Source organism: Alosa alosa, chromosome 14, assembly GCF_017589495.1.
Source record: "Alosa alosa isolate M-15738 ecotype Scorff River chromosome 14, AALO_Geno_1.1, whole genome shotgun sequence".
NCBI classification, from domain to species: domain Eukaryota; kingdom Metazoa; phylum Chordata; class Actinopteri; order Clupeiformes; family Clupeidae; genus Alosa; species Alosa alosa.
Window position 1 is genome coordinate 14,071,370 of NC_063202.1, and position 71,650 is coordinate 14,143,019.

The following is a 71,650-nucleotide window of genomic DNA, read 5'->3' on the forward strand; positions in this document are numbered from 1 at the left end:
CAGAAAATGGAGGGAGAGAGAGGGAGGGGGTGAGAGAGGGAAAAAAATGGAGAGAGCGCGAGCGAGAGCAATAGCAAGGGCAAGAGAGAGAGAGAGAAAATGGAGAGAGACAGCTGCGGGGGGAGGGAAGGGAAACTGTGAGGGGGGTAAGCTGGGGGAGGAATGAAGAGAGAGAGAGAGAGAGAGAGAGAGAGAGAGAGAGAGAGAGAGAGAGAGCTGAGCAGAGAAAGAAAGAGCACAGAGCGAGAGGGCGCTGAGCAGAGAGAAAGAAAGACCATAGAGAGAGAGAGAAAGAAAGAGCACAGAGAGAGAGAGCGAGAGAGAAAGAGAGCTGAGCAGAGAGAAAGAAAGAACAGAGAGAGAGAGAGAGAAAGAAAGAGCATAGAGAGAGAGAGAGAGAGAGCGAGAAAGAGAGCAAAGCAGAGAGGGGGGCACGGGGGAGGGGAGGGAGAAAAAAACAGAAAGCAATTTGAGGAAGGAAGAGGGAGAGAAAGAGAGAGAGAGAGAGAGAGAGAGAAGGAGAGAAAAAAAGAGTGAGAGAACCAAGGAGTGAGATGGAAACCGAGAGCGGATAGAAAAAAAGAGAAGGGAGCAGAGTGAAATTGAAAGAGGGGGAAGGGAGAAATAGAGAGAAAAAAAAAGGTTGAGAGAGAGAGGGGCCTGTAAGAGAGAGAGAGAGAGACAGACAGACAGACTAAGAGACAGACAGACAGGCACTCAGATAGAGGAGAATAATTTTCTACTGATTAAGCCCAATTCCAAACAAACTCCAACAAACTGCCTAAGAGACGCTTCATAACTATTGAAAAGAGTATCATCACACATTTGCCATTATTCAGGTTCATCACTCACCTGCTGGAATGGGCCACAAAAGATGAGCCATCACACACACACACACACACACTTGCTGATAACCTGCACCACCTCTCAATCAAATCAACACAGCCACTGCTACAGTCTGAGGCAGACATGTTCAGGGACACACAGAAGACCACGGATCCCCTAATTCACCATCAACACTGACGAGATTGCCAGTGGTCCGGGAGCCATTCTGGACATGATCAAGGCCAGGAGGGTCAGTCCATGTCTTACCCAAAGATCACTGGTTCACCACCACTCCTCATCAACAGCTCAGTCTTGAACCAACGGTTCTTCTCTGCACTCTAGACCACTGGCTCAACGCTAGCCTGTTTGTGTGTCAGTCTCACACTCTAGCAATCAGGTAATGTCATGTCAACTGTCCAAGCATTAACTGCACTGGTGAATGTCCAACTGGGGTACTAGGGCTTGCATTTATAACACCGTTTGTAGAACTCTTCAGTGTAGCACATATATTTGCCCAAGTTGAACTGCTTGGAAACTGAAACCATTTCTTGTTCTACCACTGGGTCTTCTTGAGTACCAAGGGCCCAGTTCTAAGCTGAGCCACAGGCTACAAACAGTCTCTGATCTCAGCACGGAGACAGACAGCGCCATGGAAGCCTCGCCTGGCGCTGGCAGTGTTTGCTGTTTGTTGTGGTTCCCCGAGCCAGTTGATGTCACTGAACGTGTCAAGTCTCCCAAAGAAGACTTGGCACCTCAGAAATCACAGCGATGTAGCACCCTCCTTAAGAGCGGCCCCAGCCCCAGCCCCGGCTGCAGCCATCGACGCCGGGAAAGCAGCAGGAGATTACACGCTGCTGATGCTGATGACTCACGCCGGCCTCGTGGCATCGTCTCGGCAACGTGCTGAGAGACCGCGTCCACATAGGTCCACCTGCTGGACAAGGCTGAGACTTACCATCACCATTCAGCTTATGTGGTAAGAAAAAACGGAGTCTAGGACTGGATGCCAAACACAGACCAGTTTCACCAACGGTTTATCACCAGCCACAGATTTGGAGCATTTACACTGAAGGCTGCTTTCTGATGATGGTGGCATGTCCTCCCATCAACTGTTTGCTCTGTAAGAATAACAAGCACGGAGCTTTGTGTACCTTCACAGTTGTCAATGAAATGTTGACTTATTAAAGGAAAATTCCGGTATTTAGCACTTTGAGTCCCTTTTCTGGTTTGTTTTGATAAACTAGAGTGGTGGACACCGAAATTTTGACGATTGGTCCGCCTCCGACCTTTCTGACTTCGTTTTGAATCAGCTTTGACTAGTCAGAGTGGCTGCCAGCAGGCATACTGTGGCTACTCAAACATGTCCTAAAACAACCCTTAACATTCGTTTTCAAAACTGTGCAACTCACCGAAAGTGGTTAGTGGTGTTCGCTGATGTTCCAAAACAAGTAGCGTGAGCAAATTACAGTTTCTGTCGGTTTTTTTTGCCATTTTGTAAAATCCCATTGATTTCTGTTGGAAGACTCATTGCACGTTGATATTACTGCGCCACCGTCTATGCTTCAGGTTCAAATATTGAGCGGTTCCACAATAGCAAATAAGACGGCTGGAAATCATACATTGCGCAGATATATTTGCTTTTAATAATCAACAAACACCACTACCACTCGGTGAGTTGCACAGTTTTGAAAACGAACGTTAAGGGTTGTTTTAGGACATGTTTGAGTAGCCTACAGTATGCCTATTTGCAGCCACTCTGAGAAGTCAAAGGCGATTCAAAACGAGTCAGAAAAGTCGAGACAGGACCAATCGTCAAAATTTCGGTGTCCACCACTCTAGTTCATCCAAAACAAACCAGAAAAAGGACTCCAAGTGCTAAATACCGGAATTTTCCTTTAAGGATATAAATGGGAAAATTAGTCAACATAGGAAAATTATACAAGACTCCAAAAAATAGGGTCTAATCATTTGAAAACAATACTGTCCCACTAACAACAGCATGATGCCAGCAATGACCATGCAGTGGGCCTAACACAAGTAGCCTACATGGCCACATATAACATTCCAATCTTCAGATTGATTTCTGTTCACATCCACTAGCAAGTTTCAAAGCACAAAAAACATCTCGCCTGCTCAACAACTGTTGTGAGGTAGGATTAAAAATAAATGGACGGCTTGATGGGGGAACTGGGCACTCGCTGTGTGGGTAGATGAACACACACTAGTTCTAGCACTGAGGACCCTGCATGCTTCAGATGTCCTTCAGGCTCTCGGCGCTTCTGCAGGAACTTGCCAACTTCCTGAGGAACGTCTCCCGGTTTCCCCTCCGAAACTTTCCTGCAGAACCTCTCCTCACCCCTCCACACGCACCCTGCACCAACTCAGGTCTCCATGGATACCACGCAACAATCCTGCCTCTCTCTCTCTCTCTCTCTCTCTCCCTCCCTCACTCACTCCTCCTCATGAACTCGTTTACTCTTGTTCTCCATCTCTCCCTCCCCTTTCTATCACTTCCTTCCTTCTCTTATCTTCTGCACAGTGTTCCCCCCGTGCCCCTGTCTTATAGTCTGGTATGTAACAGCAACTCATAGCAACACACTCTGGATGATGTTTATTGGAATCACACATGGCGCACTGCTGGCATGGCCTGCACTTACTGACTATGACTTAAAGGAGAATTCCGGTGTGATATTGACCTAAAGTGTATTGAAACATGATACCGAGTGTGAACGTATGTCTCATAGCCCATCTCGGCTTGTCCCTGCACTCCAAAATCTGGCTAGTTAGCCGATGCTACCAACAGCTTTTTCAACGGTGGTGCTTCGGCATCGGGCTAGCCATGCAAATAAATCACTGTTTTACACCCATTTTAGAATGCATCTCCACACTTCATTGGTAGACTTCCGAGGGGCCCTGACATTTAAAGCGAGACGGTGAGAACTTTGAAAAGCACTGGTAGTTTACTTACAAGGCGATTAATACAGACGGTATCTTCCGCGAAGTTTAAGGTTTGCAGCCATCTTGAATTTAGTCACGATAAGTCTAAGAATGAACAGGTATGATAAGGGATCAGATTCCAAAAAATAATTCAGTGGAAATGCATGGATTCCAGTTTCTTCCAGTAGCAGCAACTGGAATCCATGCATTTCCACCGAATTACTTTTTTGGAATCTGATCCCTATCATACCTGTTCATTCTTACCGCTGTTCGAATTTATCGTGACTAAATTCAAGATGGCTGCAAACGCTAAACTTCGAAGATACTGTCTGTCTCATAGACTGTATATATATACAGTCTATGGTCTGTATAAATCGTCTTGTAAGTAAACTACCAGTGCTTTTTCAAAGTTCTCAATGTCTCGCTTTAAATGTCAGGGCCCTCAGAAGTCTACCAATGAAGTGTGGAGATACATTGAGCCTCGTGAATGGGTGTAAAACAGTGATTTATTTGCATGGCTAGCCCGATGCGAAGAAAGCACCACTATTGAAAAAAGCTGTTGGTAGCATCGGGCTAACTAGCACCAGATTTTGGAGTGCAGGGGACAAGCCGAGATGGGCTATGAGACATATGTTCACACTCGGTATCATGTTTCAATACACTTTAGGTCAATATCACACTGGAATTCTCCTTTAAAACGCTGAAAATCACTTAAAATCCACATAAAATATCCTTAACTACAAGCAAGTAGGGGATTTCTCATCATTGCATCTTAACTTCCCCTTCTGTAATTTGAGGCTAACACCCGACAATGCTAGCAGATAGCAACTACCATCTTTTTTTGTTACCTGGCCTATGGGCCCGTGTTTTTTAGTGCTACAAGCACCATGAAAAGGCATCACACAGTCATGATAAGTGGGGATAGCTTGCTTCATTGACACAAAGCAAGGTGCAAATGAGCTTCAAAGGGTTAACTAATTGGTAGATGTGCTGATGAAGTCATTTATTATCAGTCAAAATGACTCAAACATACCTTAATAACCTGTTAATAACAACACAGATCTTCGTAGATGTTCTAGAATGGAGCAAGCAACAAATTTCCCACCGCATACGGAGCCACCAGAGGGGGCGGAGGTTCTTGTGTGGGAGGTTAGCTGCCCAATATGAAATCATATGGAAGTTTCAGGGAAAATGTGTTGTTTTGAAAGATGCTATTTAACTCCCACGCACGCCTGTGCATTGACACACCCAAGCATCGCGCAGACCCACCCACTTTTGCATTGGTTTCATGCTATGAAATTAGCAAACTTTTTTTTTTTTGCTAAATTATCAAATTAGCTTAGGGTTGACGCACGCCAGACCATGCGTGTTTTCCGGCCATGTTGACAATCAATGAACCATCGTGCCTCTCGTTCCCATTGTGTGTATGCTGTATGTGGAAGTATTTGGTTTTGGTTAAGCCTACGCAGTGTGTCCGCAGTGTGACCTCTGGCTTTCATGATGGGACCTCAACAAATAGGTACAGAGAGCATTAATTGAGTGTAAGTGGCCAGGTGTCAATCTATAAAAAAGTGACCGGTCAACCAGAGGGGTATTATGGTGCATTCTGTAAACAGTAGGTTGCGTCCTAGTCCTACACATTTCTTACAAAGAGGAGAGAATTCTATGGTGTTGTGGTCATCTGGTATTCTCTGTCCAAACGGCCAACATAACAACACTGACAAGACACTGACATTACTGATTAGTCAGTGGCTGAGGAGGTAGAGGTGTCGTCCAGCAACAGGAAGGCTTCCGGTTCAAGCCCAACCCTGTCGAGGTGTCCTTAAGCAAGACACTGAACCCCAAATTGCTCCTGATGTGCAGGTTGGCACCTTGCCGAGACATAGGTGTATGAGTGTGTGTGAATGGGTGAATGAGAGGCATGAACTTGTAAAGCTTGAGTGTTTGTTTAGAACAGATGGCCCAAGCACCACATATAGCTTAATCAAGAGCCATGGGGCAGCATAACATCATCCACCTTGGAGGTCCCTCTCTCACAGAACTTTATGAGAATTTCATCCCTCTTTTGAAGGCAGAAGCAAGTTAGACTAATGCCAAGCTAAATATTGGAGAAATGAGGGAAATGTAGGCCTACTAGATCATCTAATGTCTGCCTGTCTTACAGAGCATGACAATACAAGTCAAACATCTCAGATATATATTGACGAGAGACAGATAAATCATTTCAAAATTATTTAAACTGTACATCTGGTATAGTTTGCTGAAATGCATGACATCACACTTGAAATATCAGGTAGAGCGGTGTGCTTCAAGGTTGACAAGTTGATCCCTTAACTCAACAGAGAAGGTATGGGGGGATACCCTGTGTCAAGCGCACCTTCTCTCCACTGAGGTCAACCCCATAATCTTTAAAATGCCAAACAGATTCTGTGATATATCAATAACGTGACAGACTCAAGTTTTTTTTTACAAGAGTTATAGTCTGGGTAAGTTTGATTTCCATGCTAATTTGAAGCTATGATAGAAATCTGGGCAGTTTGCCTCAAGCTCAAGCAATTAGCCTACGCATTTTTCGTGTGTAACATTAATCTTGAGAGATTATAAAATGCTTTGTCAGTTGAATGAATTAAAATACGGTGTCATGAAAGTGCAGTATAGCATCAGATCAGACTAAGACATCTTTTTTTCCCAGATTGTTGTGCCAAGGATCTATATTTACTTGTAGATTTAATTCTAATGAGTGTAATGAATAAGATCAATGTGAGAAGGGAAGACGATATTTACACTTCCTAATCCAGTCTTGTATCAGTTACCACACACTGATGCAAAATACCAGTGGTAACTATAAGTAAACAAAATAGAGTAAGTCTAAATCTATTTTCAGAAACCTAGGAACCTTATTTATGTATTTATTTATAAGTATTTTATTACATAGGCTACCTGTGGGCATACCTCCTGAACCAGACTTTTTCCACTGTTCAAGCTTCTTAGGAGACAGCAGTTCCTCAAACAAACATAACAGATAGGCCTACTGCATTTGATTTATTTGATTAGGCCACTGCAGCTCAGGAACTGAACCAGTCTGCTCTGAAGTGACCTCTCATGTACTCTGGTTTGTTTAACTTCGAGCCTTAGGGCCTTCTGTTATTTGAGGTCCATGCATCCACCTTTACAACATGCAGGTGATATGACTCTATTTAGTGCTGGGAGGTATACCGGTTCACACCGTATACCGGTGTATATTTTCATTGTGATATGAATTTTTAATATACCGCCATACCGGTGTATTTGATTACACAACGTTTGGAACGCTGCGCCGCGCGACAGTGTTTCAGACGGGACTTTTTTCACATGCACGCATGGTGCCACTGTGAGGCATAGTGAGGGTAAACACAAAACACCTTAAGTTTTCCCCTGAAGTATGACCCTTAAGGCTTAATTTCTCCTTAGGTAAGGGGTTTATTTAAGGGTGTGCAACAGGATACCTTAAATTGTTTCTTTAGTTAAGGAAAAACGTTAAGGGATACTGCATTGAAAGGGATTTACCAAAGATCCTTGATTACTAGCTCCACTTTAACCCTTTCTGGATTTACCGTCACGAAAATTCTATTGAGATAGTTTAACAGCTGTAACTAGCTGGCTAGTAATGTCGTTAGTTAGCAACCCACCGAACACAGTGAAGTTTAATGTTCTTATCATTCATCTCACCTTAAGAATATTCGCTGAAATGATCCAGGTAGCAAGTAAAGCATAGACATGCACTGAGCAATACTAGCTGGCTAGTTAGAAATGATCCTGACTGTCATCAGTGCACCAAAACGAACTTTTTTTGTTAATGTTTTGCCTAGCGAACCGAACCGAAGCTCATGGCAGGCTAACAAGACATCCACATCAAGTTAACGTTAGCCTACCACTAACGTCATGTAAACCACACAATAACAATAAGGTTATTGGTTAATAAGGTTATAAGTTTCTGATAGGCCTATTTGACAGAGTAAGCATATTAGCAGAGAGGTTTTATTTTAAATTGTATAATTTTCAAAAAAGTATAATTATTGCAAGTTGCACTACTTTTTGTATTGGTTTGATACAAGATGTTTGTGAAATTTGCACAGTAAAAGTTCTGTATTTTGACTGCAATTGTTTTTGCATTCTGATTAGATTCTTCATTAGAATCATGAGTGGCTCTTTGTAAACAGCATCATTTTCTGGGGCCATGCAAAACTGCATTACCACTAGTGTGGAGTTATTCTACATCACAACAGTAAAATAGACCATCCTTAGTCAGTGTACTGCAGCAATTCCTCTCTCAACCTGTAGAAAATGCTGTGAACATCTGGTTATGCATGGGGGGAAAAAATACCGTCATACACAGTGAAACCGTAAGAATTTTGAAAAAAATTTTGGTCATACCGCCCAGCACTAACTCTATTCATTCTACCACACAGGAAGGACACTCTTCTTCCCACAGGCTTCTTAAATGTTTAAAGAGTCTTCATACATACTATACACATACGTAATTGCTTCCTTATTTGAGATTCCATGCTAGCCAAAGACTAGACTACAGCACACATTCATACATCACATGGCGATACTATACAGTCAGTTTTCAGTGGTGCTAATGTTTACAGTGCTATAGACCCTTTCAACAATAAAAACAAAAACAATGCTTGAACATTCTATTTGGGTCCCAATCTATTTCCTCTGCATTAAGATAACATATGGAATGTTAAAAAGGAAGTCTTGTGGGGCCAACTATGATGCTGATAATGGAACTCTCTTGAAAGGGTCTATAGCATCTCTATCCACTGCAGTCATGGAGGGGAACGTAGCATCCCTATTTATAACCACTGGCTCCTCCTATCTCCGATGACTGACATGTCATCTCTGTGTGACAGCTGCCTAAAGCAAACTCACTGAGGCTCGGATAGCTTCTGCACCACAGCCCATAACCATCATCTCATGGCGGACTCTAGTGAAGTGGGCAACAGCCTGCTTCATCCAACTCAATGACATCACAGGGGTGCACTGTGACAAAAACCAGACCATAGCAGTTCAGTACGTTGTGTAGCCCTGGCTGGCACCAGAGCCAAGAATGTTTTTTGATGCAATCCAGCATCTACGGGCGAAATCTGAGACAGCTGGAGTTGTTTAACGGCAGTGTCCAGAGGATGGAGAGGACTGTGATGACTGGACAACTGGACAACAGTATTCACAAAATAACAGTAAATTCAAATCAATGACTGCCACTTCAAGGCCAGCTGCTCCCCAATAGGTGACATGAGCAGTCTAGTTGTACAGATTAGCTGCAGCCTGCTGCATGTGAGAGTGCCTGAAAAGGTCGTGACCCAGAAGTCAGACCACCTTTCCCCTCAGGCCTTCCAGAGAGTACCCCGCGTGGTCTTTCTGTGGTGCAGCTCGAGAAAAATGCTGATGCCCTCTCCCCCTCAGCGCCCCCTGTGTGACCTCTCTCAACTCGCCACAACAAAACACTTCCTCTTGTTATTCTGCACAAATGACAACACAAGCCAAGCCAGGCCAGGGCGTCCACGGAATGGGTGTAACGTTTCATGAAGGCCCAGGCAAAGCTTCAAGCCCTGAGTGGTGTATGACAGTATAAATGACAGCTTATTCTGCTGCTTAATGTTGTGTTTGGTAGTCACAAAAGCCTTCTCATCTAAGGTTAGGTTTTGATTATTTTACAGTTGAGACATAGCAAACACGTGCATGTGTACAATTTTAAATATTCAGTGTAACAGGATGATACATTATACATTTTATTTAAAAATCTAGTCCCCGATAATATGCCACACTAAGTATGTCACACATAGTAACACACATAGTAACACACAGCAACGAGCAACTTGAAAGCTTTGGCATCACAAACCACTGCTATAACTAGCCACACTTGTTCGCAGACAACCACACCATCTTAACTTGAATTGAATGCATAATTTATCGATTGTAGGGCCTTGTCCTCGCCTCGGCGTTGGGCAGGTCTCGAATGAACTAGAGCCTTTGGTCGGAAAATTTTAGAAACCCTCCCCGGGTGCTTTAGGCCCACTACTGAGAATCTGCACAGACCACACAGTTAGGCAACGAACAGTGCACCGCGTTCATTCAGCATAGCATTGTAGCCAATTTTATTAGCACTGCCAATACAAATACAACTTTGAAAGGCCTGAAAAGTTTACAGCAAAACTTTGTTCCAAGCTTCCCTTAGACGAAGGTATCAGCAGACTTGGCTTTTTCTTGGGTATAAAACGCTAATTTAGCCACTGTTAGCCAGCTAGCTAGCTCACGGCGCTGTGGCGGAAAGCGGGTGACTGTGGCCTGCTGCATTCGTTTATGCGGCTCTTTCGCATTCTCTCCATCCCCCTCCCGACGCCATCTGTTTGTGGCATGAGAGAATGTACAAGTAAAAGACGACATTTTGGCTCTAGACACTGACCCAGTTTGGCGTAATTTAAGAAAATACAGGTGTAAACCGTCACAAAGATGTCACTTCAAAAGCGGAAATGTAAATATCAGCATCCAGTTCATAGTGCAAATTATTGTAGAAGCTCGTCATGAAGAATAACGCTGAGTTTCGTAGGGAAACACACGGGACATCCCGTCGGTCTGGGCCATTCGTTTGTTTCGTTCTCTGTCTAATCGTGTGGGAAAAGGACCGAACAGTTGTTAAACTTACCCGTCTCCAAAAATCGGAAGTTGGCGTTGAAAACACTTTGGTGGATTTTAGTATCACAATAAACAGTTTCAATTTAGCTAGCAAGCTAGCTCTCCGCTGTGTATGGCAGGAAGGAAGAAGGGAATGAGAGAAAGAGTGACGTGAACGAATAAACAAGCGAGCTCCTCCTCGCTGTCAGGGGAAAGAGGGATGTGCGGATGAGTGCACCCTAAACCCCATCTCTGCTACCGTTGCTTATATATTCCTTTACTAAACCAAGCTAACTTTAGTTTAAGATACCCCTTGAATAATTACATAGCAGATAGAGGGCACATTGTACAGTTAAAGTTGATGAGTATCAGATTGTGTTCAAGTTTTGGGCACTGGGCAAGAATGGGTTCCCTGAATGTCACTATCATGTTATTGCCTTTCCTGTGAAGTTTGCCTAATGTGGTAGCATAGCCTACCAGTCTTAAACTGTTTCTGAAGTCCATGTTTTCGAGTTTATTCTATACCAAATACTGTCAAAGACTGTCTGATTTCCTAATTGTCCCTATACTGGATTAGGCCAAGCTGTGCAAGATAGGCATATTGACAGGTTAGATTAATGTTAACATATCTCCCATGAGACTTCTGCTCTTTCAAATCCAGTTTTTGTTTCCCACAGACCTGTCTTTTGCTTTTTCACTGGCAGACAGATTTGGAGGCTACACTGCTTTTGTGTTTTAGGGTTCGGCTTCTGACAGGCCTGCACATAAATCACATGCTCATACTTGCCTTTTGATGGAGCTCATATTACTGCAGATTTTGCACATTGATGCTTTTCTTAGTTTATTGTGAAACTGAATGTTTAGTGTTTGTCATTATGACTAATAATTTGCAACCCAGAGGGGTCTCTCTGTCATAGACTAACACATTGTCCTTTGGCGAAAGGGAAATTGAATATCTGTTTCTCAAAGTTTGTACAATGAATGAATACATCTGCTAAAATCTGTTTACAGATAATTCATTATTATATTATTAATTATACTTTTTTTTTTTACAAAATAATATCTTATTGAGTCTCCTAATCACAGAGAATCAGACAATAGCCTAAGCCTACACTCTCAGTTTGTTCATTACAAGCTGTAATGTGAAAATGTGTGTTGTTATTCCTGATTAAGCCATCCGTAATTTGTGCTGAACTAATTTAGGGTACTTTAGAAAGATCTAGACAGAATATGGTAGGATAGTTTAGGATATAATACAAGTTGTCATACTGTCACTGACTGGAATATTTTCACCAACTTTTTTCAATTTTCCTTTACAGCTCGAAATCTTCATAATCTCACGTCTTGTTTTTTAATATTGTGTTGTTATGTTCAGATTCATTCATCTTAAAGAATGTTTACAATATTGATTAATTGAATATATAATTAACTACAGATAAGTGTATTTAGTGAACTTCAAAATAAGTCGAAACATGCCATTTGTGCCATATTCACTAGGGGGCAGCAAGCCTCTGTGAAAACTGAATTGCAGCACTTGAGACCACATTCAGCATTGCATACCAGTAAACACTGGTTTGTGCACACACACACACACAAGTTGTTGCGTTCTTGTTGATGTTGTTATTACATTAGAGTAGTAAACTGGTAATTTTAAGACATTTTTATGAGTATGACCTGACAGCTTATAAGTCACCATTTCTATTCAAACTGTTTTCACACATTGTTGCAGTTACTTTCTTAAACCCTCTACCCTTGTCTAAAATGGCACAGGATATATTGGAGTAAAATTACATGGTTTATCTTAGACAGGCATGGGAAATGTATAAATCTCATATGACTGGGATCTGCCAGCTGGGCTCATGTGTATAGGCCTACATGATATTATATTACTGAACAGTATGACTGGTGTGTAAAACTAGCATGTTCAGCTACGTGAGTTATACCAGGCAAGTGGTCCTACAAAAGTCCCCTCTATACATGTGTGTGTGTGTGTGTGTGTGTGTGTGTGTGTGTGTCTGTGTGTTCGTGTGTGTGAGTGTGTGTGTGTGTGTGTACTGTATGTGCGTGCGCGCAAGTGTGTTTGTACTATTTGAGTATCTGTGTGTGTGTTTGTAGGATTTCCTCATCAGCAGTTTTAATGGCGGTTCCTTCTCCTATAGCCCACAGTTTCCTCTCCAACAATACTGTCTTAATCTGAGTGTGTGGGAAAGCTTCACAAAACTATTTGTGTACATGTTTTTCTGTGTGTGTGTGTGTGTGTGTGTGTGAGATAGAGAGAGATAGAGAGAGAGAGAGAGAGAGAGAGAGAGAGAGAGAGAGAGAGAGACGCCAACAGGTTCAGAAACATTTTGCGTTCTGGAAAATGCATTCTGGAAACACACTTGACATTGTCAGAGTTTACTTAATTAAGCTATTTGATAAATACATGCAAATGTAGTGTATGAGAGAACCATAGTCCAAAGGGACCATAGGGTGAACCCGCACTCAAGACAATCATTTGTTATAGCTACTAGTGCTGCCCAGTTTTGTGATCAAATTACCTACAACAAAGTGACCAAATGGCCAAAATATTTTTGCTCCCCCTGGTGGCAAAATTTAAATGTGCAGCAATAGTTGAAATGTTTGTTGAAATGTTTAGGTTTGGGTAGGCCTACTTCTCTTGCAGAGAATTCTGTAAAACAATAATTTGATCTTATTCTATACACTCTACTATCTATTAACACCCTAGAAATTAACAAATTAATGCTTTTGATTGAATTGTGTTGTTAAAATGTGGTAAAAAGGCATAGACAGGATTAAAACTCTTGTCAGAACTGAAATGTCACCGGAAATTTTAGATCCTATTTGAACAACTGATTCTGCAGTTAACTAGGTCAAGTCCCTTTAAAGCTATACATTTATACTGTATGTTACACAGCTAATCTGAGGAAACATGACATTCAGCTCTAGTAAAAAATGTCTTACTTAAAAAAAAAACACTTCTGTCAAAGTAAAGATTAAAGAGATTACTTCATCTCACTTGCATTGGTGGGGAACACCATCTGGTATCCCAATATACACCTAACGTATAGTATGTCCACTCCCAACATACATATACCATGATGATCTGGATCAGGTCACTGAGTCCATGAGTCATATACTAAACTGCTGACATGTGTAAGGTTGGATACTATACACTAGTAGTTATTAGACATGAATTTCTAAAGATGTGTGATCAGTTTTCCCTTTTCTGTAATAAAGTTTTGGAGTTCTGTGAATGTTGTGATTGCAGTGACTGGAGTCAATCTTCAGAGACTCCAGAGAGGTTGTCCTTGGAAACCAGAAGGGTTGGTCCTGAGCTCGAACCAGTAGAACTCCATATGCATGCTAGATGACTGAATTGAAGCAACACACAACCGCCTGTGCACGCACACACACACACACACACACACACACACACACACACTGTTCATTCAGATCAACTCCTCTCTCCCACGCTCACCATTGAAGTAATGAGAAACACATTCAAGATTATTCCAATTCACACACACACACACAGACACACTCACACACACACACACACACACACACACACACACACACACACACACTGAGATCTCTCAGTAGAGCAAAGGAAGTTGATCTCAACTACTCAGGAGACCCTTCAAATTACAGCGTGATGGAAAAGACTTAACATTCACACACACACACACACACACACACACACATAGATTCCTCCAGAGATCTCCTAGAGGGGGTTCACTCTCACTCCCAGTGCTCTGCAAATGACAGCTGAAAGAAAACCTGATCAGCATGGAGCATTTTTACTTATATATTATACTTCATTTGGTACACGTATCAAGCGTGCACACGGACACACACACACACACACACAAACACACACACACACACACTTTCATTTCTCACTCTGCTGCTCTGGGTGTGTATTGTCCGTGCTGTGTGTGCCTGAGTCACTGTGTGGACAGCTCTTGACAGCTCTCACACAATACTCCATTCACTATCACACACCGGGTGCATCCGTCCCCAGCACTCCTTTACAACACACACACACACACACACACACACACACACAAAAACTTACACACACACACACACACATTCACACACAGGGAATAGCAGGTCTCTCTGACACTCTGACGGAGGCCCTGTGTTTTTGCATGAATGTGCTCATTAGTTGGCCATGCTGGCAGAATGACTGGAGCTAATTGTGTTGCTGGAGTATATGCACAAAACAACCTCTTGGCTTCTCAGCTGACCTCTCCGACGTTTCCACTGAGTTTTGGTCACATTGCTCAAAAGCTGCATAAATCTGCCTGCCGCCTTTTTATCATCAATTCATGATGGCAGACTTAACCACAAGCGTCAGAGTTTCGCACGGTCTTAACAATATTGTAGCTTCGGCTGGTTGCTAACAACACCCAGAATGCTGTGCAGGGGAATTGTGTGGGCTAAATGTTTGTGTTTTAGACCTTATTTGGAGATTATGTGTGTTGTGTGGTCTACATGTAGCCCTTCTTGGTTCTCCCTCTTGTGTTAACCTTGTGTCGATTTGAATGTGACAACCCTGTTTGTGCATTGTGTGTGTGTTAGTGGCTACCCTTGTGTGTTCTTTGTAATGGTGTCTGTGTTCTCTGCTTCTACCTAGATAAATCATTGCCTTGACAACGAGTGTCATCAATTGCTATATCGTATATGAATCTGATTAATTTCACCTCAATCTATACTGGTTGTTGAGCTGCATATTTATGCTCAGTGATTCAGGGAGGATGCCTAATGGTATGAATAGTTTTCAGTGCTGACCCATACCAATTCCAGTCAATGCATGCAGTCCCAGCTGGATAAGAAACCAAGGGCAGAGGTCAGAGAGGAGTGTATTCTGTAAGAAGAGAGGACACTTAAAATAACTTTCATCACAAGCACCACAATACACTTTAAATGACACATTGTAAATTATATTTACATGATGCTGCTATCCTTCACAGCCTGTGTGGAGCAGGCAGAGCAGATGTTAGATCTCCCCACACACTCTCCCACTTGAGTTTTCCTAGCAAACTCAACGTGCTCCTTTATTACAAGTTACTGCAACTGTTATTATACAAAGATCAAACATGAAAACAAGCTGGACTAAGGGGCCGAGCTACACGTGCTGTTTGGCATGTTGTTTTTCAAAAGAAACTCTGAATAAGTAATAGTAGACTGTATGTTTGCAGTGTGCACATAGTGTTGTGTAATGGAGGCTGTTGTTTGTTTTCCTGTGCTGCGTGTCATCAGGAGGTTGATGACTGCTGCGTCTCAGGGCCTGGGAAAAGCCCCTCTGTTTACCCAGCCCCCCCCCCCCCCCCCACCTCCTCTCCAGCGCCTGGCTGGGCACACAGCACTGCGTGGCACACACACCCGGGTTCCCATCACAGTGCCCGCTTGCATCACAGTGCCACTCCACGCAGACATGTACGGCGGAATCACGGTGCAAGGGAAGCATGTTCTCTACATAAGGTGGATCTTGACTCAGAGTATACAAGCTGATTTGTTGTTTGTTTGTTTGTTTGTAAGGATCCAGTTTTGTGTCACTGCATGCCATACATGGGACAATATTGAAACTTAACAGTGTTTCCCACAGAATTGAATTCCATTTGTGGTGGTTGGTTTGCAGAATTTACTTGAATACAACAATTTTTAACAATAAGCACAGTGTTGTTATGATGCTAACCAGATTTAAGCACAATTTAGTACAACCTGGAAAATCATTGTGTGGTGGTCAATGTTGATATTGTGGTGGGCCAACACAAATAAGTCAATGTATAGGAAACACTGCTTAATTGAAAGCATAAATTATAGTGTGTGTATTGAAAACATGCGTAAATTATAATGTGTGTATTGTTCATCAAAGTTACACAGTCTGTGAATGAGAGTACAGAGCCTGACCTATTTTGATAGGACAACATGTCTATCATGGATGTGCCAGGTGGTATTATTGTGAATATTTGTGTGCTCATGCACACTCATTTATACACAGACAGTGTGTGTGTGTGTGTGTGTGTGTGTGTGTGCAACTTAGGCTGAATGTTGTAACTGATTTATCTTTCCCATAAATGAAGTGCCCCTTTACCCTTTGAAAAGCTGGTGGGAACCCGTTGCCTAGCAACAGAAATACCAATTATGTGTTTTCTCTTCCATCGACTGAGGCAATGATGTACACACATACACATACACATACACTTGCACACACATACACACACACACACACACACACACACAGTCACACATGTTACATCAGATTGTAAATGCAGACACCAGTCCCTGAGAGAGTCGTGTGATGTTGAGACACCATCCTTTTGATGTAATAGTCAGCCTGGTGTGTGTGTGTGTGTGTGTGAGTGAGAGAGAGAGAGAGAGAGAAAAGAGAGAGAGAGAGAGAGAGAGAATTGAAGCTGTGAAGATCTGGGGAATCCTTTAAAGCTTCCCATCAAAAGGAGTCTGCTGAGTTCTTCCAGTGTCTTTAACAAATACCGAATGAAACACTCTCTAATGCACAGTCATGTTGACTCTCAAAAAATACACATAGCCTACACATGGATAATTCATGTCAGACACTCGCTGATGTCATGTGTCAATCTCTTAGATACTCCACCACACACAAACAGGCACTCCCTTTCAGCTAAACACAAAAAGCCTGAATGTGTGTGTGTGTGTGTGTGTGTGTGTGTGTGTGTGTGTGTGTGTGTGTGTGAGTGAGCGCGAGAGAGAGAGAGAGAGAGAGAGAGAAAGAAGAGAGAGAGGGAGCTGAGTGTAGTTCTTTTGTTGCCACTGGCACTTTAGTAATAGTTGAATAGATTATTCATCACCATGGGAATCCAGGTTGACATTCCCCTGTCAAGGGTGACTGGAGCCATGGCAACGGATAGCACGTGTTCAGTTGTACATGGAACGGGTACCACTGTTGTGATGAAAAGGTAACTACAGACACGTTGCCATGACAACTAAGGTCATGAAGGTGAGGTGAGTAGAGATCAATAGGTTTCTCATCTGAAAAATGAATAACGGCACTTCTGTGACACCTATCTCATCTGTCTCCTTTTCCTCTATGGATGGCCAATGCTATGAAATAAAGGACAATATTTTGCCTGTACACGATTCCAATTATTTCACTTTATATAGGCTGGTACCTATAGGATTTTATAGCTTAAATATGCTGATGTTGTTAGTAGTCTCCACTCCCAGTATGGATTCATTGTTATTAAAATACTATTATGTAACATTGGCCTATTCATATTTTTGAGATAATTTCAGTTTTTGGTTTAATTCCTATGAGATTTGATTGACACACAGATTACACGTGCTGCATCTATTTCTTGAGGGTGTTTTCTTTCTTTGTTCCCCGTGTTTTGACCAAGGTAGCCGCGTCTGCCCTCGTGCGCTCAAAGGCTGGCATTCCTGTGCACTCAACCGGTGGACAGCCTAGTGAAGTTTCAAGGATTATCGCTGATTGGCCTACTCCCTCGGGGTGCTGCCTGTGGCTAGGAGAAGCTTGAGGGGAAATTTGATGTGCATAGACAGGACTAAAGGCTACGGGTTCCAATTTGTAAATACAGGGGGGAAACAGTTGATTATGTATAGGCAACCAGCTTACGAGAGCAGCAACCTATCCAATAATGGAAAGCAAAAATAGTCCCATTTTGTGTACACTTTAAAGTGGAATCTCTGTTTTCAGTATTTGGATTGGCTTCACCGCTGGTATCCATCAGAGCTACCGAGGACGCGTAGCCTTTCTAACCACCAGGGGAGTGGCTTTGGGTGTGAGTCACGCTCGGGTATTGAAGTTTAACAGATGTACGGGAGAAGACTGTAGAACAGCACGACAAATAAACAACTCTGGAGCTAAACAGCACATTTTATCAACCCACTGCAATTTTTCTTTAACAGGTAGGCTACCCTACATTTGATCTGAGACTTACGGAGTAGGTGAGTTGGTTTCCTTGACATTTATCCAAAAATGGTAGGATCATTGCCTTACGATCGTGCCTACTCATTTCAATCGTAGTACCTAGTGGATGCAGACAGAACGCTTGAGGTGTTAGGACTGTTGTTATCAGACATGTTGAGTTTATTTTTAAACACAGTCTTCTTCACACGTGCGCTGGCTCACTCAGATGTTAGGGGGGCTCTTTATAGCCTAGTTGCAAATAAGGAAACTAAAAGTTACGGCAAGCGCAAAACTGTTTATTCTTCACGGGGCTGCTGCAGGCTGGTCTTCCTTCTCTGTATCCATAGTTTGTGCATATTCATAATGTCTTTCTTGTCGCGTCCTCAATGCATTAAATATAACAATAATTATCGTTATTTGGTTTGCCAGGGATTCTAGTGGTGGTGTTAGTACTTAGGTGAGGGGAAGGGGTAGGTCTTCACATCCTCATATGTTTGCATAAGCTGTCATGTCATCAGTTAGAACAACACCTTCCCTCTCCTCACACCCGAGCAGGATTTGCCTACGAGATGATTATCGGTGCAGTGTGGAGTAGTGGAGACATAGTTAAAGTGTTTGTAAAAGGATTTCTGTTCACATTATAGAAATTATGCGCCATTCATTATGCACGTCTGTCACCGCCTACATACCAGATTATTTGTTTTTCATTTTGGCAATGAGAGGATTTTTGGAGGAGATTCAGTCTGTGAACATGGAGGGAAGCAGGAGAAGGAAAGAAAGAGAGAGCGATAGAAAGAGAGAGAGAGAGCGATAGAGAGCATATGTGTGTGTGTGTGTGTGTGTGCGCGTGCGTGTGTGTGTACAGACATAATTGCAATGTAGAGGGGACACTTCAGAGTCCTGCAGATGTCCTCTAGCAATTCACATGTTGCTGCCCATGCCCACGGATCTGCAAAATATGAGCCAGAATATTTGTTCAAATAAACTGCCTGTAGCGCTTCCTTTTCATTTTTCTGCCTTGCTGCTTTTTTCTTTCATCTCTCTGTCACACACACACACACACACACACACACACACACACACACGCACATATTCGCACACGCACACACACACACACACAAAAAAACACGCACACACATACACGCACACACACACACACACACACACACACACACACACACACACACACACACACACACACACACACACACACACAATAGTTTAGGCATGCTGTCTTTTCCCTCTGAAAAGTCTGAGTAATGATAGTCCCAAGGGACGGTGGTCTATTTCCAGTGGCCCGCTGACAGATCATATGGGAATCAGTGTTAAAGTTTTATCAGACTGGAGCTGGGGAGTCCTGTCTCATACTTGTACACACTCATACCAGCATTCACCCAAATACTCGCACAAACACTGACACAAACATCGAGATGTGCTCAGAAGTCCAATTGTCCAGATTGAAACTATGCATCCAAATACATACAGACACAGACACTTTCACACATGCACGCACACAGCACACACACACACACACACACACACACACACACACACACACACACACACAGACAAATATATAAATATATATCCTACACACAGCATTCTCTTGTGTGTACACGAAACTTCTACAGCCATAACATGTCACATCTTTTTATGTATCCTCCTCACTCATGCATAGGCTATGAGGTACGGCTCTTCCAGCCACTAATGTCATGATTAAACTTTAATATTTCCTTTCCAGCCGGAGATGATTCCCACTCCTACCAAAAATATTGTTTCGGAATAGTCAAGAGTTTTTCCCAATTGCTTTAATGTAAATATTGTTTAGGAATAGTCAGTTAGAGTTTTCCTCGATTGCTTTAAAAATGTAAAGTATCAACAACAGCTCCATAGTGTTACTCGGACTACAGTTATTGTCCACATTTTACTGAGAGTAAAGATTACAGTAAAGAGTTGTTATTGTTAAGAGGTTACTAAAAGCATGCTTTCTTTTGTTCTCATGTCACTCAAAGTTATCATTGTCCTGATGTTTGTCAGAATCATCATTGCTTTAATGTACGCGGGCTGATGAGACGACTATTGCTTTAAGTATGTGTCATCATAGGAAGTGGTCAGTGGTATAAAGGTGGAAAGGGCAACCACAGGTCATCTTAAAAATAGCCACGTTAAAGAGAAAACTGCTCTTGTTCCCAGATGGAAGGAACTAGCTGTCTGATTCAGATTTAAAAAACAGATCCTTTAGTGGTGCGTTAATGGCCGACAGTCTCATGGATGATTATGTGTGTGAGTCTCTGTGTGTGTGTACTTATTTGTGCGTCACTCACTGTAACCTGAGTGACCTTTCCATGTCTTGCCAGACTGCTTGCATCAGGCAGTTGAACTCATTCTGAGATCCCTATGTGTGTGTGTGTATGTGTGTGTGTGTGTGTGCGTGTGCGTGTGTGTGCGTGTGTGTGTGCGTGTGTGTGTGTGTGTGTGTGCACATTTGTGTGATGAAAAGAATCTGGAGTTTGTCAAACTTTTTAAGAACCTCTTCCTTTAGGGGATTGTTTATACAGCGCTCCAGAATTGTGTGTGTGTGTGTGTGTGTGTGTGCGTGTGTTTTGATGTGTGGGAGACTGTGACTTCCATCCATTCCCTTAGAGAGCAAGAAACTGAGGGAAAGATATATTTTAATGAAGTCCTTTAGGCTAATGCGCGGGCTGCTGTTTTTCTGTTCTAGGAGAATTGTATCCGAGAGCCGTGTGCTGTCAGAATGCTTGTTGACTGGATCAGTGGATGCCCCTGCACATGCTTGTGACCCCTGAAATGGTTCAGAGAAATGGACGGATGTTCTCAAGTTGGAGACTAACAGCGTCCTTAAAGATGCCTGAAGGCTCACTCTGAATCACCAAACATACACACTCAGACACACACAGACGCTAACACACACACGGAGTAGAAACTTGCCTGATGAATTCCTTTGAGCTCTGGTGTACAAACACTCCAAGCTAGCAGGCGGGAGTTGCCATGCCAACTAAAACTGCCATCCTTGAGTCTTCTGTTGCCATACAGGTAGTAACCATGACATTGCTCCTCCCATGGGCGCTGTCTCTACTGCTGGCCACCATAGCAGTGGCAAGTAATGATGATGTCATTCCTCGCATCAGCTTCCCCTACCGTAAGTAGCAGAATTGTTATTGTTGTTGTTGTTGTGTGTGTTGTAGTGTTTTGGTAGAACATTGTTATGGTAAGGTCCTTTAGTTTCTTGTATATTGTGTGTGGTGATTTACTTATTTTGTTTTAAGCACCTTTCTATTCACAGTTAAGGTTCAATGTTTTTCTCTGTTTTGTTAGTTGCATTTTTTGTAAGATTGTTGTTGTTGTTGTTGACAGACTCTCAGGAGCGAGCTGTCAGACAGTTCTCCCCTGCTGGAGTGTTTAATTACACCTCGCTGCTGCTCAGCCAATCAGATAGCACACTTTACGTGGGTGCCAGAGACATGCTGTTTGCCCTCAACGTCAATGACATCACCTCACACTCTCAACAAAAGGCAGTATGTATGTGTGATTGTGTGGATTTGTGTGTTTGTATTTGTGTGCCAATTGGTATTATTAATTGTTTTAACCCCTTGCGTGTGTGTGTGTGTGTGTGTGTGTGTGCGTTATGTTCAGTTGTCATGGGAAACACCTGAGAAGAAGAGAAAGGAGTGTGGCTTTAAAGGGAAAGACCTGCAGGTGAGTCGAAAGAGGGAGGGAGATCTCTCAACACAGCACTCTCAACTAAGCACTCTCAACACAGCACTCTCAACACAGCCTCCTATGTGACGTTCAGCATCAATAACATAGCATGGCAGAAAAACACAGACGCTCAAGTCAGCAGATCCATTAAGATCAGAAGACTGTGCTACAAAGGGAGATAACAGTAGCCTGGGTGTATTTTTTTGGAATTAAGTAAACAACTGCATTTAAAACTTTCATTTACCACTTCTGAAACAAATGGGTAAGAGTTTAATGAACCTCAGTCAATGAACCTTTTCCAGACCCACTCTCAATTGAGAAGTGTCTGGTGTCAACGTGGCTAAAGCAACAGGCTAACTCAGGTAATTGTGGGAGTAACCTTTGATCTCTAAAAGAACACTGCACTGAGCAGCTATCGTTTCTAAAAGGACGTGTTGTTACCTCCAGGGGTTTGTAGTGCACCCCTCTGATGACTGAGGTTGTTTGTTTGGGCGTGGGCACTCAGTCTCATTCTCCAACTCCCATGTGCACCTCGCCAGAAATCTCTAGCATTGCTACAAGCATATGCTTTGTTTTTCACAAAGTAACACATGCTCTGACCTAGCAGCATGTTGTCGTTCACATAAATCCTACTGACTCAGGCACAGGAGCATCCCCCCTTGTGGTAGCTACTGGTAGCACATGCTATATTTACAGTTTGGAGATCTTGCACTAAGATGTTTTGTTTGCAGAAAGACTGCTTCAACTACATCAAGCTCTTACTGCGTCTGAACGACACACATCTGTACGCGTGTGGAACCTACGCTTTCAGCCCCACCTGTTCTTACATTGTGAGTGAGAATCTCATTCGCTCTCTCTTTCTCAATTTCCTTAGAATGACCTAGCAACTCTTTATGTGTGTCTATGACCTTTGCATGTGTATGATGCCATATATTTTGCTCTGTATGTGTATGTGTGTGTGTGTGTGTGTGTGTGTGTGTGTGTGTAGAATGCAGCTAGTTTTCTAGTTTTTTTATGTGTATGATGCCATATATTTTGCTGTGTGTGTGTGTGTGTGTGTGTTTGTAGAATGCAGCTAGTTTTTCCATGCTGAGGGACGATCAGGGAGAGGTTCTCATGGAGGATGGGCGGAGCCGCTGTCCCTTCAGTCCAGAGTACCAGAACACTGCTGTCATTGCAGGTGCACATAAAAACACACACACACACACACACACACACACACACACACACACACACACACAGAGTGCACTCAGTTTGGTGACATAGACGTGATGTTGATCAATCATCTGTTCGCCACACCCAGAACATAGAGAACGTCCAGAGTGCAGGGCCATAAAGTGAGATGTGAGGTTATGGAGCAAGTCATACAATGTTGTATTTCTCTGGAAATAAACAATTGTCACAAAGGCTTAAAACGCTTTGGCTATAAAGCTATTTGATGTCATAGGGTCACCACCGCTCTAGGTGGGTGGTCATCTATAAGCCTCAGATCTTCCCATAGGTGGTATGCTTTTCGAACGTGACACACACACACACACACACACACACACACACACACACACACACACACACCACACACACACACACTGAATGATAAATGATGTTGTTTGTTGCAGATGGGATGCTGTATACTGGGACTGTGAGTAATTTCCAGGGTAATGAGCCGACCATCTCTAAGAGCCTGGGCACCGGAGCTGCTCTCAAAACCGACAACTCCCTTAACTGGCTGGAAGGTAAACAAGAGAGTGGAGATAACACACATCCCACACACAAGGGCTACAGCAAGGGACAGTCTACAAACTGTTGTCTGCTCTAGAAAAAAAGTATTTCATAGCAAACAAAACATTTTGGTCAGTGGCCTCCTTCAGTTGTTCAAACCAGTGGAAGATAAACACACAGAACTGTGAAACCACACAAAACACAGTATGGAAATACTAATAATTTTCAGTATACGTGGGATCTGAATACATGCAGGGTACTGACGGGTGTTTGTGTGTGTGTGTGTGTGTGTGTGTGTGTGTGTGTGTGTGTGTGTGTGTGTGTGCGTTCAGATCCAGTATTTGTGGGATCTGCATACATGCCGGGTACTGATGAAGACGATGAGATCTACTTCTTCTTCAGTGAAACTGGAACAGAGTTTGATTTCTTTGACAACACCATTGTGTCCCGCATAGCACGTGTCTGTAAGGTAAAGGACACTATGCATGTGTTTGTGTGTGTGTGTGTGTGTGACTGTGTTTGCACATTGTGTTGTACATTGACAGAAGGGTTCAATCCTGACTTCTGTGAATGCTAAAGACCATAATATGTGGATGAATGGACTCTCTGTGTGTGTGTGTGTGTGTGTGTGTTTGTGTGTTTCCATGCTTATGGGAAGTTGCCTACGTATAACGGGAAGGGGATTTGTCTGCTTAGATTTATTGTGTTTATGTTTCTATTTGTGGAATGTGTGCAAATCTCATGAAGAGTTCATTTACTGAGTTCATTTGCATCTATAATTATGAATACTTCTGTGTTTGTGTGGGTACACGCTCACACATATGTGTGTGTGTTTGTGTGTGTGTGTGTGTGTGTGTGTATTTATGTATAGGATGACGAGGGTGGTGAGAGGGTCCTTCAGAAGAAGTGGACGACCTTCCTGAAAGCCCAGCTGCAGTGCTCTCTGCCTGATGATGGCTTTCCTTACAACATCGTGCAGGACGTCTTCATACACACTGCGCCAAGCCGAGAACACACATTGCTCTATGCGGTCTTCACCTCACAGTGGTGTGTATTTGTGTCCATCTTTAACAATGTCCATGTGTGTATGACTATGTACATTTATGTAATGTAAATATGCATGTAAATATGCATCTGAAAAGTGTGTTGTTGACAAGAAAAATTTTTGACACATAACTTTTTGAAGCTCTGGTGACATGAAAGGTCTCCCTCTGTGTGTGTGTGTGTGTGTTTAGGCATAAAGGAGCATGGGGGAGTTCGGCTGTGTGTGTTTTCAGTATGAAGCATGTGGACAATGTATTTAATGGCCGATACCGAGAACTGAACCGAGAAACACAACGTTGGACCACACACACTCAACCTGTTCCAGAACCACGTCCTGGAGCGGTAAGTGCACACACACACACACACACACACACACAGACACACACACACACACACACACACACACACACACACACACACACCTATAATCTGTCTAGATTCTAGAGCTGTAAGGAGACACTCACATTAGTGTATTGTGTATGGCTTTCTACAGATATGGCCATACACACACATTCACACTGATTGTGTTTTCATAATTACCTCTAAAACAAGCATATATGCAGTATGTATATAACGTTAAAGGTAGCTTACATATAGTAAGTATATATACAATAGTCAGAATTTGACTGTCCCTGTTTTTTTTTCTTTCTGTAGTGTGTGAACAGTGCTGTGAGAGAGATGGGGTTTGAGTCATCCCTGCATATGCCTGATAAAGTGCTGAACTTTGTGAAGGACCACTTCCTCATGGATGGAGTGATCCGCAGTGCTCCACTGCTACGCACACAGAGTGTTCGCTACACACAGATTGCAGTGCAGAGAGTCCAGGGCCTGCGGAAGGTCTATGATGTGATGTTTCTGGGAACAGGTGTGTGTTCGTACGGTTTCAGTCACTGTTGGCGGATGCTGCAGTCATTTTTATTTTTAGCAAAAAGACACACTTGTTTAAAAGACATAAGATGCCTAGAAACAGGTCAAACATTAAAAAAAAAAACATGCACTTCATGAAGAAGGCTGGATGCCGAAATACGTCAAGGTGTATATGTTTTTAATCATGTTTTACTTTTCCTGTTTGAGTAAAGTCATTTTAAACTTTTTTTGCATAGACGAGTGCTTTGTCTTTTTTTTTTTTGCTGGATTTGTTCATACATGGATTTATTTTTACTTTGGATTGTTCGATCTTGTTTCATGTGATGTAATAGTAGATTACATGTGTTTCTAAATAGACAATGCACAAAGTTGTGTGTTATGTGATTGGCTCTTAATGATTTATTGACTGAAGTAGCAGTATTGTGCATTATTATTGCAGTATGCCGAGCAGAGATTGGATAATGCTGTTGTGTTGTGTTATGTGTTTGGCAGATGACGGACGACTGCATAAGGCTGTTAGTTGTGCCGACAACATACACATTATTGAAGAGATCACACTGTTTCCAAGGCAACAGCCTATACAACACATTGAATTGGACTCAAGCAAGGTAATGCGCATGTGTCTGTCTGTTGGTGTGGGCTTAAAACTTGTGGAAGTGTGTGTCTGTGTGTGTGTGTGTGTGTGTTTGTGTGTGTTTGTGTGTGTGTGTATGTGAGAGAGAGAGAGACAGAGAGAAACAAAGAGAGACAGAGAGAGGGAGTGAGCGTGATCCAACTATTTCTAACGACTCTGTCTGTGTGTGTGTGTGTGTGTGTGTGTAGGGTGTGTTGTTTGTGTCCTCCTACTCGGCCGTTCTGCAGCTGAGTGTGAGTAACTGCTCGGCTCACCGGACCTGTGGGGAGTGTGTGTTGGCGCGAGACCCGTACTGCGCCTGGGCCGGAACACGCTGTGCTGACCTCACACACACCGCGCCACAGGGGTGAGCCCTACAACTGAAACTCAATTATGCACACTCTCCCTCTCAAACACACACACACACAATAAACAGAGACACAGACACACATTTACCCACACAGTAGTCATTTTAGTTTTTACTCAACTATTACAATAAATGGAAAATTCTTGTAACCCTTGAGTGTAATTCACACATCTGTATCTCTCTTTCCTACCCAGGCAATGGCAGCAGGACATTGAAAATGCAGACCCATCCTTGTTGTGTAAGATCACAGCCACCCCACGCTCTGCAAAGTCACAGAGCCTCGGTGAGTCACACACGCAAACACACACACACACACACACACACACACACACACACACACACACACACACCCACACATAAAAAATTTCCCTTGGGATGAATAAAGTATCTTATCTGTCTATCTATCTCTCTATCTATAAATACATTTAACGTCCAGTTTGATATATGTTAGTATATGTGTGTGTGTTTGAATTTTTTCAGACATGTCTGCATGTCAGGTGGTCGTTGTACCTGCCAACACCTTCCGCGTTCTTCCATGCAAGCTACGGTCTAACCATGCATACAGGACATGGTCATACAGCCCCAGCACGCCTCACTTTCTGTTTCCTGGTCCAGAGGGTGGGCTAGTGGTTGGCGGCATAGAGGGGGCTGAAAGAGTCTACTCATGCTGGGCAGAGGAACGTGGTTTTCAGCAACTCCTGGCCAATTACTGTGTGAGGGCGGAGCCACGAGTCCAGAGACCCACTCCTATTGGTCGACCAAGAGCACCACATCCCTTGGAGGAGGAGTCAGTTATTCTGCCCGATCGGTCTCACTCACCGTGGGCGACTGCAAAGACCTACCGCGCAGAGCTGATCGCAGTGTGTGTGCTCCTGTGTGTGTGTGTGCTGTGCTTCGGCGTGTGCGTGGTGTACGGCCGGGCAAGGGTGCCACCCACACAGCAACAGAAGCCGAGGATTGTGGGTAAATCAACCGAGAGTTTGCCACTGAATGGGGGCTCCATCCCGACCACTCCATCTGAACTCAAGGGCTATCAGACACTGGAGGAGAACTACTGCGCGCACACGCACACACACTCTCACACGCCCACTCACCCACAGCCGCACACAGAGACACAGACTCACGGAGACAACTCTGCCATCTGTCCTAGGCCTCGTGTCAGACTGGGATCTGAGATTCAAGACTCCATAGTGTAGACACACACACACACACACACACACACACACACACACATACACACACATGCATACAAAGACACACAGATTTTCACACACAGTTAATGTGAAGATGATATTCAGAAACACTCTAAGACGACTTGTCAGAACTGAGTGTAGTCCTTAACCACCACCATGTCTCACTTGTTTGTTTACCTGTGTGGTTTTACCTCGTCATTTTACTGTGAGCAAAACCCTGATAAGCAGACTTCCATTACAGAGACTGGACATCACTATCCCTCTGAGCTTTACTGTAATGTGTTCTCATCTTAATGACCGGTCTGATCTTTTTAGAGGCCACAGGTATCTTCCTCAGCAGACTAACCATTGAGGTTCTAACACCAGTTAGATCTGACCTTCCCTTGCAAAATGACCAGAAGTGCATCTTAACCCTTAAAGGAGGGAATGTTGAGAAATGAACGTTCTAAAGAATATCTGGGTTCATTGAATTCAACATAGAATTTTAGAACCTTCAATTGTTGCGGAACTTAGAATGTTCAAAAACCTACACCTTTAAAACGCACACATTCTGTGTTGTGATATATATGACCTTCCATATCATCTTGAGATTATTTTGTGAGACTGTTAAATATGGCACAACATTCTGTTAGTAATAATTTGCACTGGCTTCTGACAAAGACCTTTTGACTCACCACTGAATGTATGTGTACTAGAAGAGTATTAACAAGCTGTTATTTTAATGTGACGCTCACAGATTAGGTCTTTGGAAGTAGTTTTTTTTATATCTGTTCACAGTCCCTCCACTGAAGACAGAAGAAAACAGGGGGTTCTGTTTCAGAGTTTTATAATATTGTTTTCAGTGTAAGTTGAAAATCTACTGTAAGAAATTACTCAGAAGGATTCTATATTGAGTTTTACTCTTATAATTTGGTTTATACTGTGTGCCTAACTACCAAACTTCCTGTTATTGCTCCCAAAAACATTTTACTTCCTCTTTTTTCCCTACTCTTCATCCGTTCATCTTTTTTTATTTTTTGCTCTGAGTCTCTATCATCCACAGACTCACGTGCAGACTCACCTACACATAGTCTTGGTGTTTACTTTGAGTCAATTGAGTGTGTGTTTGTGTGGATTGTACTGTAAGTTCTGAGCCATACTGACATATTACTTTTGCTTGTTCTTCACTGTTTTTGCACTTTATTTGGTTTATTACATCCAATGAAAATGTTTTGGAACATTACTACATGAAGTGGAGTCACTTTTTGTGATATGTAGGGAGACATCCATATTCATCCTTATATCCTCTTTCTTCATCTCAACACTCTCCCTGATGAAGAAATACACAATCAGTCCAGTGTAATGACAAACAACAATGAAACAGTAAATAGTAAACACCTCATTGTAAACTCATCTCAATAGCCTATTTGCAACATGAGTGAAGAGTTGTGTTGTCATGGGAAGTAGAGTTTTGCCTGTCTGTCTACCCAATGCTTGTCAGTATTACCGTACGTTTTTGCATGGAGAGACACCTTTCCAGACGAATTTGTATATTATGACCATGTTCATACATGGACACATATCATCATTGTTTAGAGTAGCCATTAAGGCTGGCGCAAACGTATCTATTTACAGAAAGAGATTTGCATGGATGTCAATCCTACAGGATGCTCTTTAACCTATATAGGCTAATGCTGTTCTTTTAAAGAGCCCTACACTCACTTGAAATGTACTCATGAGAAATTGACATGGCATGTTTAACATCTGTTTTAATCTGTGAAAATATGAGAAACGAAACCAAGATTGTTTGCACCTCCGAAGTCGCGAACAATAGGCCTACAGTAGGTGTTCTACAGTAGGTGTTCATGTTACATTAAAAAAGGAGAAATGCAACAACACTGCTATTAGAATATGATTGCAAATTGGGCCTATCAAAATACGTTTCTCGCAGGGCTGCACAAGCACCCTATCAAAACCAATGTTAATGACGCGCTGAGCAGGTGTGTCTGTAGTGAAAGCACCTGCGTCACTCTTTTCTGCGGTGGCCACACATGCCGTATAGTGTTCTTTTTAAAAATAATCGCAGTTTTCTGGAAGGGTGTTCTATTTCAAGTAGTTCTCACAATTTGTATTTATTTATTTTACGTTAATTGCACACAAATCATGAGCAACCCGAATCAGCGACGTTTGTCCGCGAGTGGGATGAACAATGAATCGGAGCTTTTAAATAACACTGATATTTGCTCTTTGTTAAACCAACTAAACACTAAGGACAGGTTATTGGCCGACAGCGACACAGCAGATGAGAACGATTCGGCGAATGCTACCAACATTTCAGATGAAGTAAACGACGGGTTGACCTTCGTAAAAAGGCCTATTAAGCCCAAACATCGCGGTCTGATTGACTGGAGAGAATTTGAGGATTCCCTGGATTGTGACGAAGACTTCTTGGGATGGTGTGTATATCGTTAGCCTTTGTAGGCCCACTCATGTTTAAGATGAGAAGTCTGTTAAGAGGCAATGTGTGACTGAGAGGCGCAAGGTGTGTTTTATAGAAAGCATTCAGGTTAATTCAGGCTACACAAAGACCATTCATGCTACTACACCATGATGCAGGCCTAATGCCTACTGTCTTGTGACCCCATGAGTTAACTCGCTAATTGTTCACAAACTCAGTTAATGAATGTTGTGCAAACTGCTCTGTTGTAGGCCTATGAAATTCCATTCAGAGCTGTCAAAGGTAATCAGAAGTTTTTCCATGTAGCCTTTTGTCCATGGACAGAAATATCACTGTGTGTCTGTCCTGGGTCATTATAAAGGGTAGGGGTGGAAATGGAATATGGACAAGTATCAAGAAGCAACACATGGACACGTTTGAAGAAGACTATGGACAAGCAACACACCCCAGCATAACGATGAGATTTCTTCTGCTCATTCGTAGCATTTTAGATGAGTCTTGATGCTGTGTAAGATGCACGTTTGTCTGCCGATAGGCAGAGAGAGAGGAGATCTGGTCAGATGAGAGATTTGGAGGATTTACTACAACAACAGCTGCTCCTTAAAGCACAAGAGGAGGTGAGATACATTTTGTATATGTAAATGGAGTGATGGCAAGCTCAACATAAGGAAGTGTTCTAAAAATACTGGTTACATAATCTTTAACAGTTATGGAGCATTTACAATAGTAGACTATGCAATGTTATGCCTGTTGTGTGTGTATGTGCATGTGTCTACACACTTTACAGAAACAGCAGCAGGAAACCTGTATAGTTTATATGAAGACCAAGCATAAAGGAGAGCTGTCAGATTCACATGCTGAAATAACTGCCCTAAGACAGGTATGGCTGGCTTTAATGCACAATTACTCACCCCGTTGTTGTTGTTGTTGTTGTTCCCTAATCTCTCACCTAAGGCGGAATACAGAGTCAAGTCCCATGATAGTTGAACCAGAGTACTATTTGTCGGCCTCTACTCCTCTTGCCTCTTGGCCGTTATGAACACCCAGTGCTTTGTGATGGATCCTCTGAACACATCCTTAGTTAGAGTTTTTTTCACTCCGTCCTTTTGGTTACTCACAGGAGAATGAGCAGCTGAGGACTGCACTGCTGAAGGCGCAGACAGAGGTCACCCGCATACAGACCCAGCTGGACAAACTCAAGCAGGAGCTCATGGCCCAGCAAGTTTCCTCTTTTTATAGTGTCACAGTCTGGTTTCTGTGCTGTGGGTCAACTAAAATAAGCATTAACTCAATGATAAAATCAGTTTTTGCACCCTCTAGTGGACAGTTTAAAGTTACTCTCTATACAAAGAATCCTTTCAATCACCATTGCTTTCTGCCATGTTGCAAATATTTTCCAAATAGTGGTATGAGTTTATAGATGAGGTGTTTACTGTGTGATTGCTGTTTGTCATCATGCTGTACTGATGGTGTATTCCTTCTCCAGGGAGAGTGTTGAGATGAAGGAGAAAACGCCTCCATATGCCCTGATGGAACAGTAAGTCTCCACACCCTCTCATGCTGTCAGGAGCTTGCAATAAGGGTGTTCCATACATATCACAATGTTAAGACCCAATCTCAAACTGGAAAATCATGGAGAACTGCAACCGCTTTTAACTCCTCCATTCTAATGTCTTGCAATTATCCTGTTTAAACCAGATGAGACTATTCTAATGGATCTGTGTAGAGTGTGTTGTTGTTGCGGTTGTTGTTGTCTCTGTCCCTATATGTGTGGTTGTATATCTTGTATTTGAGGGCCAAGCAGAGAAGCTGCGAAGGCACCCATTGTGTTTCTACGTTTTCCTATTATTATTATTCCGCCATTGAAGTCAATGGCAGCCCATAGAACCGTCTGGTCAAAAGTTGTGAAATTTGGCACACTGATTGTGACAGTCCAATAATTAATTGAACAAAGTTTCCTGCCGGCACCTTGAGTGCTCTAGCGCCACCAACAGGCCAAAGTTGGATGCGCATTCACGCACGTAACTTTTGACCCCTATGCCCAATTGTCAAAAATGAGGTATCGTTGGAATCCTTAGACCAAGCCGAGTTCAACGCACCCTATGACGTTAATTTCCTCCATGATGGATTTTCCGCCATATTGGATTTTATCGAAAGTGAAACTAAAGTTTCACTTCTCACATAGTTTGTCCGATTTTCACGAAACTTAGTACATATGATCTTCAGACCAAGCCGCACAAAAGTTATCCCTTTTCGTCTTCGGAACTAAAACGGTCCTCCCGTAACAGCCAATCGACATTTGTGGCGAAGCCGCCAAACAGGAAATGAGCTCATATCTCCGCAACCATTTCATGTATCATAACCAAACTTAGTACGTGGACTCATGACCCCATCTGGAGGATGTTCAAAAACTTTGGTGACCTTTCACCTCTAGGGGGCGCCGCAATTAGGAAAAATGCGTTTTGGCCTGTAGCTGCTGTTGTGTTTGGAATTAAAATGTACTAGTGGGGTCTTTTAATACTATTGGAGGTCCATAGGCTGACCCAAGACAAATTGTGATGTCATCGTAATTGATTCTGCCGCCATTTTGAATTAAATCAAAAACACCAAAAAGTTTTCACAGGTCACAAAGTTTGTCCGATTTTCCCGAAACTTGGTGCAGATGATCTTCAGACCAAGCCTCAAAAAAGTTATCCCTTTTTGTCTTCAAATCTAAAACCGTTCGCCTGTAACAGCTAATTAAAATTGTCAGCAAAGCCGCCAAACAGGAAGTGAAGTGATATCTCAGCAAGGTTGTGCTCAGGACCCAATTAGGAGGAGGCTCAAGAAATTTGGTACATTTTGACCACAGTGTGGCGCTATAATCACAGGAAGTAGGCTCATATCTCAGCAATGCTTTCACATATAGAAACCAAACTTGATATATGGACTTAGGACCCCATCCTGAGGACACACAATACATTTGGTGACCTTTGTCCACTAGGGGGGCGATAGAGATACAGGAAATTAGCTCATATCTCAGCAATGCCATTACATATCGAAACCAAACTTGGTATATGGACTCGGGACCCAATCCTGAGGACGTACAATACATTTGGTGTAATTTGACCACTAGGGGCGCTATAATTAGGAAGACTTTTTCGCATCGACACCAAACTTGGTACGTTGATTCGTGAACACATCCTAAGGACCCACAATTAATTTGGTGTGCTTTGACCACAAGGGGTGCTATAATTATCAACACTTTCACCGATTTAAACCAAACTTGGTATGTGGACTTAGGAGTACATCTTGAGGACACACAATAAATTCGGTGACCTTCGAATCCAGTCCAGTCCAATCCAATTCAATCCAATCAAGTCCACTCCAATCCAATCTAACGCAACACAGTCAAGTCCAGTTTAGTCCAATCCAATCCCAACTCCTGCTTAACTGCTTGGCCCCCTCATTGCTGCTTGCAGTTATATTTGTATTTGTTATTTGCTCAGCTGGTTCTGTCACTGTTCTGGATTTGTGGACAGTGTATAGTGACTGTGTCTGTCCTTATCTGTGTAGATGTACGTTTTCTATGTGTATTTGTATGCCATTCTGTTTTCTAGCTCACCTGCTTAGGAACTATGATGAGCAATTTTACATTCCATATTTTATACTGATGTTCATGAATGTGTACCGTCCTTATCAAATAAACAAAATAATCTAAATACTTTCAACCATGTATTCACACATGTCAAAGGCAAACATAAAATCTTCCTCTCTTCCCACTTCCCATCCCATCTCATCCCCTTTCCCACATCATCTTCTCTCTGTTCTCTCTGACAGGATAATGGGCAGGTCATCACCCATAGGATTGAAATCTCATCTGGAGAGTGTCCCCATTGGTCATTGGTCAACCTGTAGAATGGTACCTTTCCCCAAACGTTTGTGTAAACAAAATGCATTTTAAAAGTCAATAGTTCCATGCAAATCAAGACACAGATGTACGGAGTTGCACTTAAAATTACTTTCTTTGGAATTGTTAATTTATGTGGACGCATAAAAGCACAGCATGATGGAGGTGTTTGTATGTTTGTGTGAATGTTAATAACTCCATTTGCCTACATGCAGTCATCAAGAAGATGTGACAAAATCCCTGGAAGTTTCATGCCCACCCAAAAACAGATTTTGTTCTTAAATAGGTGAAGTATTTCAAGATTTAGGGGTCCTTTACCTGCAAACATATACTGGATGCATGTCCTCACCTACTGTCTGTTGCTCTCCCCATCCGTCTTAGTGGCCTGTCAGACAGTGAGTCTGTGCTGGATCCTCTAAGCTATGATGATCTGAAGGAGAGCGACAGGGAGTCAGCGCTGGAATCGGGTCAGGACCCAACAGTATGCGCACTCTGTTTCAGGTGGTCGGGCAAGGCACAAGCAACACAAACTTCACTGATCCCATTCTGAGGGAGAGGGACGAATGCTGATAAAAATGCATTTAAAAGTCAATGGTTCCATGCAAATCAAGACACAGATGTAATGTGTTCACAGAGTTGCACTTATGACTTTCCTACTTTTGCATTGTTAATTCATGTGGACTCATTCAAGACCAGACCCGGCAGCAGACACCAATTCACAGATGAGCATTACATTTTTCCAAGGGGGGCACAAATTGATCCACTGTTCCCTGTTGTGGAAACTTAAATTGATCATGTTAGTTTAAGATAGGCTATTAAAAGACACTGGGGCTACAATGTCTAGGCCCTACTTGTCCACAATGTCTACTCGTCTACAATGTACCCAAGTAGCCTAACTGTATCTAAGCAACATAACCTATTGTTGTATAATGGTGTGGCCTGTGCGCAAGGATGGGATGAGAGAAGGCGAGACAGACATTCTATGTTTAGAACTGAGATCTGCATGGAGAGAAGTGGCGTGCTGTTGAGACTGGAGAGAGTCATATTCAAAATAGTGTCAGAAAATAAATCCACAGACAAAAGCCAAGTCCTTGTTCATTTGTTAACTAATTTCAGATAGAGGGAAAGGAAGTTAGCTCTGAAGTTAGGTATAATTCGGCAACCCTGTGTTCTTCGACTAGTTTAGAAGACTAAACAGGAAAGGTTACTGCTACCAAACAAAGCCAGAAACTACTACTACTAACTACTAGGCTATATGAGACATAGCCAACCTGCCGATTAGTCCTATATTTGTCATCAGATGACTGTGGTTACTTAGTGCAGAGTAAACTGCCACTAAATGGTTTTAGCCTCCTCTCCGTAAAGGTGATAAGCCATTAACGCTTAGCTAATGTTCATATAGGCCTAGGCTATGAAATAATACAGATTTTACAAGTTTTATTTGCCAATTGCTATATTGACAAACCCATATTAGGTTTGTGTTCAAAATCAATTAATTTTTGTTCAGGAATTTTATGCAGAACTGTAGGGTCTAGGAAGTGGGATTGGTTGGTACAGCCAAGCTCGTCCAGGGCAGGCACAGGTGACTTCCAGGACGGGCCAGGCCCCCCAATGCCCTTCCATGACACTGGGACTGATAAAAGCACAGCATGATGGAGGTGTTTGTATGTTTATGTGAATGTTAATAACTCCATTTGCCTACATGCAGTCATCAAGAAGATGTGACAAAATCCCTGGAAGTTTCATGCCCACCCAAAAACGGATTTTGTTCTTAAATAGGTGAAGTATTTCAAGATTTAGGGGTCCTTTACCTGCAAACATATACTGGATGCATGTCCTCACCTACTGTCTGTTGCTCTCCCCATCCCTCTTAGTGGCCTGTCAGACAGTGAGTCTGTGCTGGATCCTCTAAGCTGTGATGATCTGAAGGAGAGCGACCGAGAGTCAGCACTGGAATCGGGTCAGGACACAACAGTATGTGCACTCTGTTTCTGAAACTCGGGTGGTCGAGCAAGGCACAAGCAACACAAACTTCACTGATCCTATTCTGAGGAAGGACAAATGTTGATAAACATGACATTACTTCTTTGTAACTACTGTCAATATGGATAAAGACATCTGCACAATGAACACATTTAACTGCATGTTTGTTTGCCCAATTAATGTTTAAAGGCAACTTATATTGAATGGCATTTAGGGGCTGGAGACTACTTTGGAGACTACTGAATCTTCCAGTGGCAGTTCTGGTGGGCTGTACCAACATAAACCACGACCTGGTCTTCCACTCCAGGTGAGACAGGACTTGATTAATCTTGTCTGTGCGTGTCTGTCCTTCCATCTATCCTTCTATCTATCCTTCTGTCATATTTAGGCTATAGGTTCTAAATTGTTCTCGAAGTGACATGCAAACAATGTTGTCACAGACTCACATCACATTTATGACACTTGAAGTCAATATTATGTGATAATCATCATCACATGAATGTGTGTGTGTGTGTGTGTGTGTTATAGCCAGGAGGTGTGCCATCATGTGAGGATGAGAGGAGCGAACCCACGTACCGGTTGGTTCTGGCAGGAGATTTGGGCTCTGGGAAGTCCAGCTTTCTCCTGCGCCTCAGTCAACATCAGTTCAAAGAGAACATGCGCTCCACCGTTGGTAAAACAATTACACATACCAACATCTATTTACATAAACACACACGTTTCCTATACATGCCCAGCCACAAAGGACATGCTATGCTATTCACTTTCCTTTGGCACCATTAAATCCATACTGAAGATATTGGAGAGTCATATTCTCTTCGTGATTTATAGCATAGTTGACTTAGTTATCATGTCAGACATTTCTCGTTACCTTTATCACCTTTTCGCTCTCACACACACCCCCTGTGTAGGAGTTGACTGCCAGATAAAACGCATGCTTGTGGATGGCAAGAGGACGGCTTTGCAAATATGGGACACTGCAGGCCAGGAAAGGTACTTGCAACTGCTGTGGCTACCTCTGTGACAGGACTCGACTAGTATTAATTTTGCAGACACTGTTATACAAAGTGACTTACATATGTCAACTATATTACAAGTTTTTTTCAATTACTATATTACATGCAACTTGGGAATAAGTGCCTTGCTCAAGGGCACATCGGTGGAAGCCGGGAATTGAACCCACAACTTTTTTAGGCTACTGCACGCTAGCCCAGTTCCTTAACCAATACACTACCACCACCCTAGTATAGGCATGGTTGTTTTGTCAAGGGGTCAAAAAACAAAGCTTATGTAGATAACAACTCCATAAGTTTGAGCTGAAGAGCTTGTTCGGGTGTGCTTTTGAGACTTATGTCACAGACCTCCCATGCTCTCATAAGACTCTGCTGTTTTGGTATGTATGTAATGTACACTGTGAACTCTCCATAAAGACCGTTGTTTTTTTTACCCTTACAGAGATTTCCAGCTGAAGCGACTTGTTTGTTTGCTTTGTTTCTGTAGGTTCCAGAGTATTTCTAGATCATACTTCCGGAAGGCCGATGGAATTCTTCTACTATATGACATCACCTCTGAAAAGAGCTTCCTTAATATCACCCAGTGGTTAGAGCAAATTGAGGTAATGACAGACAGTTATCTCAAACTGGTTTGAAATCAGCTGATGTTGAAAACTGGGCAATTTAATTTGGACATACAGATTTGCTAATAGATTAAGAATACTGACATATTGATTGCAGTGCTGTTGGATAACTACTTTGAAGGGTTGTGCAAAATTCCAGAATTGAATTGAAACTGGCTCTTAAATTCCAATTCAGTTCTTGAATTTCACTTGCATTTCAATTGAGGTAAAAAAAAAACAGGAAGCAGAATTGCAATTCGAATTTTGCACAACCCTGCTACTTTGAGTCTCGGGACGTTCACAGGTAAACTGTAGAGTATACAGTCAAAAATACTCTCTCCTTTTGTGTCAAGCACAGAAATGGGATAAGTCCTTTACATGACTTTAAACACTGTAGCCGTACAACCACGACCTGCTGTACAGTTAGTACACACATTTAATAGAAAAGACCAGAAATGTCCCTTTTTTTGTTCCTACCTTTCAGGCCTGCACTACCAGCCCTGTGCCCATGTGTCTGGTGGGGAATAAGGCCGACCTACGAGGTAAAGTGACCAGCAATCTGTGTGTGAGCTCTGCCTGTGGGGTGCGTCTGGCTACGGTAAGACTACGTCTGTTTCTGGAAACAACTGGGGAAATACGGCTATATTAGCTTATTCTTAAAAACCACTTAGCTATTCAAGGCTACATTTTCCTGCCTTTGGTAGTTTTAAAAAGTGTCTACCTTAAGGTGAAACTGTTACCGCCCCGATCTCAAATAGTGGAGGAAAGATGTGTTGAGTGAGCCAAGGCTGACCTGTGGGTCCAGTATAAGACCCAGTCAAATAGGACAATGAATTATAATGTGTTCATGTCAGTGCAGCACATGAATGAGCAAGAGAAATATTGGGGACAACAGTGCCATTGGCGAGTGGACATTGACCTTGTTAGGCTACTTGGCCCATGTTTGCCCATTTTTGAAACAAAGTACAGTAATTTCCTGTGTATTAGCTGCATTGTGTGTAAACCGCAGGACAGTGTTTTATGCAAGTAAAAAAAAAAACAAATCCATGAATAAACCGTGGCTAATAGTTGGAAAATTACAGTAGTGCAATAGAGTACTTTTTTTTGTTATTTCTCAGACATGCGGAGCCCTCTTCTTTGAGACCAGTGCCAAAGATGGAACTAATGTTGTGGAGGCTGTGCTGCACCTAGCAAGGTAACACCCACAGGCCTACACAAGGACAGTTAGAATTGCATGCTTAGTTTGTCATTATGAAGTTTCACTGCACCTTTATTTTCCACTCTGTGTAGAAATGAACCTTCACCAAGACTCCTCAAAACATTTTCCCCTTACAACTAGCCACATTATGACATCAGAGAAAGTTGATCTTGAAGAATGACAAACTTTGACACAATTACTGTTGGGTTTCAGAACACATGTTCATATTATCATACTATATGGATTGTGTGTTTGTAGGGAGGTGAGGAAGACTGGGTGTGTGCTGACTGAGTCCACTGTGCAGCTGTCCAGCCTTGGTGGCAGAGGTCCTACTGCAGGCAACTGTTGCTGGGCCTTGGCCTGACCTTATATCTCTGGACTCACTTCAGCCCATGTTAATATATTTCTAAACTAAATGAATGACCTAATAAATGTTTTACTTAGATAAGTTCCCTCATGTCAATGTGGATTTTTGTTTTTTTGTTTGTTTTGTTGAAGCTAACACACTCCTAACACACCTGTAAAATATGTACATACCGTTTAAAAATGCACAGTATGTACATATTTTATGTACAAAGCATGTCTTAATGTCTTTACTTAATAAACTGCTAATCTAAGTTGACTAAATTTGTATTTTCTAATACTGAAATGTATCAAAGCAGCAAGCAACCTATAACCAGATAAAAGATTATCAGAATGAAACCATGCAAGATTGAAGCGATTAGGATGTTACTGTTAGATTTAGGCTAAACAATCAAATGAACAGCGAGATCTGAATTAGAAAGCCTATACTTTATTTGACTGGATACATATTGATACAAAAAAATCTTTGTGTACGCAGTTATACATTAGTTCTACCACCAGTATTTTGCTCAAAGGATCCATTGCCAGATGTAGATGACAAGAACTCAAAAAAAAAAAAAAAAAAGGGGGGGGATTTAGTTCACCAGAGGGTGGAGAAATATTGACGGGGCAAGCCTGGTTTGGTTTGAGGACTTAGCCTACTCTTTAAGAGCCGGGTCATGATGGGAATCCATTGTCGTGACAAGAGTTTCAGACTGAAGTTGTGGTTTTTTTCCTTGAATAGGTGTTGTAGCTGCCCCCTCCTGCTGTGGCTACTTCCCTTGGCCACCAGCCTTGTCCTTAGCCGCTGCCTTTTGCTTCTGCTGCATTATCTCTGCATCTCTGGGGAAAAAAAAAAAAAAAAAATATATATATATATATATATATATATATATATATATATATATATATATATATATATATATATATATATATATATATAAAAAAAAAAAAAAACACACACACACAGGTTAGAACTGAGTAGATGCAGCCGATAAAGAGCCATGCCATAAACCTTTCAATTTTATAACATTCCCTGTGATGCTTTTGTAAAGTCTGCAGGGATTTTTAATTGAAGGGAGAAACAAGCCTTGCCTTGGTTTCTCATGATTATCATACATCCTCTGAAAACCCTACAGGAAAAAAGTAGGCTGATTTTGCAGTTGCGCTTATATTTTGATAGCCAATCATGCATGTAAGATTTATTATCCGGTATCTTCCAGGGGTGAGTTCAAGGCAGACAAAATGCAAAGCATTTGATTCAACACAACCAGTGATGCGTTCCTCAGTGCCACAAGAACTAATTGTTGTTGTTTGATTTTCGTTTTCTGACCGCAGGGGGTGGGGGATGGTTTTTGTGTGTTTTGTTTTTTACACCATTTGACACAAACTGTCATACATTGTGGAAGTCATTCTTTATGTCTGAATGATATAAATGGTGCTAATACAAAATTGATCACTAAAAAAAAAAAAAACAGTGATGCGTTGAACTCTGTTGTTCGCGCAAGCACAATTGAGAAGTGTCAAGCCATTGTTTGCTTTCTTTTCTCATTTTTTCAGAGCCTGTTGAAATTGTTGTAAAGGTTTTATTTTATTTTCAACTCTTGCATTTTTAATAGGTGGTTTGTAAACTGTTGCTGATACGACAACACCAACAAACCCACCAAACAAGAGAAAACTACTTCAGGAAAGTAAAGAAATGTAATTTCTACCTGGCATTTGCTCATATGATAATGATTAGCTGTTCACTTGCTGTTACAGTACATCTTTAACTCAATTTAACCTTTAACTTAAATACAGACACAATACAGGAATGTGTCTGCTATTGCCTTCGCTTAAATCTGGCTGTTGTGTTTTCATGTTGGCCAATTGCTCTGTCATATTATAACTATAATCAAAATTTACCGTCTTCACTAAGAATTGAATGTCACAAAAATTGAGGGTAAAGACAGTGCTAGGTATATGTATGTGTGATATATATATATATATATATATACACACACACACACACACATACCTAGCACTGTCTTTACCCTCAATTTTTAAAACTTGACATTTTTATAATAGTATACTGTTTTGTGAGACATGTGGGTGTGTATGATACCTTAGCTTGCGGGCAGCTGCTGACAGCCCGTCGTCCGGGCGCTTTCCCTTGGCCGCATCATTCTTTTTGGCATTTTTCGCACGGGCAAGCTCGCGCTGGTTTCCCCCTGAAAAGACAAGAGTTGCATTATGACTACAAAGAGTGTGTGGTACAGAGTAAAAATGGTCAATTTGCACATATTAAACAATTCAGATGGTCCAATTCATGATTCGACTCCAAATGTATGCGCATGTCAAAAAAAGTGGCATTTGCAACAACAGGATTACTTATGATAAATCAGAGCTGGAAACATCAAGAGCCAACGTGGCAATGGGGGCGCCAGAGAGCGCGCGCATGACAATAACAAACCTCAACAATAGTGGAACTGCAAAAGATTTGCTAGACGTCGTAACACAATCTTAGAGTTTACTGCTGTCTCAAGTGTGATCAACATAAAATCAATAAATAACTACATAAATGTCTGCCGTCACGTCGTATCGGAATCTTTATATAGACAAAAGCAAACGTCGTTAGTTATATGACGTTATACTAGCCTGCTAGCGATTGCATGCTTGTTTTGCACTAGTATAAGGTTAACGTTATGCCATGGGATTTAAGAGATTAATTAATTTACAGTGAATATTACTGAATCAGAGTGTCAATACAGATCTATTTTTTCATTACGTGACATTGTAACAGCTCTACAGGCAGATATTGTGCAAAAGGCATCGAACGCTGGTTATTAGCTGACGTTAGATAGCTATCACTAAACCAGCTGGCTAGCTATCTTTTCAACATAGCTTCCTTTCCTTTCATGGTGTCGAAGTGATGTGTTAGCTAGCAGCACAGCATTTACCAACATTGGTTGTTTTTCGGTTAAATACTACAAACCAACAAAAACGTATGCCTCAAATAAGGCTAAAAATGGATACCTACTCGTCATACTTATTATGGAGCGTTTCTCGAAGTCCAAATGCTAATACCACGACCGTGGACCAGGACCACCTCCCCGACAAACCTACGGCGATCTTTTTTTTTTTCCTTTAAGGAAGTCTCGTCAGAAACACCGTGCAGCTGCGTGCTTACGTCAGACTGTAGATTTACAAGTGGGTGGTGCTTTTTAGACAGGGCAAAACCGGGCAAACCCTAAACCTACAACGATCCGATTAAGGTCACAACCAAACCTTTATCAATTGAGATCCTATTACTTTTATGCGTAGAATCCATTTCTGCTTGAGGCATTTTTGTATCACCCATAGTTAATTAGATAATTTCTATAGGCTATTTTAATATATGAGCGGATAGGCCTATACATATATTTCAAACACATGTATTGATAATTTGGCTGTAGGTAGACAGAGCCATGTCTTCTGGTCTCCGTTTCTCGAGGTCACAGAAATGTGTGAGCCTAAAAGTTTATCGAAAGTCGAAACAATGGCAAGATAAATGCATGTGCACCATAAACGGCGTAATAATATGGTCCAATTAAATATTGGAGTTGGTGACTTTTTTGGTGTAAGAGTATTAAGATGTTGAACAAAAAACATGGACTGAAGTTTCTGGGATTTCTTAATGAAAAAAAGATGGAGTTCTCATAAATCCACAATTCACAAATCCCTCCTCGCAAATTAGTTCATGAAATTGCAAGCATATTAACTTTCACAAATAGCCTATTACCAGATATCTAGACTAATCAAGTAAAAGAATATTAATATTCTCCTTCAAAGTCAAAGTCAAAGTCAAAGTCAGCTTTATTGTCAATTTCTTCACATGTTCCAGACATACAAAGAGATCGAAATTACGTTTCTCACTATCCCACGGTGAAGACAAGACATATTTGACCAATTTTAAGTCCACAGACAAACATAACATTCAAGTAAACAAAAAAGTAAGTAAATAAGTAAATAAGAGGGCACATATAATAATAATGAAAAAATAAGAGCAGCAAAATTTTGTTGAAATTGTGCATAGACAGTCAATAAAATACTAGTGCAAATACTGTAAAATACTATAAAATACTGTTTGACCTAAGTAATAAAGAAAGTGGCATAGTGGTGCAAGTTATGTAAGAGCAGCAGAAGTGTTGTGTTTTCAGGACAACAACACCAAGTTGTAAAGTGTACAAGTGTGCAAGTGTTCAAGTGTGCAGGTGGAGTAGTGCAGGCGGCCATTGTGGGTCCAATGTCCAGGATGTTATGTAGCTGAGGGTGGGGGGGGGAGAGGAGGGAGAGAGTTCAGCATCCTTACAGCTTGGTGTATGAAGCTGTTAGTGAGTCTGGTAGTGCGGGAGCGCAGGCTTCTGTACCTCTTCCCAGAGGGCAGTAGATCAAACAGATTGTGAGCGGGGTGACTTGCATCACTCACAATTTTGGTCGCCTTGCTCCTTGATATAGTGTTCTTATAAAGAGGAACTCATTCATCAACAATACATATTTAGGTTCTAATTTGCATAATGTATCTGCAATATTACATGAAAATAACATCATTTTGCATAATTATTTAATCAAATTTGAATATGTTGAGGCCAGAGGACATATGGCTCTGTCTTTCTATTGCATGCCAAATTATCAATACTTGTCTTTGAAATATGTTATATCTGCTTATTTATTCAAATGTAAATTCTATAACTATGCATGGCACAAAAATAGAAATGGATTCTACGCGAAAAAGTATGGGATCAACTGAGATAAGTTTGGTGACCTTTATCAGATCGTTGTAGGTTTTGCCCTGTCTATGTTAGTCCTTGAGCCAGAGGGGTTGGTCGGCGTCGGTACCATCTGAGGGGAATAGGCTACGGCTCGTAATTTTTGGCAAGGCATACCACCCTAGAGTTAGAAAATAAGTGATAGCATTGCATTAGTAGCTTTTCACTCTTTATGTCTATAATACGCACCAAATATGTAAAGATATATTTGGTGAACAGGTTAAAAAGCTAGCTAGATATCCTTCCACAGTTGATTATTTATGTCAATATTTTTTGTTTTGGAAGTTTTCTGAAATAGTATGTATAAATATGTAAATTGTCTAATGACATATACAATAATTCAAGTGCAGAAATCTTAACAGTCAGGTTCAAAATGCATCTTCTTCTTCTTTTTCCATTTTTGTGGCATTAGAGTTAAAAATGTTATTTCTCAAATGCTATATATTTTTGAGAATGTCTTTTTAAATTAGCTGAAATTCATTTCATTTCAGCATGTTGGGCCAACTCTGTTTTAGAATAAAGAACACAGTGTTATGAATAGAGCACTGCATGTGTGATTTTCTGTTACCTGTTCCATCATGCCACCACTAGATGGAGACTGTAGAGTCAACTGCCAACTTTGATAGAGAACATTTTGGGTCAGTAGGGGATGGTATAGCCTGAAAATGTTTACCCCAGGATTGTCTAAATCTCTCCAGCATTTGCTCTTTGAAAAGGGTGTAAATCTTTCCTTTGCCAAAGAGAAAATTGCATGCTGATCAATTTCTGTGTTTGGGGGAGAGTTTGTCAATTACCTGGATATGAAATTGCCTGTACATTCAGCTGGTGAGTTTTGAACATTCCAACCGAAGATTCTGTTCCGCAACAACGTAAGGTTCGAAAATTCAGTGAACTCAGAGCCTAGAGAACCTGGCCCTGACCGACCTGCTGTGCTGCCTGTCCCTGCCCCTGCTGATGATTCCGCTGGCCCAGGACATGCACTGGTCCATGGGCTCACTGGCCTGCAAGCTGCTGCACGGCACCTTCTTCCTGGTCATGTACTGTATTGTGCTGCAGCTGGCTCTCATCAGCATGGACTGCTGGATGCTGGTCAGCTGGTCCGTCTGGTGCCAGAACTGGCGCCGGCCACGGTACGCCTACTTGGTATGCCTGGGCATCTGGATGCTGGCGCTGCTGGGCAGTGCCCCACAGTTCGTCATCCAGGAAGCTGTGGAACCGAAGTCGATCTTGGCGGGGTGTCGGAAAAGATCAGGTGTATGTCCGTGTTGCACAGCATGACGGCCGCCTAGGCTATAACCATCTTCCGCTTCATGATGGGCTTTGCCCTGCCGTTCATGGTGATCTGTGTGAGCCACTGACGCGTGTACCAACGGGCGTCGGGGCGTGGGCAATGCCGCGGAGGGCGCGAGAGGTCGGCGCGAGCCGCCCGTGTCATCATCTCTGGTGCTGAGCTTCTTCCTGTGCTGGGCGCCGGTGCACGTGCTGGACATCGTGCACCTGGCTCTGCCAGCTGACCACCACATCCACCACGGCTACAAGCTGGCGTGGGCCAACGTGCTGGCCACCTGCCTGGCCTACGTCAACAGCTGCCTTAACCCCGTCATCTACGTGTGCATGGGCCGCGGCTTCAAGGAGGGAATCATACGCACGCTCCGCAGGGTGCTCCACCTGGCCTCCGAGGCGCCCACTCACTCCATGGGAGGGAAGCAAAACTCAAAGAGCACCACTGCGAACACACTGGACAGGAGTGGGTGACTCCAACAGCGGCCACACCTGACCTAACCTGACCTGTCCAACAATGAATCACGCCTCCGACTGAACATTCGTAGAGTAAATTAATATGAACACATAACATGGTAGTTCACTGAGACCTTCCTTTCCAACTCTCCTACCACTGCTCTGTCTGATTGTATATATGCAAGCCCTCTATGGTTTCCAAGTCTGCTTGCTACTCTGTGCTGCTGATTGTTTTTTTAATGTTTTGTAAGGTGTCCTCAAGTGCCTTGAAAGCTGCCTATAAATAAATGCACTATAATGATGAAAATGGATATTAGCGTTATTATTGTTATTATTATTATTATTATTATTATTATTATTATTATTATATGTGGTCCTTAATTTAACATGTTGTTCATGGCTCATACACAAATCTTCATAGTTTTACTACTGATGTTTACACCACTTCAATCTGCTGTGTAGATAAAAAGCAGACGTGTCAGATACTTTAGCATCCGTTCGGGGAATTACACTTACAATTACACAATTCTTTCTTCAACTTCCCTCCGTTCCTTTACCACAAAGTTCTTGTTTCATTGATTGATTGATTATTTTGTATTATGTAGTGTAACTTCTGTAAAGGTCTGACATGAGAAGAGAATCCATTCTGACTGCCATATCTCAATGAAGGTCTGAAATAAAAGGTGTGTGCACTTTCACTATCCAATGCATTGCCTCTCTGTAACCTAGCACACAATAGCCCAATATGGGGTCATCCCTATGTTCCCCGGGTCCTATATTCCCCGCTCGGGGTTAGGGTTAGGGTTGGGGTTATAGTTATGGTTAGGGTTTTAAAAAAGGGTCCTATGTTCCCCGGTCCCATACAAAGCGGGGAACATAGGTACGCTCCCGCTAAATGGTACTTTTTAGCAACCCAGCACAAGTGATAGGATGGTACTCTTTAGCAACCCAGCACAAGTGATAGGATGAAGGAAATAATGAAAAAAAGGTGAACCAAAGGAAATGGTGATTTTTGCAAGTGAATACATCCATGGAGAATAAGCAAAGTTTACTCTTAAAAAGTGTACAACGGTGTGACACATATGCACATAACACATGCTACAACCACCATTTTGATTGTGCAAGATTGTGTAAGCATGCAAACCAAAGCAGTGGTTTTGTGCAATTCCTCTCCCTTCCTAGCCTTGGTGCCAGTCGAACTTAGTCCCGCCCACAACATTTGAGGTCGGGAAGTTCTCTCTCTACTCTCTAGGGCTCTGAATGAACCCAGATATTCTTTAGAACGTTCAATTTCCGTAACACTAGTGTGATGGTACGGGCTTAAAAGCTTGTACCAAAGGAGAATGTCTCCACTTTACCAGAGCTGGAAGGATGGTCCACAGTGTGTTGGTACCTGGGGGCATATAGAAAATGGACTGTGACATCTGTGCCACATCTTGGGGCCTGAAGGAGACATAAGGAAAAGTAATAATGAAGGGCAATTCCATGGAAAATTGACTTTTTGTCACATCCATAACGCCAGTGAAATGCCTTGGCATTTGTATGATGTGAATGTTACTATTCATTTTTTGTGCATTTTTTCTCATGTACATTCTTCAGCCAAAAATAGCAAATGCTCAAATTTCATGTAATCATTCACATCAGACCATACCATCACATTTTATTGGCGTTGGATGTTACAAAAAACATAATTTTCCATGGAATTGCCCTGAAACAAAGGTGTTGCATTGGAATTGAGTCACATTCAGTACTCTAAAAATGACCTGTGTTGAATATTTGGCCAGTTATATTTCTTGGGGTTGTCCCAGTGACATTTTCATCTTGGATGCCAATCAGATTTCACTACATATAAGAAAATAACAAAGAAGTTAAAAGATGACCCGTTTGTAAACTTTGAGGTTAACACAAACTGAGCCATACAGTAACATTCAAGAACTGATAAAACAATTAATCATGAAAAATAAAAGTCCACAAAATTGTGATTGCTGTATGTCTCGTGGCTACTTCATCATGGCCTTGGTGAGATGTTACGCTGTTTCAATCTCTGATGGACTGAAAGTAGTGTTGGCTTGGCCCTTCCCCGCTTATACCACAGTTTTGGATATGTTATGGTTATGGTATTTAGCAAACACATTGGTCCAAAGCAACCTATAGTTGCTTTGCGAAGAGGACACCACAATGGAAGACATAGGATACCCATGTCCCTTTATAGTTTTTTTTGCAACAATCACAGAACATCTCAGCTTAGCCCAACCACTGACGACAGATGCATTGCATCTTTATTGCCTTCTTTTGAGTCTGAGAGGAATTGTTAACATTGAAGTGTGACTGCATTGTATATTGGTGGTTAGAATGAGAAAGAAATTTGTAAATCGGGTCAGGCAGCCCTAATCAAAGGCCTGATCAGACGGAGAGAAGCTGCCGCAGACGGGTGAGTCATTATGAAATCACTGCATTAGCTGTATCCTGGGTAGACTCGTGACTATCCCTTTCACTTCTAAACACTCTTTGACTCTTTGACCTCCAGGTAAACAGTACTGTACTGGACACTACCATTATTAATATTACTATTAATAATTATTATTATGTGTATACTTATAATGTTGTATTTATTTACACTTTTAAATGTATTATATAGAAGTAGACAGCTGATCAAATTAAAATAGCCAAACTTTGCAAAATATTGAAAAGTTTATTTCATCCAAAGTACACAATAGGCCTTTATCACGGCAGCCCACGGGCAGCTGAAGCAGGGCTGTTCAATTTCCTGTTGGCAGGCAAACCACAGGAGTTTAAATGTGAACACAGATTACCGTTAATGTCCAATCATGCAAGCTAGCCGCTAGTGCTAGCTGTTGGCTAACTTAAAGAAGCCCTATGCAACAATTTTAGCAAAAATGACCTTAATTATGCAGGTTGAGAGATGGTCCAACACTTTCTGGGTCGTTTGGTGGGTGCTTCGTCTCCCGCTATCGCTTCTCCGCGGAAAAAACGAATATGCAACTTTCTGTTCCCGGTCCGAGGATATCCGGATGTGACTCATCGGAAGTATTCAATCGCACCTCGAAAATGTAGTCAGATTGTAGTTTCTAAGAAGATTGCAAAACGGACGCCGACTTGGCTTTGTTGCTGTTGAAATTGTAGCCTACCCTTGGGTGAACTTCGTTTATGTAATGTGGTTTGATAGTCTCTTGAACAATGTGTTCGACCGTTTTATTGTGAGCCCTGTATGTGTTTAGCTTGGTTTCTTGATGGCTAGCTCGCTAGCTAGTGGGGGTTTAGCGTAGCAGTCACTTGCTACCGAAGCTGCAGGGGGAGCTATGTCGTGAAAAATGCGAGCCCAAATCCAGCGAAAACCCAGAAACAACGAAGGAATACCTGCATAGGGCTTCTATAAAATGCAACACTATAAACTATTCAGTGCTATCCAGTCAAAAACATTAAATTTGATAACTAAATATGGAACAAATAAAACACACAAAAACACGTAGCCCATTGGTATTCTGATTGTACCAACCCCTGAATGTAGCCTAAGACAGGAATAGTGCAGCCAATCAGCAATCTTATGCAATTCCTTTGTTAGTTTAACAGAGACCTTCGTTGCATTTTCCCCATGAGTATATAAAACAGCGTCATCAGCATTAGTATGTCAACATCACTGCAAACAGATGTCATTGATATATACTGAATAGCAGCGGTCCTATGATCGACCTTTGTGGTATTCCCAGTGTGCATGCTTTAAGTAGTGACAGTGTGTTATTCCTCACACACTGGTGTTGGTCATTCAAGATTTAATCCAGTTTTTAGTGTTTATTGAGAGGTTGTATCTTACGTTAAACAGTAGCCTATATTGACAGTGTCAAAAGCCTTTCGTAAATGAAGGAAAACTGCTCCCACCACTCCTTGATAGGATTGTTTTGATTACTTCAAGGAAGTAGCAGCAGGTTGTTTCAGGAGAATGTTTTTTCCTGAAACCGGATGTAAAAAAGCCTTCCAGGTGAGCAATTAGTTGTTCTGACATTGCTACGCCTTAACAATCTTTGCTGCCACTACTTTTTTTAATAACCTTAGAGATGGGAGGATGCTGATAGGCCGATAGTTGCTGACTTCCTGTATGACCCCAGATTTCTACAGGGGTAACATATGGCAAAATTCAGGATACTGGGGAAGATGCTCTCATTTGTTGACTTATTTATTAAAATAGTTAAGGTAATATATTCTCTATGCTGTTTTAAAAGTGCATTATCAAGATATACCTTTCGCTTTGCTGTTAGACAGGATTGAGAGTATTTTTCCAACCATTGCCTCGTTTGTCATATTTAGGGCAGAATCGCCACTAACCGCGTGGAAGGGAGGTGGGTTTTATTCAGGGCAGAATCCCACTTACCAGTTTGGAAGGGAAGTGGCTTTTATTCAGGGCTGTGGTTCTGTGATTGCTTTCATTTTGTGCATACTGACAGCTAATTTCGAGTTTAACAGGTGTCACATTTACATTATTCAAAGCTGATAGGCTATAGTTGCTCAAGAGCTACTCTATTGATGTTGTCTATGTGAAGAGATCAAACTCCCAATAGACTTGCTTAAAATTGTGTTAGGAAAAAAAGTTGAATACCAGTGTAGGTTTTTGGTTATGGTTATGGTTATCAGACGCTTTTGTCCAAAGCGACATACATAAATTTAACAATAAACCATTTAAAAAGTTGTTAAGACTACATTAAGAAGAATAGCAATAATAAACAATAATGTCAATTCAATCAATAGCCTAATGAAAATAAATAAATACTATAATATAACCATAACACATAACATAAGAAAGGCTTAATAAACTAAGTGCATGTTGAACAGATATGCCTTTAGACCCCTCTTGAAAGACCCAAAGGAATACCTGCATAGGGCTTCTATAAAATGTAACACTATAAACTATTCAGTGCTATCCAGTCAAAAACATTAAATTTGATAACTAAATATGGAACAAATAAAACACACAAAAACACGTAGCCCATTGGTATTCTGATTGTACCAACCCCTGAATGTAGCCTAAGACAGGAATAGTGCAGCCAATCAGCAATCTTATGCAATTCCTTTGTTAGTTTAACAGAGACCTTCGTTGCATTTTCCCCATGAGTATATAAAACAGCGTCATCAGCATTAGTATGTCAACATCACTGCAAACAGATGTCATTGATATATACTGAATAGCAGCGGTCCTATGATCGACCTTTGTGGTATTCCCAGTGTGCATGCTTTAAGTAGTGACAGTGTGTTATTCCTCACACACTGGTGTTGGTCATTCAAGATTTAATCCAGTTTTTAGTGTTTATTGAGAGGTTGTATCTTACGTTAAACAGTAGCCTATATTGACAGTGTCAAAAGCCTTTCGTAAATGAAGGAAAACTGCTCCCACCACTCCTTGATAGGATTGTTTTGATTACTTCAAGGAAGTAGCAGCAGGTTGTTTCAGGAGAATGTTTTTTCCTGAAACCGGATGTAAAAAAGCCTTCCAGGTGAGCAATTAGTTGTTCTGACATTGCTACATTTAACAATCTTTGCTGCCACTACTTTTTTTAATAACCTTAGAGATGGGAGGATGCTGATAGGCCGATAGTTGCTGACTTCCTGTATGACCCCAGATTTCTACAGGGGTAACATATGGCAAAATTCAGGATACTGGGGAAGATGCTCTCATTTGTTGACTTATTTATTAAAATAGTTAAGGTAATATATTCTCTATGCTGTTTTAAAAGTGCAATATCAAGATATACCTTTCGCTTTGCTGTTAGACAGGATTGAGAGTATTTTTCCAACCATTGCCTCGTTTGTCATATTTAGGGCAGAATCGCCACTAACCGTGTGGAAGGGAGGTGGGTTTTATTCAGGGCAGAATCCCACTTACCAGTTTGGAAGGGAAGTGGCTTTTATTCAGGGCTGTGGTTCTGTGATTGCTTTCATTTTGTGCATACTGACAGCTAATTTCGAGTTTAACAGGTGTCACATTTACATTATTCAAAGCTGATAGGCTATAGTTGCTCAAGAGCTACTCTATTGATGTTGTCTATGTGAAGAGCTCAAACTCCCAATAGACTTGCTTAAAATTGTGTTAGGAAAAAAAGTTGAATACCAGTGTAGGTTTTTGGTTATGGTTATGGTTATCAGACGCTTTTGTCCAAAGTGACATACATAAATTTAACAATAAACCATTTAAAAAGTTGTTAAGACTACATTAAGGAGAATAGCAATAATAAACAATAATGTCAATTCAATCAATAGCCTAATGAAAATAAATAAATACTATAATATAACCATAACACATAACATAAGAAAGGCTTAATAAACTAAGTGCATGTTGAACAGATATGCCTTTAGACCCCTCTTGAAAGACCCAAAGCTATCACAGGAACGGAGAGCACTGGGCAACTCATTCCATCAACAAGGAACCACTGATGAAAAGAGTCTTGACATAGAAAGGAATTGTTCCTCCGCGCTTCTGTGTTAAACAATCTGGTGCATCAACGTGAGAGATTTAAATTTAATTCTGGCCACTATAGGGAACCAGTGGAGAGTAACTAGAAGAGGAGTTACGTCTTTGGCTGATTGAAGACCAGGTGTGCTGCAGCATTCTGAATCAGTTGTAACGATCGTACTACACAAACAGGTAGGCCAGCTAACAGTGAATTACAATAGTCCAGCTTGGAGATAACCATGGCCTGTACGATGTTGTGTGGAATCTTGTGTCAGATTACATTACAGTACATTACATTTAGCAGACACTTCTTGACCAAAGTGACTTACATATGTCAGCTATATTACAAGGGATCACATTGTCCCCGGAGCAACTTGGGGTTAAGTGCCTTGCTCAAGGGCACAACGGTGAAAGCCGGGAATTGAACCGACAACTTTCAGGCTACTGCACGCTAGCCCAGCTCCTTAACCACTACACTACCACCGCCCTACAGATAAGGTCTGATCTTCTTTATGATTTTGCAATTGAGGCTACATGCTCAGAGAAGTTAAATCAGGCATCAATTAGAGAAAAGCAGTGTCCCTAATACTGATCCCTAAGGCACACCTGTGGTGAGGTCAGAGGTCATGAGACTTTGATACCTGTCCTTGCCAAGACACGCTAAAAGAATGCCATTTAAGGTAAGATTCAAACCAGTCAAGAGCTTTCCCAGAAATTCCCAGTTCAGATAGTGTAGAAAGGAGAATGTCATGGTTGACAGTATCAAAGGCGGCAGATAAATCTAGTAGAATTAATACTGATGACTGAGCAGAGGACTTAGCTACTCTCAATGCTTCAGTCACAGACACAAGAGCAGTTTCAGTAGAATGACCACCTTTGAAAACAGACTGCATATGGTCTAGTAGACAGAGGTGGAAAAAGTATGAAAATATTGTTCTCAAGTAAAAGTACCAATACCTTGATGAAATATTACTCAAGTACAAGTTAAAATACTGATCTGAAAACGTACTCAAGTAAAAGTAAAAAGTAGTTCATTTAAAATGTACTTTAAGTAAAAGTTACTTAGTTACTTTTTTAGACAGGATTTGGGGGGGGGGTACCAGAACAACCAGTTTTACCAGAGACTTTCTAATGAGGAGATACAGCACTCAAAAAATCCTCCATAGTAATGCATGGGGTTAGTTTGTAACGCCAATATGGCAGTTGTCTACACATACCACAACCCTTCAAGGCAAAAACGCTGACATGTGAATACATTGAGCCAATCATGTGGTGTGTTGTAAAATACATTGAGCCAATCATGTGGTGTGCTGTGAAGACATCGTGCCAATCATCTGTCTTGCTGCTGGAGCAAGATTGGTGTCGTGAAGCCATACGCACACGCATTTCTGCCGAAATAGATGCACAATAAGTGCCCAAAAAGTGTTGCAATATGGCCACCGAGTGGAGGTACTTGCCTGATAAGGATGTTGAGAAATGAAGATCTATGTGAAAAATCACCGGAGTTCTCCTTTAAGTTTGAGCAGTAGTTGATTTTCAAAGTTAGTTGCACTCATCCTTGGGTCGCTTTGCAGTGAACAGTAATCCAGCACAACTGAAAAGCCCCTCACAGGCAGCTGAGGCAGGCAGGCCAATGTTGAGTTGCAGAGTTTTTTTTTATATTTGGAAATGAGCAGAAGGTTCAGCAGATTAAAGGGCGTTGAACTGGGGGGGAAAGTGGGAAGTATAGGGCAATGGAGGAGAGGGCCCTTGAAAAGTGGAATACAGGGGGCACAACATTTTCATCAGGCATTACAGTAGTAATAACTCAGGTAATCCACACATAAAAAATCCAAACAACTCCATAAGAGTCATGTGTAATGAAGTGGAATAACACAGGGAAAAAGTATTGAACACGCTAAGAAAAAGCACTAAGGCAAGGAAAGGGAAGGAACAAGCTGGAATCTGTAAGTAGTTAGAGAGTAGTTATCCTTTCTATCTGCGCAAATTAATATACCGGTAAGCTTGGTTAGTAGCTTACATATTGATGGGCTATAAAAAGGTTTTTCATTACCAAGGTGTCACACAAGAAACATTTCATGATGGATAAAAGCAAAAAGCTCTCCCAAGACTTTTGCAACCTTATTGTTGCAAAACATATAAATGAAACTGGTTACAGATGCATTTCAAAACTTCAGAATCTTCCAAGCATGGGAGCCATTATCTCCAAGTGGAAGAAACATCACTGCATCATCAACCAGCACAGGGCACAGGATCTCCTCGCAATATTTCTGACCAGGGAGTCAGAAGGATAGTCAATTCAAAGAGCCAAGGACCACTCGGAGAAAGCTCCAGAAAGACTTGAAGGCAGCCAATTCAATTAAATTCAATTAAACAGTTCTGGAAGTAATCTGGAACTAAAGATCAGGATTCACAAGAGGGACCCCTGGAATCTGTTTAGAACAATGGACCAAAATCACACCTGATACTGCGACTAATAAGTTTTGTCATACAGGAAATGTCTTGAAGCTGTCTTTACAAACAAAGGCTTTTCCACAAAGTATTGAAGAAATTTCAGTAGGCACGTTCAATACTTTTTTCCTGTGTCATTCCACTTTAATACACAAAACTCTTATGTTTGGATTTTTTAGGCCTATATGTGTGTTAATATAATGTGTGGTGAACATTTCGAATAGACTCACTGGAAGTTTAGGCTAATTACTGAAAAAAAAAATTAAGCGTTCAATACTTATTTTCACCATATATTTATTTTACCTGAATATTTTAACTTCAAAATTAAATGTAAAAATGAATGTCAGACGAAATGTAAAGTTTGACTGACTGGATTTTGTATACAAAACATAGTGAAAACTGTCTAAGGTCACTCTCACTCTCCCTTGCTAAAGAGCTAAATGGTTTAGTCCGCCTGCACGATTCATAAGGTAGTCTATCTTTTGTTTATTTAGTTGAGCATCGCTAGTAGTGGACCGCTAATTGTTGTGCTGCTGGTGCAATGTCTTTCTCCAAGAAAGCCAAGTCAGGTTACTAAAAACAAAGGCCAAAACAGGAAAAAGAGAGATATCAAAATGAGGGGAAACAACTGCTAATAAACTTCTTTCAAAAGAAAGGTGAGCACAAACGTCAAAACGCGAAATCCCATGGTGTTTGCTTGAATATCTCCACAATCATTGGTGCTAAAACGAACTGAGACAACCCATTGGAATAGCGGAAAATACACTTTCATAGGTTAGGCTAATCTGATGCATCTCGTGATCCAGCTCCATCTCCATCACTTTCAGAAAGACTGCATGGCGTCAGCTTGATTCATGTTGATTCAGAATTTTTTTTCTCTCTCTTTCTGTTTTCATTAGTCTTAACTTTTTTTTTTACTCAAGTAACGGATGGGATTTTTGATGTAGCGAAGTACAAAACTTCACTCAAAAAGTAATCGAGTAAAATTTAAAATACCGATTTTATAAACTACTTAAAAAATACAAAATACACAGAAAAACTACTCAATACAGTAACGTGAGTAAATGTATTTCGTTACTTTCCACCTCTGCTAGTAGATTATTCTTATAAAGGAAGTCACATACAGAAAAGGTTTCTACCTCAGACAAATATTTTTCCCTCAACCAGATTTTCTTTTCCTCAGACAGATTTCTTTTCCTCAGACAGATTTCTTTTCCTCAGACAGATTTGTTTTCCTCAGCTGCATTCATTTTTGTTCTTCTCCCATGTCACCTCGGGGGCTCCATATGCAGGCTCCATTGACAACACTCCTGCTCTAAACTGGCATAACCCTACAGAGGCATGATCAGTTTAAATGCATTTGCCTTGACAAAATGCAGTTCTAGCACTTTGAATAAACAATCACATTTAGGTAAATAAGCAGTGTATAATGACACTGGTAAAATAGCATAATTTAACTTTTGTAGGCTAGTATATGACGTGTAGGTAAGCGTGTAGGTAGCCTACAAGCAAGGGCAGGGCTTCAGATGTCACACTTGTGGGGGTGTCTAGTCACAGGAAAACATGTTAATTTCCGATAATAGGGGAGGGAGGAAAGACCCCACGGTTTCCTGTTTGAGGGCTACACAAAAAGGCTGCAAACTTAAATGCAACACATGCCATACTCAACGTTTCGACTCTTAGCTTTCAAAGAGAGAACATGGCACATGTACCATCATCAAACTATGCAACGCAGTACATGCCATCAAACCAAGACAACGTGCCAATGCAAGTCGTGACCCACATGCCGCAGAGTCAACTTGTTGATGTGGATGTCCCCATGCCGAGAGACCATATCATATGGTCAATGTTCCATCTTGTCTACTGTAACCCATTTTGCTTGGGGCTGGTAGCCTTCATATACTCCATAAAGGTGAGTAGAAACACGACAGCCATTTTTCAATAGAATGTTTTTCAAACTTTTTAATGCTTAAATTCCAGAATTCATAATAAGTTAGCCTATTCTGTTTACTTGGGTTTTTTAGACAGTAAGATGTAACATAATAATTGTTAGGAAGAAAGAGAAATTACTTGTCTTTATTAAGGTAGCTATCCAACAATGAAAAAACACATTAGCTGCAACTAAAAGAGAATAGAAAAGGCAGAAAATTAATAGAAAATTCAGAAAAGCCACCTGTCTCCCTTAGTGACACAGGCCTTCTCTTCATCCAAAATAGTCATGGAATCTGTAAATCATTGGCTGTTGATGTTTGAAATGAAGTGAGTGAAAATGATTGCTATTCAGATGTTGTGTGAAGTCTGAAATATTCCATGCTACCACATGTACAGATTCATTATGTCAATGGCCTAGACAATGAGTCATATTGCTGTGTAGGAAGCTTAATAAATATCCACACAAATGATACTTGCATTCAGGCAGCTATGAACAACTAGATTGCAGTTGTGCTCATAAGGTTACATACCCTGGCAGAATTTGTGAAATGTGCACCATTCTTTTAAGAATTAAGAACACATTTCAATAATTCGACTAAGATCGGAATACTCCATGTCTTAATTTGATTATGGATCAATGGATGCACTGGCGTGGTGTTGAAAAGACAAAGATCATGCACCTGGAAGGAGCTATGGGTCATGGATGCTAACCGCATTAAAATGTATTGTAAGAGCCACTTCCAACTCCACAGAACCTCATGGGTTGGGGAAGATGCAAGCTGTAAGCTAGTATGGTCATGGCTCTTTAAAGCATATCATGGTTGTAAAACTAGCTTGACCCAAGGTCGCTACACCTGGAGACATAATCAGGTTTTAAAATGACTGGCGGGCTTGCTTGAGAACAAGAGAGTTGAGATTAATTTTATGCTGGCAAATGACAGGGGCTGTAGAATTTTGTTTGTGCTAGAGGGGCAGTACAAGCAGTACAAGACAATGGGGCAAAGCACGGGACTGAAAACTTCTTGGATATTTCATTGTGATTGCTTTGAGACCAGATATGGTGTTGTATTTGGAGAGTGAACGCATCGTTTACTGTATCGAGCCATCTATTCCATTTGAAGCTGTGATTGAGGAAGCCTTTGAAAGGAAAAAAACAAAGTACTGAACTGGTAGCAGTGGTACGAGAGCGTGACTGGCAAGCACATAAGACAGATGCTAGATGGACCATGGGGATTGGTGCGAGACTAATGGAGATAAGTGCTAGCAGCTACAGCAGCCACAACACTTCTGCTAGACTTTGGTTTTCAAGGACGGTCACTGGAAGGAGCTGTAAAACAGTTATCGGAGGCTGCTGAAAAAGCAGTTAAGGTTGAGGCGCTCACAGACTAATTGGGGTCATGTTGTAGCCTGAATTGACTTTGTTGTTTTGTAATTGTAGTTTGATTGTTCCTGATAGTTGTTGGCATCATCATGAGTGTAGAGGGGGGTGAGTCTGGGATGCCAGACACACTGTTTAGCCTTCTGGAGGTGTCGTGGGCCTAATTCAATGAAACTCTGAAGAAAGAAGGTGCCTGCTTGATGACCTCAGTAATAATTTCCCAGGGCATGTAAACTTATGAACACAACTATATATCAAATATGAATATTATCAAAATTCTGCATTACAATATTCTAGCACTTAATCAGTAGCCTATTTAATGCCTTTAAAAAGCATCTTAAATTAGAGAATTTGTCTGCGATTATAGCAACATTCAAGTTTGCAGTAATTCTGTTGTGTTACAGTCACGGGACAGGAAGATGGCAGGGGACCTTGCAGGAGCCAAAAGTTATGGATCCACTTCCCGTATCATGAACAGCTTTGCCCTTGTCATAACTGTTATTATTTCTGCCATTGTAATTTTTAATATACGTAATATAATCAGGACTTTAAAATAAAGATTTTAAAATCCTGTAGTGTGAGATCAGCAGTTCTTGAGATATTTCTATATTGATCTGGCATACATTAGAGTTTTTGGAGGCATTTGATATTTTACTAGCCATTATTATCTTTAGTCACATTTAGTAATGTTATGGAAAAAAATATATAATAACTGATTTAATACTTACTAATCACACTTTACCAAGTGATTGTTGTTATGTAATCATTTCACACAATGTAATACTATGTTGCTGCCCAGTGATTACCATCAAATCTAAAGTGTTCTGTATTTATAACCTCAAGTCTGTCCCAAACTCCCACACCTGATGACTGGCTCTGTACAGTCATACCTATATTGAGTGAGTTGGTATGTGTATGTAAATGTGGGCAAGCTGCCATCCGGTTGGAGGTACCATACTGTCTCTTTAAGAGACCACAGAGAACATTAGTGGGGGAACATATCAGCATGCGTTCCCCCATGCTTCAAACAGGAAACCACCACTAAAATTCTGTTTAAAGTACATCTCTATATCTTTGTCACATTCAGCTGTTTTAGTAGCTAACATGTTTTTAGGTTGTGGCTGATTGACAACAATGGGAAAATATCAATATAACAACTGAAATAATAAAATAAGACATGCTAGTTCTAGAAGACATTTTTTCAACACGTTTTAGCACTGTAGGAGGCCCAATGCATGCTTCAGTGCTCTGCACTAGTTTCTGCAAAATCTTAGCAGCTAAGATGCCTCGATAAGATAAAAAAGGAAACTGCTAGAGCTTAGGTTTTCACACAACTGAGCGTCTGAGGCATTATTAAAAGATTCGGTATAGTACCTCCATGGCTTATAAAAAGCCAGCAATTCCATAAGCAATATCATAAGAAATATTGTCAGCAGTATTACTGTAATAATAGTGACATATTTTTATGACCCTTTGTGCTGTAACCAAAAGTGTTTGTTCTAGTGTTTGTTTTTTGTTCAAAAGCTGTGTCTCATGCATGTTTTAACCGTTACATGGCATATAGCCAGTTCTTGATATAGATGCCAATAGCATCATTGTTGTGTTCTAGGTCCACAAGTGTAGTATTTACCGTTTTATGGCCACTGTTTTTTGATTAAAATGGTTGTAGTGTTTTGATTTGTATGCTGTACTGTATATCTGATTCACTTTGGGTTTTTTTGCAAAGTTTTTAATATTGTGTATATGTATTAATTTATATTATCTCAAAGTAAGAATAATATTAGGAATCTTAGGAATGTGTAGAATGTGTAAGTAAATGGCAAAGTACTTATATTTCTAATTCGTATCTCATGCAGAGAGATACGAATTAGAAATATAAGTATTTTGCCATTTACTTACATACGGAGCCCCGGATATGTCATGGGGAAAAAAAATAAAATAATAATAAGTTGTGGCCACGAAATAGCAATTCGTTCCCACAAAGTACTAATTTGTGGCCACGAAATAGGTAGGCCTATAGGCTGTGCACTGGACAGCTGGATGAGCAAATCAAGCGCAACTCCTCAAACAGGAACAGTCGCTGTCACACAATGGACAGGGATAGTATGGTAGAGTGCTATTTTAGGCTGGGAATGAAATACAAAGACATTTTGAAAAGCCTGGCATTGGAGGGATTCATTATTAGCGAGAGGCATCTCCACAGACTATTAAGAGCCAGGTCGCTGCACCGTGGAGGGTGCGACTTGAGCGTGTCTCTCTGCGTTTTGCTTTTTTTTTATAAAGGCGACCGTGAACATTTCCATTAAAACATGCATCAGATAGCTGGAGGTGAATCTTCATCCCCCTCCTCACTCTCACTATTTCCCCATCCTCATCTCATCTCACGCCTTCTACCCACACACCCATCACTGTTCCCCATCCTCATCTCATCTCACGCCTTCTACCCACACACCCATCACTGTTCCATTTCTTTGTTATTATTTGCATACGCCCGTGGCGCTGATGAAATCATATCTCGGGGCACTTCTATCTTTTGTAAAACGCGTTGCGTCGCGAGGTGCGCTGACCGAGGACCTGTGCGAGATAGATGGACGGTCAGGAGCAACGCCGAGGCTGATGGAGAACGGGACAAATGAAACACTTTTAATGAAACGTAATTTACAAAGACATTGTAAAACACTGAAAGTTAATATTTTGTCACTAGCAACCTACATCTGTCCTCTGTCAAATACAGTTGCATTTACATCTCTGAACAAAACCGTTCAAGAGTTATTTAAGGAGAAGTCGAACGTGCGTTATGTTTCATTTGTCCCTCCTGGCTGGGACAAACGAAACAGCATGGGGGACGAATGAAACACAGCTTAAATTATGTAAACTTCCCACAACTTCAATATTTGACAACATACCATGAATGGTACTTCAAGTATGTGTTATTTTAGATAGATTGCTGCTGGGCTATATGTCTTGGTTCATGTCTGTTAACAACTCATTGCCATCATGCCGTATTTCGCGGTTATGGAAATAGCATGCACTATGCCATTAATATAGCTAGAATAAAGCATGTTTCGAATTATATAATGTTTCTATAGTACAAAATGTTATTTCACTCTGTTTTTATGTTAAAGCCACCACACATCCAAATAAGTGCCCTTCATGACCCACAGGCCGTCAGTCTCCATAGGTTAACATGGCAAAATTCGACCCCCTACCTGATAGCCCCAAATATATTTGCATCTTTCTAAAACTGCTTTTCCATGTCTTACCTGCATAGAATATAGTATAAACACAGATACGTGTGCATTGACTTAGAATAAATGGGGTTTACTGCCTGGTCGGGACAAATGAAATAGGTGTTTCAATCGTCCCCCCATAGACATTTAGCATTATAGGCTGTTTTGCATCCATTACAAACAAACATGCAATGTGAACGTCTGGGATTGGGGAGAGCACTAAATGCTCTACTGAATAAGCATGAAGTCAAACCTTTAAATGAAAAACACTCTTTAATAATCAAAAAAAAATAAACCGCTAATGAAGTAAACTTGTGACTATCAGAAATCATTTATCGCCTGTAACTCTGTGATAACAGGACGTAACAGGATGGCATTTGGCTGAGCAACGAAGATTAATATGCTCTATGTTTTGTCCAAATGATGTCTGTCCATCATCGTTGCACTCGGAGAAAACCGGAATGTTTCATTCGTCCCCCGTTTCAATCGTCCCGGTTGTACCCTACTGCAAACCAGAGAATTGAGAGCTGGTGGGGAGTGATGAGAAAAGACACGACAGGCTTCTACTGGCGCTCAATTTGCTCACCCAGCTGTCCAGTGCACGTTAGACTATACATATTTAAGGGCCCCAAATTACTATTTAGGTGGGGCAATTAATATTTAGTGGCCACAAATTACCTATTTTTAGGGGAACAATTACTATTTTGTGGGAACTAATTAATATTTGGTTGGCCACAAATTAGTACTTTGTGGGAACGAATTGCTATTTTGTGGCCACAACTTATTATTTTGTGGGAACGAATTGCTATTTCGTGGCCACAACTTATTATTTTTTTTCCCCATGACATATCCGGCGCTCCGTAATTACACATTCTTTTTCCTAATCAAAAGAAACTCCACAAGGAAATAATGTCAAGTCAAGTCACATATATAGCACATTTTTGTATGCACGGAATGTGTCACAACAAACATGATAGTTATACACGTTATTCCTTTGTGGAGTTTCTTTTGATTATTTTATTGACACACTTCACTTTCATTTTAGTAAATTGTAACGTTAAAATATTTTGTGACATTAGAGCAAAATAGCAATGCAACCCCAGTAGCGGGATAAATGATAACATGCTGTGGGAGGACAGGGTTGCATGCTCTTTGTACATCACTCTTTTTGTAAGCAGAACAAATGCACCCTCCATCTAAGATGAGCGAGTCCATCTCCAGTCTTTCACTGCAGGCATACATGCAGGTTATGAGTCAAGACCATTGCAACACACAAATATACATACACACACACACACACTTTGGGAGTGATTTATGTTCATAGTTGGATTCCTTTTGTATGACTGAGATGTCTGCCAGATTTTTTGGTTGAACAATGTTTTCTTCTCTGGTGTCTGCGAAAGCAATTGAGTGAATGGCCATTTAAACACCGGCTTTTCAGCAGGGGTTTGATCTTTGACCGCCCTACTGGAGGCTACTACACAACACACCTAATTCACAGCCCAGCTATATCAACTTTGAGATGACTACAAATGAAGGGAAGAGAGGGGTGGAGTGTCTGTTTGTACCAAGAACCGATCCTTCTTCAAAGATGCCTTTGGGAGTCCAGTGCCAGGACGTGAGCTGTTGATGTCCTCCAGCAGCTCCCACAGTTAGTTTCCCCTAATGAAGAACCCCTGCCTGTGTTCATTGAAAGAGAGCTGCGTCAAGGACAGCCGAGTGATCCTGTCCTTTCCAGTGTTGTACTTTGCGGAACGTGGCCGACACCTGTCCAGAAGAGAGAAGCCTATCAGGAGCCTACAATGGTCATCAGGTACCTCAAACATTGGGAGAAATGGACTACTTGCAATGAAATCCTCACACAGTGTTGTAGAACCAGGTCTCAAGGAAGAAGCGACACAAGTTCATAGGTCCGGGCTCCTTCAAATCTAAGGTTCTCAGGGGCATTCATGGCAGTCATCAGGGGCAGTTTAGGAGCTTGAGCCTGGCCCGTCAGAGATTATTTTGGCCTCACATAGACCAAGATGCGAAGGACTATATCCATCAATGCCCAAGGTGTGTCATCAGCAAGACAGCCAATCCGAGGGAATGGTGCCTCTAGAGAATATAAAGACCTCTGCACTGCTGCAGTTCTAGACTGTAGAGGACGCTAACAACAAATCTGTTGATGCGGCGGTGGTGACGGACCATTTCATCAGTCTAGCACAGGCCTTCCCTGGCCGAGACCAATCTGCTAAACAAGTAGCAAAAACAAGTCTAGGACAAGCACTTCTGCATTTATGGATTTCCAAAGAGGATCCATTCGCATCAGGATGACTTGTTGATTGATAAGCAAATTGTTGAAGGTTGCTGGCGTGAGGAAGTCACAGACAACACTGTACCATATATGGGCAATGGTGGCCCGCTTCAGCAGGACATTGGGTAACAAGATTCAAGCCCTTTCGCCAGATGCAAAGCACAATTGGCCACATCATCTCCAGACTCTCGTATAACTACACTGCTCATGAGTCGATACTCCCTTTTCTATCTTATGGCTGTCCCATGTCTACCTGTTGATGTGTTTTTCAAGAACAAACTTAAAGACCCAGAGATGAGCTGTTATGATAGCTATGTGAAGCCTCTAACAAACACCAACAAGAGGGCATGGCCATCGCTCAAATGTATGTCGACAAGGAGCAAAAACTGAACTCTACGACCGTCTAACAAAAGGTAAAAGTCCATCACTGTGGGTGACCCAAGTCCTGGTATCAAACAAGAGAGATGGAAACAAAAGAGACTGGTGGGAGTCCACGATATACACTGGCATCAGTGTGAATGCCTCCACTCACACATATTGGATCCACAACCCCCATGACAGGGCAAGAGAGAGTTGTGCACCGCAACCTGCTGATGCTTGTGAACATCTTATCTGTGGACATGGACAGTATCTCAGATCAGGCCAATGTGTCCGTGACCCCGTGAGAATGAGTCCGGTCATGTCTCTGACGTGGATGGAGTGGTGACTGCTGTGGACTAAGAAGCCTGACTATTGTGAAGAGAGTGAAGAGAGCCATACAGGGGATAGCTCACCTGCAGATGCCTTATATGTAGGCAATGAGTCTGAGCATGCAGGCAGTTTACTTCCTTTTAGCCATAGGCAGAGATAAACTCTGAATACAGCTGCACACATGCCTGTTCTGCGGACAGTCAAGGTACACACACACAAACAAATTCTGTAGTCTGTGCACTCTGATTATACACACACCACAATCTACTATTCATTAGTTTAGTTTAGTTTATTACTTTAGTTGTCAGGGACCATGAGAACTAGTTCTATACCAGAGTTAGTTAGCTAATTTGCATCTGTGGTCCCTGGGCAAGAGTTAAAAAGACAATAAAATGCATAGGCTAACATTACAGACAGTATCAGAAACAAAACAACAACATTACAGATATAACATCATACAAAACACATAATAAATTTGGTGTTCTTTAAACAAGTTGATCGCATGATTGTTTCTCTTTCCGCCATGTCTTCAAAGAAATTTTTAAACTGTTCAGAGTTACACAATTCCTAATATGTTGCGGAATGAGTTTAATTTGGTGGAACAATCGCCTCTCATTGAGGCCCTGGATACTCTCTTACATTGTCCCTGTAGAGTGACACACATTGCTTGAGGGGTGGTGGTGGTGCAAGGTCATGGATTAATTTGTACATCAAGCACATGTCAGCAAAGAAAAGCAAACTGTCAAAGGTCAACAGGTTATGCTTTTTGATAATGGTGCAGTGATGGTAGGCCTAGTGTCTTGGTTTGTTATCAAAAATGTTCACAGCCTGTTTGTAAAAGGTGTACAATGGTTTCAGCATATAGTCACACCCGCCTGGGACCAGCTTGTGGTGCAATATGACAGATGTGAGAGGATTATTGCATGAACAATTTAGCAGCATGCAAAGGTAATTGAAGCCTAATATGTCTGAAATTAATTAGGCTAGCTCTGACATTTCTGGATATCTTTTTAAGGCGAGACAAGGCAGGTGAAAACATCGTTTTTCATGCACTGGTCAATTTCGAGATTTTGAGCTAGTTTGTTACTTTGACATGTATTCTATCACACTACTACAACAAAAAAGTCTGATTTACACATTTAGGTGTTTATTTCATTATATTGTGTCTCGCGCCTGTTATGTATATTTCTCCTAAATTCAGCAAAAGTTAGCATTCTAACCTTGCATGTACTCCCGTGAAAGTGATCCAAAACATATCATGTAGTACCAGAGCCCGTCTAATGATTATGCCCAGATATTTGAAGTTGTCAACAATTGTAATCCCCGTTCCTTTGACAAAAATGTCAGGTTGTTGCTGTGCATTTCTCTTGTTGGAGAAATACATACCAACTGTTTTACTGACATTGAGAGTCAGACAGCTGCTAGCCAGTCTCACACTTTGTGTAGGCTACTGCAGTGAGTTTTGATGCAGCCTGTTTTCTATCCTTAGCATGTGTGTAGATAACTGTCTTCTGCATACATTCGGACTTCTGGGCAAATCAGAGGCATTCTGATATGACTAGTGATGGGCAAATTAAGCTTTGGTGAAGCACTGAACCACTTTGAACAGTTGATTCGAAAATGGGTTCATTACTCGAAGCTTCACTAACAGCGACCTCTCCTGGTGAAAAGCCAAGACTGCATCTAAATTATCCCGGCTAGATAGTGGACAGGAAGCTTTACTAGTGAAATAAATCTAGTGCACGCACCTAACCACCCCACCCCCACACATACGTAGTGCACATGAATAAGAATGGGATGTCATTCTTTTTACAAATAAAGATTGATCAGGAGCCATCAGAATAAAGTTTTCCCACGTCTCTCTTACATTGTAATAAAAATAAATCAATACGAACAAACTATGCTTGTCACAGTAGAGGCTACGAACCAAACGCAATGTTGTGCATTAGCATAAAGTGTTTATGCTTTGAGCGCGCTATAATTCAGACTAGAAACGAGGCCCTGCCCGTTGCAGTGGCAGCACGATTGGTTCACGATCAGTTTCTGCTTCAGACGCCATATGTCACTTGATTTTTCCGTACCAAAGCAACCTTCGGAGCAGTGGTTCAAATGGAATTGTAGTTAATGGTTTGAAGCACGTATCGAAGCTTCAGTGTCAGACTGCCATAACTAATTCTGACCCATAGTTAGAACACGTGTTGGCCACATAGTGAAGCCAGTTAACTGTCTGTTGTCTTAAGAGAGTTGGCTTGACTTGTTAAACTTCATTATAATGGGTGTAGGCTACGTCTAACCAAAAAAACTTCAAAGGCACACTGCTATTTATAGTTAAAAAGCCTTTAATTTAAGTGGGCTTACTTACACGTTGCGACAAAATGTATTCATCAGAGTATAACTGTCTGTTGTATCAGATGTATAAACAAGGTGTTGTTATTATAGATAGATAGATAGATACTTTATTGATCCTCAGGGGAAATTCAAGAGTGATGCCAATCGACTTGTTGACAGAGTCAATGTTTCAAATATTCCAGTGAAACCAGTGTTTGCCTGTTGTTTGGTTTCAAGATAGTTACTGTGTATTTTAGTGTATTCTTTATGATGTGTTAATACGCCACTGTTTCACCACACACAAGACTGAGTCAGATACAGGGACCTGTTATGTATATGGTTTGTGATAGAGTGCATACTTCCAGAAGCTGTGTCTCTCCTTCACTTCATACTTTTGGGGATACTTTACCAGTTGGAGTATTTGTAACCATGTCATGTTAGATTTTTATTTGAGATACTGTGGTGAATGTAAGGCCTTGTGCATCTATTTGGGGGCGAACTTCAGTGGAGGTGGGTTGAACAGGATTGAATATTAGAGCCACCTGGTGGACTGATTGAGCAACTGTACAGTTCATCTCTGTGCACCATGCATGCCTCCACAGAGAAAATGGCCTATTTGGAGACGGTACGCTTTGCGAAATCAACATTAATGTTTTGTGTGTTGCCACATTTTAACACCAGAATAAAGTCACCATGAGGACCTGTGTGAGAATACTTCCTGCATCTCTGACACAACCCATCGCACTTGCTCCCAAAGAATTGCCTCAATTATTCGCTTTCCTTAGCCGCCCGCATCAAATTCAAGTCACTAATGCTTGCATACAAAGTGATTGATGGGTCTGCACCCACTTACTTATGTGTTCTCATAAAGCTGTGTTACCCCTCGGCTGCTGCGCTCCTCGGAACGTTGTCTGACACTGCCCCCACACCCACGGCAATCAAGACTTTTTTCATCTGTGGTCCCCGATGGTGGGACGATCTGCCAAGTCCATACAGAGCAGGGGCGTCTCTATCTTCTCCAAGAATAGCCTACCTCCTCCCCTAGAGCTTCTGGCAACCTCACACACACAACACTTACCACACTCTTCCCTCTCTTCCTTCATCTCCCTCCTCCCTCTCCACTTTTCTCTCTCCCTCCTACCATTCCTCCTTTTACAGTCTATGACTTTGACTAGCCTACTTAATATGTGGGCACTCCTAATATGTTATCCTCCACTGGTAATTCCTCTGCACTGTAACTTAAATGTTATGCTGTAACAGTAGCCTAGCTCTAGCCTAGCTTAAATGTTAAAATGCTCAAATAAATGGCTTAGGCCTAAATATTATTCTATTGCTGTAAGTCACTTTGGATAAACGAGTCTGCCACATGAATGTAGAATTAGTAGAATCAGAACTAAATGTAATAAATATGGTAAAATAATCCGTCAGGCGTGCTTCTTAACCATGATTAAAACGTCTCTGCAGAAAAAGCAGAGCCCATCTTATCAGAGCCCGTCTACTTCCTATTAGACATTCTCTGATCTTATTAAACATTCTCTGGAAAAAGCCTATGTTCTCCATGTATTTCCGGGTGAAAGGAATATTTAACCGGAAGCAGTTGACTTGAATCTGACCGCTTTTATTTTTTAGCCGCAGTAGCATCTGTCCTGTCCATTCAAACGTTAGCCTGAGTTTTGTTTGCTTTACCTTCGATAAATAAATTAATTTGCCATTCAACAGCCTATCAGCCATCTTCGGGAGTCTGGAATTATTCGATCTAATTCAGTAAAATGTCGAGGAGACGACATAGCGACGAAAATGAAGGTAAGCGATGGGTAACGTTAGCGAAAAAGCAATAATGTTAGCCTGCGTTTGAGCAGTGAGCGTGCCATTCCTCCATGAGCAAAACTGTGATTGTATTTTAGCTAGAATTACACAGCCGACCACTCGGCTAAATATTTAGTTAGCAGATGTTTATTCTTTGAATTTGTCACCCGTTAGTATAGTTATTTTTGGGAATATTGGTTTACACTTGTGGAAACTGTTGGATACGCTAACGTTATCAGTAGAATGCGCTGCTAACGGACTCGTTAAGCGCACAGCTCATAGCTAGCTAGCTAGCTAGTGATGGGTTGTTTAGCTAGTTGGCTGCGTAAGCTTGTTAACTTGGTAGTTCACACATTTCCATCACATTGTTTTTAATATGGCCGTGTGGTTTGTGAAATACACCAGTTGAACAATTGTTTAATCAGAGCTGCTAGGACACTGCAGTGCTCACACTCGGAGGCTGAACTGGCGCACACATGCAGTCTATTTGTCTGATTTCCTATCTTGTGTCTAGATGACATCGAAGGCGTATGTCAAGGGGAAACGCCGTGGAATTCTCAGTTATAGGCCTGCAAGCCTGAGATGAAACTGGAATGCCACAGCGATGTTGTGTGATGTACAAGGCGTGCTTACCTTGTGTTGCGTAATTGTCACTTACATTTTTTGTTCATGGCTTACTGGTGAGCAAGAACACGCACACAAATGCAGACAGGCCATCTAGCGCCAAGGGAGGATTTAAACCGATGCCTACTTATATATATATATATATATATATATATATATATATATATATATATATATACACCACAGGCCAGCTACTATAATGGCCAAGCAGAAATAATACTTTGCCTGTCGGTGAGGGCGCAAGGGTCTGCCAGGGTCGGATCTTTATGATTTTAGAAGCATGAGCATCTGTGCACTTCTAATGCAATCTCCCGAAATCAGCCATCAGCATCAGAGCACTGTAGGTGGTAATTCATCTGCTTGAGTAACAGCCCGTAGCCTCAACTCGTCTTTTTTCCAACAGTTCCTTGAATTATAGTTATAGTTCTGATGGTGTGTGTTTTGTGTCTGTGTTCCAGGTGCACAGCCTCATAAGAGGAGGCGAACCTCCGAGCCCATCGAGATCGAAGACCGTCTGGAGTCGCTCATCTGCAGAGTGGGAGAGAAGGTACACACACTTGCATGTGCAGAGTGCTAGATAAGAAACACACACACACCACCTTTTTCATTCACTGTGAGCACACTCACACACGCCCAATCCCCTGCTCTTTTGATGCCATACTCTCATGCTGTCAGCCTTCAAATGCCACACACCTCATCAAAACCAGTGATGAGCTACATCTTCAACACGTGAAGTTAAACTGTGAGTTACTTTACTGAATCCCCCACCCCCTGATTTTTCTGTGTGTAGAGCACCTCGTCCCTGGAGAGCAATCTGGAAGGACTGGCCGGGGTGCTGGAGGCGGACCTCCCCAACTATAAGAGCAAGATCCTGCGCATCCTCTGTGCCGTGTAAGACACTCTTGTTACCTTGACAACCCCACATCTCTCTCCTCAACAGCCACCCTTGTCAAATGAGTGTGTCTGTGGTAACCTTCGAAGTTTAAAATTACCAAGTCAGGGGCAAATGAGTAGACGGCTGCTGCACATCAGCTGCTTCCTCTGATGTGTGTTCTTTAAATGTTCTATTATGTCTGTTAGTAGACATTTCTCACTTGCATACTGAGTTCACCACACTTTAAAAGGCTGTGTATTGGTGATGACGTGTTTGTGTGTGTGTGTAGGGCTCGTCTGCTCCCTGAGAAGCTGACTGTCTACAGCACTCTGGTTGGACTACTGAATGCGCGGAACTACAACTTTGGAGGAGAGTTTGTGGAGGCCATGATCCGCCAGCTCAAAGAGACTCTTAAGGCCAACCTGTACGACGAGGCTGCCTACCTGGTGTGTGAGAAATTTGCCATCTCTAAGACCCACAGCTAACTGTGTGTGTGTGTGTGTGTGTGTGTGAGGGAGAGATCTGCTAGTACAGAAACCTGTATATATACTGTATCTGTGTCTGGTAGTTGTGTTTTGTGTATGTATATATGTATGTGAGAGAGAGGGGTGGACCTGCCAGCTCAGTGATTCTCAAGTAACAGTGGGTGAAGTCTACTAGCTCAGAAACCCTTCTAAAACTAAAAGTGCAACCCTTCATGTTGACCACATTTCGTTCTATACTACTGCGCCACCACAAATTGATACAAAAGTTCGAGTTGCTGCGTCTTGGCATTGCTTGGCAATCATTCTGATAGAAGAAATATATTTCTTGGATGAAGAACGATTTTCTATGAATAATTTATTACATTTCTTGTTATTGTGCCATTATTTTATGAAATTCTGCCAGGTGTATGTAGTAACCGTTTGAATGACTGAAACCTACAGCCTCTTGGTGTATATTGCTCGATTAAGTAACTGTTTTTGTGTGTGCCAGGTGCGGTTCTTGGCTGACCTGGTGAATTGTCATGTCATTGCTGCTCCCTCCATGGTGGCCATGTTTGAAAACTTTGTGAGTGTCACTCAAGAAGAGGACATACCCCAGGTAAGGTGTGTGTGTGTGTGTGTGTGTGTTGAAAGTGCAGGGTTTCCTGCAGGGAATTTGTTAGTCAAGGTGGTAGGTCGTCCGACCGGGGTGGGGGGGTGTTATGGTGTCGGTCCAACCGGTGGGGGTGTGGGTGCTGGCGTCATGTTTGTGCGATTCACTACAGACTATATTTAACAATTATTTATTATAATAAATATTTATTTAAACACTACAAACTACACATCAGAATACAACTATTTCAAAATATTTGCAATTTTAACAAAGACTATTACAAACTATAGAACAAGTGCAAAACAACAAAATGTGCAAATGTGATCAGTCACTACAAGCCATCCTCCTTGGCTTTAAAAAGAACATTTCAAGGGCCCATTGTAATTGCACTGTTTAATTATTGGACCATTAATGCCCATCTTCATGCAGGCTGTCAGACTGTTGCCCTGTTCCGCAAGTCTGTCCTGATCTATACACCGAGAGTGAATAAAGTTTAGATTATTTTGTAGTTTTGTGTAATATGGATGGGATTTGAGAGTGGAGCGCTTTTTAATTTAGAGGCCGGAGCGGCCGCTCTGTTCCGCTCTGATACCGCTCACACCACGAGTCTGAGGCATGCCCAAACCCACCCAGAATTCATGTCTTCCTAA

At 41.6% G+C, this 71,650-nt stretch overlaps 5 protein-coding genes and 1 long non-coding RNA gene across 8 annotated transcripts in view; 4 read left to right on the top strand and 2 right to left on the bottom strand.

Annotated features, from left to right (window-relative positions):
* The first annotated feature begins 17,876 nt into the window (after window positions 1-17,876).
* LOC125307669 (semaphorin-4B-like) lies at window positions 17,877-29,088 on the top strand. 2 transcript variants are annotated; one of them, XM_048263731.1, is made up of 16 exons: window positions 17,877-18,249; window positions 18,343-18,381; window positions 21,066-21,503; window positions 21,719-21,879; window positions 21,998-22,060; window positions 22,795-22,893; window positions 23,132-23,243; window positions 23,680-23,796; window positions 24,115-24,251; window positions 24,654-24,829; window positions 25,018-25,168; window positions 25,481-25,691; window positions 26,186-26,301; window positions 26,516-26,673; window positions 26,868-26,956; window positions 27,154-29,088. In XM_048263731.1, the coding sequence occupies exons 3-16, from the start codon at window positions 21,353-21,355 to the stop codon at window positions 27,867-27,869; spliced, it is 2,457 nt and encodes an 818-aa protein (XP_048119688.1). In that variant the 5' UTR covers window positions 17,877-18,249; window positions 18,343-18,381; window positions 21,066-21,352; the 3' UTR covers window positions 27,870-29,088. The 2 variants fall into 2 exon arrangements, with proteins under 2 accessions (XP_048119688.1, XP_048119687.1); XM_048263730.1 differs by lacking the exon at window positions 18,343-18,381 and having other exon boundaries at window positions 17,877-18,342.
* Window positions 29,041-31,415, bottom strand: LOC125307685. Its single transcript, XR_007195753.1, has 3 exons — window positions 31,215-31,415; window positions 30,749-30,828; window positions 29,041-29,175 (listed from the first exon to the last, which is right to left on the bottom strand). It is a non-coding gene; the product is annotated as an uncharacterized LOC125307685 (long non-coding RNA).
* On the top strand, window positions 29,190-39,610 carry LOC125307673 (ras and EF-hand domain-containing protein-like). Of its 2 annotated transcripts, XM_048263736.1 has the most exons (17): window positions 29,190-30,301; window positions 30,839-30,920; window positions 31,091-31,183; window positions 31,424-31,521; window positions 31,790-31,840; window positions 34,123-34,204; window positions 34,408-34,478; window positions 34,574-34,673; window positions 35,901-35,971; window positions 36,067-36,166; window positions 36,390-36,482; window positions 36,704-36,848; window positions 37,087-37,168; window positions 37,676-37,790; window positions 38,275-38,388; window positions 38,909-38,985; window positions 39,247-39,610. In XM_048263736.1, the coding sequence occupies exons 1-17, from the start codon at window positions 29,757-29,759 to the stop codon at window positions 39,350-39,352; spliced, it is 2,025 nt and encodes a 674-aa protein (XP_048119693.1). In that variant the 5' UTR covers window positions 29,190-29,756; the 3' UTR covers window positions 39,353-39,610. The 2 variants fall into 2 exon arrangements, with proteins under 2 accessions (XP_048119693.1, XP_048119694.1); XM_048263737.1 differs by lacking the exons at window positions 34,574-34,673; window positions 35,901-35,971.
* Window positions 39,611-39,761: 151 nt separating this feature from the next.
* Window positions 39,762-42,491, bottom strand: LOC125307681 (small EDRK-rich factor 2-like). The gene is made up of 3 exons (XM_048263753.1): window positions 42,350-42,491; window positions 41,435-41,540; window positions 39,762-40,173 (listed from the first exon to the last, which is right to left on the bottom strand). Exons 1-3 carry the CDS (start codon window positions 42,354-42,356, stop codon window positions 40,104-40,106), a joined length of 183 nt encoding a protein of 60 aa, XP_048119710.1. The 5' UTR covers window positions 42,357-42,491; the 3' UTR covers window positions 39,762-40,103.
* A 2,217-nt stretch (window positions 42,492-44,708) lies between these two features.
* LOC125307647 (C5a anaphylatoxin chemotactic receptor 1-like) lies at window positions 44,709-45,940 on the top strand. Its single transcript, XM_048263702.1, is given in 4 exon segments — window positions 44,709-44,717; window positions 45,015-45,371; window positions 45,407-45,555; window positions 45,557-45,940. Coding segments are annotated over 4 exon segments (831 nt in total). The 3' UTR covers window positions 45,873-45,940.
* Window positions 45,941-68,168: 22,228 nt separating this feature from the next.
* Window positions 68,169-71,650, top strand: part of LOC125307671 (nuclear cap-binding protein subunit 1) — a 15,540-nt gene continuing 12,058 nt past the window's right edge. Inside the window, exons 1-5 of the mRNA XM_048263732.1 lie at window positions 68,169-68,422; window positions 69,508-69,596; window positions 69,840-69,940; window positions 70,213-70,369; window positions 70,899-71,006. Coding sequence (XP_048119689.1) covers window positions 68,389-68,422; window positions 69,508-69,596; window positions 69,840-69,940; window positions 70,213-70,369; window positions 70,899-71,006 — 489 coding nt within the window. The 5' untranslated portion in view covers window positions 68,169-68,388. The remainder of the gene's footprint in view (window positions 68,423-69,507; window positions 69,597-69,839; window positions 69,941-70,212; window positions 70,370-70,898; window positions 71,007-71,650) is intronic.

Bases quoted from the DNA above. Each gene is read 5' to 3' on its own strand.
- LOC125307673 (XM_048263736.1), top strand. From the start codon at position 29,757: ATGATTGCAAATTGGGCCTATCAAAATACGTTTCTCGCAGGGCTGCAC. The intron at 30,921-31,090 runs GTGAGATACATT...CACACTTTACAG, and splicing joins TCCTTAAAGCACAAGAGGAG to AAACAGCAGCAGGAAACCTG. The intron at 37,791-38,274 runs GTAATGACAGAC...CCTACCTTTCAG, and splicing joins AGTGGTTAGAGCAAATTGAG to GCCTGCACTACCAGCCCTGT.
- LOC125307681 (XM_048263753.1), bottom strand. The intron at 40,174-41,434 runs GTATCATACACA...TTTTTTCCCCAG, and splicing joins GCAGCTGCCCGCAAGCTAAG to AGATGCAGAGATAATGCAGC.
- LOC125307669 (XM_048263730.1), top strand. From the start codon at position 21,353: ATGCCAACTAAAACTGCCATCCTTGAGTCTTCTGTTGCCATACAGGTA. The intron at 24,252-24,653 runs GTAAAGGACACT...ATTTATGTATAG, and splicing joins GCATAGCACGTGTCTGTAAG to GATGACGAGGGTGGTGAGAG. The intron at 25,169-25,480 runs GTAAGTGCACAC...TTCTTTCTGTAG, and splicing joins CAGAACCACGTCCTGGAGCG to TGTGTGAACAGTGCTGTGAG.